The sequence below is a fragment of the Labrus mixtus genome, chromosome 4 (genome assembly GCF_963584025.1).
Source record: "Labrus mixtus chromosome 4, fLabMix1.1, whole genome shotgun sequence".
NCBI classification, from domain to species: domain Eukaryota; kingdom Metazoa; phylum Chordata; class Actinopteri; order Labriformes; family Labridae; genus Labrus; species Labrus mixtus.
In genome coordinates this window covers 15,525,220-15,586,167 of record NC_083615.1, presented here as the reverse complement: position 1 = coordinate 15,586,167, position 60,948 = coordinate 15,525,220, and the positions used below count along the sequence as shown (strand labels likewise).

At 39.8% G+C, this 60,948-nt stretch overlaps 1 protein-coding gene across 3 annotated transcripts; it reads right to left on the bottom strand.

Moving 5' to 3' along the window:
- Positions 1-391: 391 nt before the first annotated feature.
- LOC132972882 (alpha-1,3-mannosyl-glycoprotein 4-beta-N-acetylglucosaminyltransferase C-like) lies at positions 392-49,545 on the bottom strand. 3 transcript variants are annotated; one of them, XM_061036016.1, is made up of 5 exons: positions 49,204-49,545; positions 41,657-41,745; positions 2,156-2,295; positions 1,912-2,059; positions 392-1,809 (listed from the first exon to the last, which is right to left on the bottom strand). In XM_061036016.1, exons 3-5 carry the CDS (start codon positions 2,270-2,272, stop codon positions 641-643), a joined length of 1,434 nt encoding a protein of 477 aa, XP_060891999.1. In that variant the 5' UTR covers positions 2,273-2,295; positions 41,657-41,745; positions 49,204-49,545; the 3' UTR covers positions 392-640. The 3 variants fall into 3 exon arrangements, with proteins under 3 accessions (XP_060891999.1, XP_060892000.1, XP_060892001.1); XM_061036017.1 differs by having other exon boundaries at positions 49,262-49,545; XM_061036018.1 differs by lacking the exon at positions 49,204-49,545 and adding an exon at positions 48,859-49,173.
- Between the last annotated feature and the right edge of the window lie 11,403 nt (positions 49,546-60,948).

The window sequence follows — 60,948 nt, the reverse complement described above, 5'->3', positions numbered from 1 at the left end:
GAATCATATCAAGTTATAAATATCGGGGGTGGCAGTAGCTCGGTCTGTAGGGACTTGGGTTGGGAATTGCTCAAGTCCCGATGCAGACCAAGGATGGAATTGGAGAGGTGCCCCAAACAGCTCGGGCGCTCCTTAATGTGCAGCCCCCTCACTCTGACATCTCTCCATCAGAGGATCCTGTTTGTGCATGTGTGTGCAGCATGACTCAACAACACAGTGTAAAAGTAATTTCCCCTTGCAGGATAAGTAAGGTATATGAAAAATTAATAAAATAAAGTAAAAATGAAAACCAGCCAATTAGGAATATAGTGTGTCGGGTAAAGCTTGTGTGTGTGATTCCTCTTTAAGGTGCTCTGACTAAAAAAACAGAACAAGAAATCAGCCAAGTATGAACAATTTCATATTTTATAATGTACACATTCTCAGTTTAGGAAAATGAACATGAGTATAAAGACTCCATACTGTCATTTTAATACGTCACATTTCAATCTTACAGCATAGATCCCCAAACAACCCAAGAAAATATGGATTGCTTTGAATCCCAGAAACACACACATGACCCAGAGGCAGTTCAAAATGAACTTATAGCATCCAGAATAAATACTGTACATAGAGCAGATCCGTTAAAAACCTCAGATGTTTACTTCTTAAACTGACTGACGGGCTGTGTGGTCCATAAGCTGATAGTTCTTATGATGAGCCATTCTTTCTGATTGGCTGTCACAACGATTCGAACACACTCGATGTCAAAGCCTATCTTGTGGTCCACGTTGGTAACCTCAATACTTCCACCTTTAAACTCTCCTAACGTGATGTAAGATGAACACTGCCGCCCCTGTTTAGTTTCCACAGACTTCTGCCCCACTTCCACAGCTCCATGGTGGAGAATATCGTTCTGTCTGTCCTCTGTGCCCGTCACAATCTTTATTCTGCTGATTTTAGTCGACTTATTAAAGATTATGACAAAGAAGTCTCCTGTGCACGGAGGCTTCCCCCAAAAGTACTCATCAACGATGCTGCTGTAAGCCTTTGTGGCGTCATAGTTCTCAAAGACGTTGATGTTTGTGTAAAGGCTGGCAGGAGGGTTGTCAGGAATGTCGATGGAGTCTTCTTCAAAGTCGTCGTCCTTCAGTTTGTTCTCGGCTCCTTTGTAAGAGGAGTAGTAGCCCATGTGCTGGAACAACGAGGGCTTAAAGCGGATCACGTCCTTCTGAGCCAGCAGACCCCTGAAGTGGATGAGGAGCCAGTCGCAGGGCATCTCCTGGTAGAACATGAGGAGGAAGTGAGCCAGACGAGGAAGGTCTCTGGAGTGGTACAGCTTCCCGATGTAGCCCAGCTTGGAGAACTCCAGCATCACCCAGTAGGAGCCGTCTCTGGAGGTGATCACCTTCTTCAGCGCCGTCAGGAAGTTCCTGGAGCAGCGCACGTCGTCCTCTAACATCATGTAGAAGTGAGAGAGGTTTGTGCAGAAGTTCAGGAGGAAAGCGTAGTCCACGTTCTGCTTGGAGCGGAAACGAACCCTGTCCTCCGGGTCGTTGTAGTTCCTTTTTAACCCGTCCAGAGACGGATAATACTCCTCTGGAGTGTGAATCACCAGAAGGCGTCCCGCTATGATGTGATGAGCAAACTTTCTGGTGATTTCCTGCACCAGGTTTTCACACCACACCAGGTCAAAGTCTGCCAGGTGGACCACAACCACAATCTCTTTGAGTTCCTCGTAACTGGACTGATCAAAGATGGATTTGATCGTCTCTAGAAGGTAATTCCCCTTCTTCCTCTTGACAGATGACAAACCAATAGTAAGATACTCTGTGAGCAGAAAAGGAAAAAGAACTTTAATATTTATTTTTTGTGATAAATTATGTAAAAAAAACAACAATACAATAGTATTAGCTAAGTAGAAATGCATACTTTTGCGTGGCAAAGGGATTCCTGCAAGGTAGCGATATGTCACATTTATAGTCCCTGAGAAATTGGACAGATCTCTGAGTGTGTGGACGTATCTGTCAGAGTTTGCAGGATGCATCAGCGACTCTCCCAGCTGTCTCTTCTCTGCCTCCTGAAATCACAGATACAAAAGCCCAGGGAGTATATATTGATTATTCCAAGTGCATCCTCACAAAGCATCAACCTGTCAAAGTTGAGAAGGCCTCACCAGCACATATCCGTCATCCATGTAGAGGTTGAAGAAGAGCAGGGTGATGAGGAAGCCGAGGAAGGGCAGCATGGAGCGTTTCCTGAAACACCTCATCTTATCCACAGACTTCCACATCAGCCTTAAGATCACGTCTCTCACTGCAGAGAAACAAACAAGAAAAGAACAGAGTAAGACATAAATATTCACAAATAAATATTCCCACGGCAACTAGTGCTCTCTAAAGTCAAGCTGAAGTTGGGAAGGTCCTGTGCTGTTTTGCACTTGAGTCTTTCTAGAACATATGACACATACATATCAGGCATCGGACAATTATTTCACTGCCTCTCAGTTTTTAACTGCATCACTGAAAAGACAACTGATACTGTTATACAGCAGCTACTGCTAGCAACTCTCAACCAAAGTCAAGCTACTTTGGAATTCACACCTTTCTGTTCGTATCATGTTACATTATAAGACATTTTAGCTTTCAGTGGATTCCTAGTCAATAGTTGTGGTGACTATTTTAAAACAAACCCTATATTGTCCAAAGCAGTCGCCACTGAGATGTGAGCTGTGGAACTATTTCCGGCGTTGCAACAAACAAATGTCTGATACTCTTTTTCAACAGAGTCTTCAATCTGTTTATTTTAGTTTATGATCGGGGTTCAATAATGCAAATAAATGTCTCATTCTGTCCAATACATCATAAAGCATAAACTGTTACATCCAAGTCAACCCGAATTGGTTTATATGAGATTTGATGCTGATTTATTGCTGTTTTTCAACCCTTACACAGCCTGTTTTCCAGTTTATGGTCCGTCAGGAAGCCATGAAAAGATAAAGATTTGTCAGATATCCTACAGGGACTGCATGATGGCGCAGTGGCTAATGGAACAGCGAGTAGCTCCAACGCCTCAACAAAGATCCTGGTTTGAATCCCACCCGTTGTGGGCCTTTCTATGTGTAGTTTGCATGTTACCCCTGTTCATGCGTGGGCTCTCTACGGCTTCCTCCTACAGCCCAAAATACATGTTCAATAGGTTAACTGATGACTCTAACGTGCCTGTGACTGTCAGAATTACTTGTTGTCTTTATTGCTTAACTCTGTGATTGACTGGCAACCTGTCCAAGTTGCTCAATTACAGCTGTGATTAGCTCCAGCCCCCCACGACCCCTATGTGTTAACCCTATAAACAACAGATGGATGGAGATCTCTGCGACTAACCACCTGAAACACATCAATATGACATCATACCCCCATTTTAACTTCCCACTCTGAGCATAATGTCAGAGAAAAATGGCCACCAAGTGAATAGGATGAATAGAGCAAGGTCGAGGCTTCGGCTGCCGTCATAGATTGCTCCATGGAAACGTGCAGTATGGACATTTCAGACAGAGCTCTGAGAGCAGAAGAAGAAGAAGAGCTTTCTTGGTCAGTATAGCATGCTCTGAGGAATCTGTTACTCCAGTAAATTCAGCACTGATAGATTATTCAAACAAAAAAAGGCCATTAATATAAGAATATTGATTTGCGCTGCTTTAATTACATTACTCATTAGTTGCAGCCCTCAGGTCTCAATCATAACGCTGGATGAAATCCATCTTTAATGAGAAACTGGAGATGACAGATGTGGCCTGTGGCACTGATACAGACATACGGACTACTGATCTCAAGGTTTATCATTTGATTAAGTGGATAGATCTAAGAAAAGGGATCAGTTTGGAAGCTGATCTAACTTTACACAAGGGGCAACGTCAGTCATCTGTTCACGCCAGATGACGTAAAACTCAATAAACACAACTGGCTTCCCTTTGATCCAGAACAAACGCTCTCAGCTCTGTTCAGGGTGATATTTACTCGTACTGTTGACAGTTTTTCAGAATAAAAAAAAAGAATTACTCTTCTCACTTTCTGTCCTATTTGGCTCCTCATCTAAAAGAATGACTGGTCCCATGGCACTATCCCTAATTTTGATGTTGCGTAACACAAGAGCGCTGCCGTCGATGTGAGAAGCCGCAGAGCTCCCCTGTGACAAAGACAATCTCTGCACAGGCTCGTACACCAGCCGCTGGGCCCAATAACTTCGATAAACAACTTATTATTCATTGTGTTATTCATTGCTCGAGTTCCATTTTAGGGGGAAGAAAACATCTGCCATCTGCCAGAGAAGTGAGCCATTTTGTGTTTTCTATCACAGGGAAAAAAAAACAAAAAGCTCCACGGTGGCACCTGAGAGACGCAGCAGCGAGAGTAAGTGGAAACTCAATGACAGCTGTGAGTCAATATTATGAAAGTCCTCACAAAGAAGGCTCCTCTGCGCACACACAAACTCCATTATCCGAGACGGCAGCCGGCGAAATCAGATATTGAGGCGATGAAAGAATATCTAACAAGGCGAAATAATGGCCACATGCCTTCTCTGCGGGAAAATATGGCTAAGAAATTAGATTTTTGTTTGCCTTCTCAGAGTGAATGTAAACAACAAACAAGCCTCCCATAGGTCACGTATATTTATATGGAAATGAAGGTACGTCTATGAATAAATAAGCACCGTTTGTTGGCTCTATTTGCTTTTGTTTACAATGCTTCTCTGCCAAGTTGTTGTTTTTTTCTTCCCTCAGCAAATGATCAGCGTGTGTGCCGGGGTGAGCTCATTTCTACGACTGGAGTCATTTTAGATTAGAGCCAGTAAAATAATAACAGGTAGAGGAGAATACAAATGAGTTTCAGCACTTAAAAAGTGTTATACGTCCTATAGGAGCACTTATCGTGACTCGTGCACATTAATAATACTCTCTCCAGAAGAGGGAACGAGAGCCTTGTTCTGTCCACTAATCTTTTTTGTTTTATGAATACACACTGCACAGAAAAAGAGGAATTAAAGCAGGACTTTAACATTAGAACAAGTGTGCATTACAGGGAAATCTTCTGGAAAAAAGTAAGTGAATAAAGGTGAATTTAATACTCAGAAAAGTCATTTATCAGTCAAGTCATTCTACTTTAATCTACAATTCATCATCAGCTGGAGGACAAATTGTGCTTTAAGCTAACATCATCATGAAACTGGAGTACTGCAGGACGTTCAGTTCAATTGGGTGCTACTTCTTTCTTTAATTGCACATTAAGACCACCGCCAGCAGTAACACACTCCTTTAATACCACAGCTGAGAGGGCCATTTTTTACTCCTGCTGTTTGTCTTCAACTTGAATTAACACGGGCCCACCCCGAAAAGACCCTGGACATCTGTCAGGAAATATAAAAAATGGTAAAAAGATACCAAAGTTGATCTGTTCACTAGATTTGAAAGAAATGTAACACATGAAAATGCACAAAGTGGAGCCCACGACATGACAACTTATAACAAAGCTTCTTTTCATTTTCCATGAAACTAAAGCAACAAAGCTTTCCTCACACAATGGCAGTGAAGTACTTCAAAGATAACCACGACATTTTCATCAGGGATATTTTGCAAACTTTTTGAAAGCTCCTCCGACTATTCTCAGAAGCTGATAGCTCTACTTGTGATGAGTGAAGTGGTCCTCGAGTGTTAAATGAGCGGAGAGCTGCTTTAAAAGCTTTTGGAAAAAACAACATCATCTTTTGCAGGATCATCTGGTGTGGATGTTTTCATCCCACCTCAGAAGCAAGGGCAGCACGATGCAGCAGAAACCACAGCTGTGATAGAACATGTCTTTAGCTGCTGTGATTCTGTACATTTGTGGATTTTTCAACATACTAAAATTCAAATTAACAGTCTGAAAAAGTATAATTTGACGAGAAATGTTTAGAAAATTTAAGAAGTTCAAGTAAACCACAGCCAGCAGAAACACTCTCCTTTAATTACCACAGCTGAAAGGGCCTTTTTTACCCCTGCTGTTTGTCTTCAACTTGAATTTTCCCGGGTTCTTACCACCTGATAACTTTTTAGTGGAGGGTTTAAAGTAGTGTTGTAGAGCTCAAAATCGGTCTTGGTCTCAAGTGGGTCTCGACTTTTGAATGTCTCGGTCTCGGAATCAAAAGCATTTTCACTCGGCCTTCTCTCGGTCTCAGACTGGATTTGAAATCAAGACCGGTCAAGACCACCACTGAAAGGCAATTCTTCCAAGTCATTCACATGAATCGAGGGAAAACACACACTGCCAAAAGAAGGAATAACTTCAAATTAATTAACAATTTCATTTGAATCCCCAGGTTACAGCCACAACATTCCTGGTGTTACGGTCTAAGTGAGTGACACGCCCATTGCACCCAAGATGAGGATTTTTCTGTGATACTTATGGTCTTGGTCTTGTCTTGGTCTCAATCCCTAAACGTCTTGGTCTTGTTTTCAGAGCACTCTGGTCTCGGGTAAGTCTTGGCCTCTGTTGGTGTGGTCTTGACCACAATACAAGTTTTAAGAGTCAATAACTACACCACCCTTGAAAGTCTGAACATTAAAAAATAAATAGCAGCAATGCTTTAAATTCCAACTCTTCCATCAAGGTGCCCTTCAGCAAGGCACTCATCACCCCCATCCGCCCCAGCAGCAGCTCTACCAGTATGAAGACTGAGCTGGTTGTACTGGGAGGCTCTCCGGCGGGAACGTTTTATAAAATGCTGAAATGCTGTCTGCTGTCTCAGCAAAACACCGTCCCTGAATAAATGAAGCAATAAACAAGATGGATGGGATACATGTTGCTGCAGAGACACGGTGCTGAGAGGCTCCACAGTGATGTATCTACATGACAGCTGGCTCACATCACTGACTTGATGAACACGGATGATTAAATGTGGTTAACGCCTTTTCCTCAGGTTGGCCATGTGGCGACTGTTTTCACACCCCTCACCTGCTGTGAGCTCGGTACAGTAATCCATCTGAAAAACTCATTCTGCCGCATTTTCCTGCACAGAGCGCCCTTAAGCAGTGGAGAGCGTGTTGGGTAAGCCGAGGAAAAGAGGAAGGCTTTAAATGCTTATTGAGATGAGAACGCCAAAACCAAAACACACCGAGGGAAGGTCGTTCATTGAAGTGTACAGCTGGTGGAGTGATTATGTTACAGTGTTTAAAGTTTATGATCTAAAAAGATGTTTACATGAACAAGTTTAAAGGTATAACATGCAGGGTGCCGCCTCGGTGACACAGTGGTTAGTTCACCTGCCCCATGTACGGAGGCTGACCTGTGGCTCCTTTCCCGCATGTCATTCCACACTCTCTCCCTCTCTCTCTCCTTGATTTCCAACTCTATCCTGTCCTATCTCTCCAATAAAGGCACAAAAAGCCTAAAGATAAATGTTTTTAAAAAAAAAAAGGTATAATAGTGAACATTTTCAAGTCAAACTCTGTCTGGGTTTGTTGTTCTCAGCTCTGTGTTCACACTGACGGGATGGCGCTTCCATCAGCTTGTTTATGTTTCACTCTGAGGCTCAAACATGTTTTTTCTTAACCCCTCCCTCTCCAGCTGGAAGCCCTGCCACCACGAAGGGGAAGAAAGACGGACCCGCCCACTCAGAAACACTTTCTGAAGAACCAACATGCTTTACAAACCGAAGAAAATTTTTAGTTTGGTCTCAAATACCACAACGAAATTAGAATGAAATCATCTTGTGGCTGCATATCTGAATAGATATTAGTCCTACAAACAGCTGTAAGGGGTTGAATATATTTTATTCAATACAGTGAAGAACATTTTAGTTATGTCTTAAAATGTTTGTTATTTCTTCTTTTTTTTTTAAGATTTATTTTTGGCCATTTTGTGCCTTTATTGTAGAGATAGGACAGTGGATAGAGTCAGAAATCAGGGAGAGAGAGCGAATGGGGAATTACATGTGGGAAAGGAGCCACTGGTTGGATTTGAACCTGGGCCACCCACTTGGAGGACTACAGTCTCTATACAGTACATGGCCTCCATACAGTAACCACTGTGCCACCAGCGCCCCAAAATATTTGTTGTTTCTTAACCTTTGCCTTGCTTATTATCCTATGACCTGTCTGTTTTCACATAATTATTGCCGTCCTTGTAAAGCACTTTGGAACTTGATTTTTAAAAAATTGCTCTATAAACTAAGGTTTAATAAAATTAAGGATGTGATACACTAAGGATGTGAAGTGCTTTTAAAATGCACAGTTGTGCATGTGTGTGTATTTCAGCCTATGTGTGTGTAGCATGTTCAACAACAGAGTGTCAAATTGAATTTCCCCTCGCGGGATTAATAAAGTAAATCTTCTTCTTCTGTTCACCATGACTCACTTACTCCTCAGGGACAACGTTCAGTTTAATGTGAGTGATAACAGCTTGGTGAAACAGACTGTTTTTATTGAAAGAAAATGAAATTATTTTTAGATCAATACCATCATCATGGTAAAATATTCTGTGTTAACTTAATGATTTCTGTAGCTGTGTTATAAGTGTGATAATGTACAGTTAGCAGGTTGTTATAGCACAAGAAAAAAAACCCTCTGAGACAAGACGTGCTCCCCCTGTTTGGTTCCTCTTCTATCATTATTATTAGAATAATATTAAACATCTTTGTGTTTGGCTTGATCCTTAACCGTCTTTCAGATCACATATTGATTATGTCTTACCTAAAGTCGATGTTTTCCATCAACCTGGTAACTGTTTTACTCTCAACGTTCACATTTCAATTCCAGACTACAGTGATGTTATTTATCACAATGCATCTGAATCCGACCTCGCTCATCTGAACACAGCTTATGAAAGGTTCTGCAGATTTGTCCTTGGTTGTTCTTTTTTTTTTTACAACTCATCATTGTTCAATGTACGATGCACTAAAAGGGCCATCTCTTAGTCTGAGGCGACAGATGCTCTGGATCCAATTTATTTTTAAATGTATCCACTTCAACTGTTCACCTTATCTAAACCAGCACTCTGTACCCTTCACCTCAAACCATCACAAGAGGTATTCCAGTCAGATTTATTTTATAGTTTCACATGTTTTGTAAAACGATTGGTAAAAAAGCTTTTAGGTTTAAAGCTCCTGCTGACTGGAATCCCTTCATATTAGATCAATTTCATTTGTTGAAGGAAGTTCTTTCTTCTTACTTCAATAAGGATTGTTGCTGTTATCACTAAAACTGTCACCGTCTACAGCTGTACTTACATCTAATTGTGTTTGGATCCGCTCATATTATTTTCCTTAGATATTGCTGGCCACTTTGGCCGTCAGGTGGTCGTAAGGTTTTTCCATCCACTTCTTTGTTTTATCTAAGTGGGTTGCTTTTTGTTGTCTGTTTTTATTTGTTTTTGCATAGAACATAGTTTGAGTGTGGCGTCTAGGCTCCAACCTCATCACCCCTTGCGGATTTATTATGAGTGCAGAAATTTAAGGAGTGATGGGATATCTTAAACCTCCCAGTCAGAGCCTACAGATGGATGCTAAGGTGATGGTTTGGCTGAGGTAGAGTACTGGTGCAGGTGAGAGCTGGCAATGAAAGAGCAGAGGGAGAGAGACCAGACACCTTGCAGCTTAAATACATCGCTAATTGGAAGGATGTGTGAAGAGTGCAGTACATTTCATCTTTGTGTCTACATTTTGGCTCCTCTTTCTTTTTGTAAACAAACCTGGGTTGAGGTAATTCTGTCAGTGACCTTGCATAAATAAAAGCAGATTGAACAAGTGACGTTCCTGCAAGTGTCTTTTAAACTGGCGGTCCGCTGCAGCCTGAACAATAATAACGATAATGCCCCTGCAGGAGTATTCTTACAGTTTGGTTTCAGAGTGCTGAGATGTGCTGGGGAATCTGTGCCAAGAGCTTTTAATATCTTTATTTTTTTAAATCCCCTCTAGTTTATGAACTTCACAGAGTCTTGTGGAACTCTGTGAATATAATTTAATATACAATGGGCGTCTTAGACACTTTATCCCGCTATTATTCTTCATCTCCATCCTGCCTCGGCGGGCCTCGGGCAGTGAGCTAATGTGGGTCAATGCACTGACTGCTGAGGAGAGCCCATCCTCATTACGGCAGCCACCGCTGGGACTGCTAAAGCCTTTCATGTTCATCTTTGACCTGAAAGGTAAATACACTCCAGATGCAATTTACATGTAGTGCAGGCCTCCTGCTCTCAAGTAGCACACTTCAAAAATAGAGAATTATCTTCTGCTTAGGGCTAAAGACTCCTTTAATCACAAACACCGAGCATCTGCACTTTGAAGGCAGCCGAGATAATTGATTAAAGAGATGTGATACTGTAAACAATAGAATTATAATGTAAAAGGTTTATCTGAATAATGCAGCAGTGATATATTTGAACTGTTCTGAGTACAGCAATGATGTGTTGCAATTCTATGATGCCCTTATCTTGAGATCCTAAGTTAATTATTTTGTTTACTCAAGATAAAACGTTTGTTTTCTCGGGATAAAAACACTATTTGTCACAAGAAAACTGCGTTTCCAGCTTGATATCATAGCATAATTATGACAAATTGACACTTTTGTCTGGTAATTTGATCACAGGTTATGGTGCAGGAAGCATCTCAAAGGCAGAAAAGAAAGATTCACATTGTAGCTTGGAGCTCCAAACTGTCTTTAGTACATTAATGCTGTGAAGTTAGTCTTTGATTTTTTAAAATCCTTTTTAATGTGAGATATTCTGAAGAGCACTTTAGACAACCTGCTTGTCACATGTCTCTAAGGAGGGCTGTTTCAAATATCTTGTCAGCAACTTAAAGCTGGACTGTCATGACATTTTTGGGAGAAAAAACATTCATGGATTCCCTGCAGACAAATCCTCCTAACTTAGCTATTCTCTGATTAGTCTCCAGCTCAACCAGCAGGTCAAAAATGTAATTTACAAAATCTTAATTTGTCTTTTAGCGTGATAATTAGGTCAAATGTTTATGCCCACTACCTACAAAACTAAAAACATCTCTGAGACTTAGCTTTATGTCTAAAATGTTTGTAAGCTTCACACTTCACATAAAAATCCTTAAGCATGTTAACCATTTCATTGTGTGTATGCAAGTATGTTGTCCAAGCAGTAACCTCCACGGCTTGGAAATAATGTGCAACCTTGAAGTGCAGTTCCTCAAAAGGCCACCTGAGGCTGGCTCCAACAGTGAGTCAATCCCCATAATGCCCCATGTTAAAGGGCATCAATTTCAAAGCAGAAATAAAGATGTTTACAGGTGGGTCTAAAAAAAGCATTTGTGGTCTATTGAGCTATAAAGTTGCTTTTTCAAGACACTGATCCTCTTATTTCAAACTTTTGTCCAAACACAGTCACTTCTGGCTCCAAAATGACAACTAGATGGTGATAACCAATATGCCAAACTTGCAGCCCTGAAACAGCTGTCCACACACTGACTTAATATATAATTTAGCTAACAACATCACCGTGTGTGATTCAAGCGGTGAACTGCAGTGCTGAAAAAGTGTACTCGAGGATCCAGCTGGCTGTAAACACCCCTGAAGTCTCATTATCACCTGTATTAATATGTTCATTTTTACAGCAGAAGTAAATGTTTACAGCCTGCTACAAACAGTTTCTGTATATATAGCTCATTTCTTTATTAATACAAACCATACAGGGGTGAATATTCTTTATAACTAATCAGTTCTAATTTCATAAAGGATTAGCATTATGCATACATTTGCATAAATGTGTGTATGGCTGACTTGACTGACGATTGGGCGCGTTGAGGCTGTTTGTCATGATCAGATTAAGGCTCGCCTCAGCTCCAGCTCTTTGCCTGTTTGTGTTAATCGATCAAAACTAAGGTGGATATAGCATTTCCAAAATGGTGACTGCCATTCCTTGGGCTTCAAAATGTCTCTTCAGGAACCAACTGATGACATCACTGAGACAAGATCCATGTTTTATACAGTCTATGGTCTAGTTCAGGGGTGGGCCACATGGGGCCCCCCATCAACCCCTCAACGTGGCCCTCAGGTCAATTTTTACATATCAATTAATTAGAAACATAAAGAAAACATGACAAACTCCGCCATGAATTCTTGAAAACCAGAAATATGTCCATAGTCATATTTGATCACTGGTATATGTTGAGTTAAATTTGAGACATAACCGACTGTAATCGTTTTTGTATCCTACAATTTGGCCCTCTGGCAGTGAGAATTAAATGAATGTGACCCTTGCTGTGACCAAAGTTGCCCATCCCTGGTCTAGTTAAATCCTTAAGTGTCTACTGCATTTCAGAAGTCTCTAAATATAAGCAGGTTTGATGATTTGAATTGTTAGCCATAAGGGATAAGGAATTTAAACAAATATCGGCATGACACAAAAGTAAAAAAACTCAACAACAATCTGGTTTTACTGAATTAGGATTCATATCGGTTTACGTTATATATTCTTATAGAGGGCATGCAATAAAACACAAAGCTCTCAATCCCCTTGAAGGACATTGTGGTGAGACAGATTCCTGAACTGCTGTTTCCAAAGGTTAAATAAAAACCCTGAAACTCATTTTATCAGTACAGAAAGAGAAGAGGGACATCTGACCAGCAGTGTGAACGGACAGGCTGAAGATATACAGACAGAAATGTCATTAATTTAGCTGAGAACACGCTGAGCCTGATTTTACATCCAGAGCATAAAAGCTTGTGTTTGAAATTCAGCGTCGGTCTGCTCACCAACACATCTCCGCCTTTGGCTCGTTTCCCGACCGTTTCTAAGCTGCCTGTTGTATGAATATGTAAAGATGTTACGGTCACAGCAAATCCATATGCAACACTGAATAATAATGAAGCTTTCAAACCAAAAAAAATGCAATTAATCTCTTAGAAAAGTCTGTGTGTTGAACAATAAAGCCATTTGGTAAACACTGTTGTTCATTTGTTTGTTGACATGCAGGCGGTCTATGAACCCACATGGACCCTGCTGGGCTGGAGGGTCTTTATGTTTGTGTGTGTGGCAGGACACTTATTGATCCTGTGTCCTTGATGGGACTTTATTATTCTGTTTATTTAAAAGTTTTCCACTGATTTGATTTGAATGAGCTTTTAAAAATATATATTTAATTTGGCTGAACTGAACAGCACTGAGCGACTTTAGCCTTGAATCTTTATTTTCACAGCGGTGTTTACACTGCAGTCACCGCGATTGGATTAATCTCTCAACAAATAAAAAAAATGTACATGTACATGTGAATCATCTACACATCAATAACTGCACACTATGAAAACATATTCAAGGCTTTATGAATGGTTTGATTTTAATTTAAAAACGTAGTCCAACAGATTCCGTTAAAGCACCTGGAGACATCATGACCTTGACCTTTGAAACGATCACACAGAAAAACAACTGAAACATAACAATGGATCCACTCCATGACAACTGAAGAAATTGAAGAAATGTTTTGAACAACATGCTTATGTCAAGTAGATAACAGAAGCTGAGTTTAAACACTTAAAACTAAAAGCAGATTTAGAAAAAGATGATTCATCCCCCTAACTACCCGCAGATCTAAATGATGCTTATAATTTAAGCTAACTGTATGAATAATAAAACACAGATACAAACCCAGAATTTAATGTAATAAGAGGCTACATTTTAAAGCTTTAAAACCTAAAACAAAGAGATGAAAGATCCTATAAAGGTTTGTTTAGCTCAAGGGGAGCTATAGAGTCATGATAGCTGACAACAGCATGGCCCAATCACTGTAATCGCTTGGACATTCATTTGATTTGTAAAATAACAGTAAATAATTTACTCACGAAATAAAGAAAATTAACTGATCTGATTTATACACACGCATCAGAAGAGAATATCAATCACTCAGTCCTTATTTGAATAGCACCAATTCATAACAAGACACCACAAAAGAGCAGATCTAGACCTTACTCTTTATTTCATTATTTAGACCCAACATTAATCCAGCATGAACCCAGCACTAAGCAACATTTAGCAAAGGTATAGTGGCAGAAACATCGAGCAGAACCAGACTCATGTTGAAGATCCTCCTGCCGCAAATGTAATGAATAACAAGACACAATACTCCAGCATAATCTTTTCTACACTCACCTTACTTGTCCAGATTTGTACTTTACAGATTTGTCAAAAGACAAAAACATTTTGAAGAGTGCAGTGAGCGCTCGCTGAAGTGACAGCAGTGAAGCTGTCTGCCTTTCAACAAAGACATGTGTGTGGGTAAAACACTAGTATCACATGAAACCGTTTAACTGGTTTAACCCGTCTTTTAACTGGTTCGAGCTGGACAGTGGAACGTGCAATCAGCTGAGGAGTCTTTCAATCGTGCGTCAGGGCAAGTCGATCAGCTACAATGTCGAACCCTGAACCAGTTTTCAGAGGGTTGAAATTATTAATGCAGCACATGTTTTTCAGCAAAACTGAAAAAAAATACACACACTTCAAGAAAACAGTTTAAACAGCCATATTTTAAGGCTGAAGGGAGTTTGTGCACTATCCTAGAGGATGGCTGTGAATTTGATTGAGGCCCTGAAATGCAATCTCCTGACCGGAATTAAAGTTGATGCATGGATCCAGACTGAGAGTGAAATATTTTAATAGAGTTCAGAGCGAGCTGTGGAATCAGCGAGTAAACAGCATTTCTTCCAAAAGAAAGCAAAGTCTTCCGACTGCTTCCAGCTGGGAGTTTTACTGACTGCCTCTCTGCCTGGTTCGATGTGTTTACTTATTCATCAAGGTGGAGGGGAGGGGGTGCAAGTTTTCAGACTCCGGGCTCCAGCAGTTATACCCTCTTCCTGCTGTTGGACGAGAGGGGCAGACCTCATTAAAAATGGATGGGAACAGGCGCGGCTGCACGTCCTCTGCCAAATATTCATGCATCCACGCTGCATGTTTGGTTGTCAGCATGCAGAGACTATGCGACTCGCTGAGCAGAGAGGAGTGAAACTTGGCCTTTGAAGCGAAGGCTGCTCTGAGTTGAGTGTTTTCTAAAGAACAATACCAGTAGAGTTGTGTGTTTTTGACAAACCACAAATCATGCACACCGAAGCCAAATGGGGGAAAAGTTGGTAGATGAGCACAATAACCCCCCAACCCACCGAGTATATACAGTAGACTGATTCAAAAGATGGACACAGCTCAAAAAAAGCCCAAAACGTAGGAACTCCCTCAAACGACAGGCTGCAATATACTGAAGGTCATAAGCTCCGCCTCCAACATGTTAACCGCTTGGACGTGGGTCAAACTAGAAAATTAAAATACATGTCCAATAAGTTCTTCTCAAACATGCAGTAGTTCTTATCTTGCTGTTTTAAGTCTGATTGTTCACCATTCTGAGAGCTTTAGTTTTAAGAACTTATTCGATGCTAGAAGAGGAGTTTAACGCCATGATTGACAGCTCTGTTAACAAACACACGGCGCACAGCGCGCCTGAAAAGGAAAAAAGTCTTTGAGCTGCTTGACCTCATTCATCAGCTCTGTTTACAAATGAGGCTCCTGCTGTGTGTGCACCAGATCAGCAGACTGGAGAAGAAGCAGCAATGTGGCTCAGTGGTGGAGTCTGTCGTCTCTAAACCGGAAAGGTCGGGGGCTCGACCCCTAGCTCCTGCAGCCACACGATGTGGCAAGACACCTAACCCCTTAGCTCCTACTGCTGCGTCAGCAACATCTGAATGTGTATGAATGGGATTAGATAATACTGATAGACACTTAACTCAGCATCTTCTGCTACCAGTGTGTGAATGTGTAGGTGCGACCTGGGGTTTAAAAAGCGCTTTGAGTAGTCAGAAGACTAGAAAAGCGCTGTACAAGCTCAAGTCTATTTACCATTTCAGGGAAAAATAGCTCCTTTCCAAGCACATTGACCAAGTTATCGTTGAACTTTCTATAACAGTGAGGTTCTGTTAAAACTGACACAAGTGTCTGTTCCGCTGGGACTCAGCTGACCTGAGGGATCTTCTCTGTTTTACTTGCAAGTTAAATGTGTGTTTTTGTACGAGGAAGGGGCAGGACGTCAGTACTACAGCTCCACCAGCCGATCTCCACAGACTTTGTCTCCAAATGCCCAAAATGTCAACGCCCATCGTAAGTGTGTTTTGGCTTCACTTCGTTCCATCAAAGGTATGCACACTGAGAGCAGTAGAATAGGTATAATTCCCAGGAATTTACTTTTGAGTTTCATGAAAAAACTCTTGTCTCCAAGTTGCGACACAAAGTTGGCTTTTTTATTATTATTTATTTTATTATAATTTATTATTGTGCAGAAAAATAATTGTTGACGCTGTGTTCTTATCAGTGATGGATTACGGCGATGTCATCCATAGACATGATGCAGCTTCAACACTAAAGCCTCTTGACGCTGTCTATCACTCCGCCCCTCAGGTTTATAACTGATAATAGATTTGACCCTCATCACTGTGACCTGTATGAGAGGGTCAGAGGCGCAACAAACACTGGTTTTATATATCTTGCTGTTATTGGTATACTTCCACCTTACATCACAGACCTGTTGGAGTGGAATACGGGTGCCTACATGACTCGTTCTTCTGATTGGCTCATTCTTAAAGTCCCTCGAGCTTTTACTGCACTCTGTAAATCTGCATTTTCTTTTGATGCCCATAACTCGTGGAACGCCCTCCAGCAAACTCTAAGGATCGGAGTTCTTCCCTCTCCTCCGGAGTTTAGACATTTGATTTCTAGCCACTTTGTTTCAAATTGTAACTGTTTTTAATTTATCTCAGTGGTTTTTGTCACTGATTCTGAGTGTTTGTTGTGTTTTGCTTATTTTACTGTGCTTGTAATCTCGACAGCATTGGAAATCAGGGAAGCCTCAGTGTCCTTTTGAGAATAAATAAAGGTTTGAATTGAATTTGTACCCATGAATGGTCAGAAAAGCTGATTCAATTTAGTGATCACAGAAGCAATACATCAATAATCCGAAACTGTATGTACTATTGGCTATACAGAATGGTAAGAAAGAAGGATCTGTGAGTCACAGTCAAGGAGCTTAGAGTTGCAAACACATTGGTAGGATCCTTTTTAAAGATTGATGAGAGTCGTATTTCTTTTCTCATTTACACTCTCAACACAAAGCTGTAACAGTTCAGTGAAGAAGGGGAAAGAGGATTTTTTTTTTTTTTCTGTGACAAAAGTGATTTCTTTTATAGCCGAGGGAAGACAAGCAGGCGCAGCAGGGAGGCAATGATGCAAGCGTCACTTCTAACGTTTGATATCAGGGGGAAAAAAGCGATCAAAACAAGACTTGAAAACCCCCATGAAACAAACGTTCAACTGTAGGGGCCTGATTTGTATATGTTAGTGGGGTAAAAAGCATCATTCGGGTAGGAAAAACTGCTGCAAGTTTTCAATACATGCTTTTTTTCCAGCATAGTTTACAGCTGCAATCCATAACAATTGTCAAGAGCTGTAACCGTATTCCTCTGTTACACTGAGCCTGTGTGCCAGAGCTCTAATAAAGAGCCTTCAAAGGTTGGAGTCAGATCCAGTGGGATGTGGCTGTTAAGGGGAAGGAGAGCAAAATGTACTAACAGCTTGTTGATTTTGCTTCAAGGTTTATGAGTGCTTACAGTAATAATCTCCAACATTTACCTGCTTATTTTTGAGCTCCCAACAGTGTTTTATATAACTCCACTTCAATTCAACCTGCAGCTCACGGTTTCTGTTCCAAAACCGAAAAACTAGATCTTTACCCCGCAGAATGATACACATTTACTGATCTGATGAAAAGGAAATAAACAGAAGGATGAGGTATCTTACATGAAGCAAAAAAAGCCTTTATGAGTAAAAAGAAAGTCTGGCTGATTCTGGGGCTAATTCCCCCTCTGCCGACCAAAGTCAGCAATGGCCGGATCTTCTCATGGATCCAAAGATTATCTGATCAGATGTTCCTGTGGTGTGAGGTGTGTCAAGAGGGATTTGTTTAGAAGACAATTGGGGCCACACAAATTTTAAAACATAAATATTTCAACATTTTTAATATTTACGATCAGGAATCCAGTTGTTTGGAGAGAACACAGACAGCCGAGCACGCAAACTGTGGATATTCATGCTGAACGGAACAATAGGCAATCAGGAAGCAAGCTGACTGAAGCAGGAAGCACAACAAACAACCATGGCGACGACAGCAAACGTGAAGCATAAACTTAGGTGGACAACAGAAATGGAGGCCCAACTTCATTCATCCCAACACGAGATCTACATTGACAGGAGTCTAAAAACCACCATCATTACTTTTTCCTGCTTGTTGTCGGCCATGTTTGTTAACTCTTAAATTGTGTTTCACCAAGCAAGATTAAGTTTTTTAGGGGGGATTCGATGCCTTGCTAAAAGGCATCTCGGACTGCACTGGGACTTGGACCGGCGACCCAAGTCCCTACAGACTGAACTACAGTAAACTGCCGCCCCCTTTTCTTTAAAGCTTTGTTTTTTGCACACGAGGGAGCAAGCCTTACAAACATACATTTAGGTGAGCTGTACCTTACTGCAGGATTTATTTACTTATTCTCACTCCAAACTGTGTTCTTTAAATGTGGCTCAGAAAATTCAGGTTAGCAGCCCTATGAAGTCTGCTATATTTCTAGCTACTGGCAGCACTAGATGAAAGATCAGGGGACGGCAAAATTTAGATAGGCCTCATCCTCTGGGGACAATACATGCCTGTCCAATTTTTTTTTATCTCAGTCTGTCCAATAGTTGATTATAAATAAGATATTTCAATCTGGTGGTTAATCAACATTTCTCTCCTTAGAGTCACGCAAACTGTCTTCAAAAGTATCAGAAGCTGCAGAGTGTATGTGCACTGAGCCACACATTCAAAGGCCCAATCACCCTTTGTTTTCATTCAGACATGACGGACAACAAGTAGAGCCAAGTCAGAAGAAATTCAGGAGTCTACAAACACAAGGATTTGAAAATGTGTACTGAACTTCATTGGAAACCAACGCAGAGAAAACAAGATGGGTGTGTTATGAGAGGACCTGCTGGACCTAGTTAACAATCTTGCAGCAACATTTTGATTCATTTGTAAACGGTCGAGGGAGGACTTATTGAAGCAGCTGAAAAGGGAATTACTATTGTCAAGCAGGGAAGATACAAACGCATGAATTAGCATCTCGAGCCCAGCTTGTGAGACAACAGATTTCAATTTAGGAAAGAGAAACATGAACAGGCAAGCGAATTAACATGCTGATCAAAAAGCATCGCCTGATCAAAAGTGACTCTAAGATTTTTCAGATTTTAACATACATCAGGTAGATAATGTTTGATGTGTTACGGTGGAACGTGTTCGGCCTCTTTTACTCTTCACAGTTTTCCTACAAACTACCAAAGCTTGTTGAAACAAAAGTGGCTGAAACACAGATACCAGAACACATCAGATACAAAAATATGGCCTACAGATTCTGTATTTATATGAAGACTCTGTGAAAAGAGAGTAAACCAAGCCCATTTAACCCAATATCAGAAAGGCTTTCTGGACATTTAATGACAGTGTTTTGAAATTGGATTGAAACTAATTGAATGTGTATTGACTTAGTATTATGTTATAATACAAATCTTTACATGTATATAAGACCTTAATGAAATTGTTAGAAGGCTTCAGTCGCTTTAAGGGCTGAACGTTCTTTTTTGAACGCTGCACAATGTTCTTTAATAATCAGTATCTGCCATCATGTGTCACTTTGTATATGTGAGGCAGGATTTGAGCAGCTTGTCTGATTATCATGTAGTGTTCAGATTTCTGTTGGGGCTCCATGACTAACTCGGGCCTTTTCTTTTGTGACGTCAAAGCCGAGCTGAAAACTGCAAAATGACTGATTTGGATGAGAAGTGGTGGACAGGACGTGGGTGGTGTTGTGTTGGTGAGGGGGTCATTTTAAGAAACATGGTCACCTTGGAAACGGTAATTGCCTCGGATGACTTTGATAACTGGCTTGTATTTGAGGGAAAGTCTGCTGGCTGTTTGCAGCGACATCCTGGCTACAGATAAACTGTGTGAGCTAGGTGCATTTTGTCACATTTGCCTCTGCAGTTTCTCACAAAGGTTTCAGCTCCATTAAGTTTTAGAGGTGCTGGTTTCACTTGGCGTGCTCTGACAGACAGTAAAAGTTGTTTATATGTTAGAGACACACGGCATGTGAGTGTTAGTTGGTGTGGACTGAGCCAAGCAGAGGAGCAAGAACTCAAATCCTTTTCTTAAAAATAATTTTTCATTTTTCATTCAGTGTCCAGTGTCAAACATTATTCACAAATATAAACACTAACTGCCAGGGACATGAACAATATGCATATATGCATTATATTAGAGATACATATTTTTCGCCTTGGTAGATATGGGTTCCATAAAAATTCTGGTTGCTAAGGACCTTCTAGCAACCCATCAGGAATACTTATGATTAGTCAGAATCACTTTCACACTGCTACCTGTGTCATGATGATATTTGTAGCGTAATTAATTTATTAAGATATTCTATCTTTATTTAACCTCAGATTTAAAAGGGGGCACGACTTCCCATTATAGGAAGAAAATAACTTTAACTGTATAAGTTAATTAATTAATCAGTCAGTTTCATATCTTGAAAGAAGTAAGTTCTGGAAATGTTAAACAAGAAAACACACAGACAGAGTCCTGAATTTTATGTGTAAAATTTAATATAAAACGGGTAAACAATAAGGTATAGATGAAACAGATAAAGAATATGATTATTATGATCAGGATAATGCAATTATAACGTATGGTGACATTATATATTTAGTAATGAGATAAGACGCGGTATTGTTTGAATGACTTAATCAGAAAATGCTCAAAAAGGGAAAAAGTTGATAAAGAAATTTTAGGATTCTATTTAGATTTAAAGGAGGGCTCTGAATAGACACGACTCAAGACTTAATCTTCCAACACCAGCAACCAGTACGCTTACGGTGAGATGTGTTCGACTGAACTCCGCCGGCTGGTCCCGCGTTTCAGTCTCCGGCAAGTGGTTCTTTTCAGGCCCAGAGAGGTCCACGGGCCAGATTAGATGCTTTAACAACTTGGTCGGAGTGTGCAGCTGGGATGGAGATTGTACGTCGGTTCAGCCGTCGTCTCAGAAGCTCCAAGAGGATCCAACAGGAAAAATATCAAAGAGTCTTTTGATACGTCGATTTCCAATTCAGATTAACCTGATGGCCATCTCGATGAATCCAAACTCAGGAATTGGCATTCAAAATTGAAGAGCAAAGACTTTGAGAAGAAAGAATTGATGTTTCCAAAAAATGTGCGTTGAAAATAAAAGTTCGGCAGAGAGTCATCTCTACTTCACAAACTTAAAAGAAGTGATTCGGACTGAAGTCCGAAGAGAAGCGAGCAAGAGCAAGAAGCTCTAAAACTTTAACTAAAAACCTCAAAAAAACTACAGATCTGAGCTGAGTGTGAACTCTTATCAGCTTCAGGAAAAGGAGGCAGCCCTGCAGGAGAGGAGGGGGGCCGCCCACGGGTTGCTCCCATTCTGACCGGAGGACAATTGTTTAATGAGTTTACTCAATAAGATTAAGAATAAGAATCTAAACATACACGTCACCATACATTCATTTTGATATTATTTCTATCAGATCCACGTTGATGTAGGTTCACGTCACATTTAGACAAACATTTCTATCAGATTCATGTTGAGATGAAAATCACACCACCTGGGAACATCCTCAGTTAATCCCAGCCTGTAGGTGAACAAAACCATGTTATACAGTCAACATTCTCAATAAGACATATTAATAAAGTAGGAAAAGAAATTGGTGTCTTTAAATAACACCTTCTATAGCTAATATCAAAGAGTATGCTTTATAACACGTTTAAATGTATAATTATGAAGGTTACGTATTCATGGAAATTCTAACACTAGATGGCAACACTGACGCTCCACGTCAAATTCCTATTAAAACTATTATAACTCTACTATTCTGAAAATCAGATTTTGAGTTTAAAAAGATGATTGCAATACATTTAATGTGACAATTACAAATATCTAGATGAAGAAAGACATAAATGTTCATTTGATGCAGAATTTAACGCTGTGGTTTAATTCAGTTCTTCAGCAGTAGTTCAACAGATGGTCAATTTTTACGACTTTGCAGAGACTGGTTTCGCTCATAGTTCATGTCTTTGGGGTCAATTCGTAGATAGCAGAGTGTTCTGTTTCCGCTTGGTTGTTTACTCCAGGCGTTGTAAATGTTTATAATATCCTGTCTGAGAGGGAGACTTAAGTCATTGATCAGTTCCTTTGTTTCTTGGTAAAAAGTAACCCAGATGTTAATCCACAGTCCTGAGTCCTGCAGGAAGAGAGGTTGTGAAACGTGGCTGCTAATATCGGCTACATATTTATTTTCCTTGTTGGTGTGGCCATTTAAATATAGCCTCACTTCTGGGCCTCCATACATGTGTGGTGGGGGACGGTGTCTGCAGAGACCCTGTCCCCTGCCCGTATTTATTTATGGGAGTGGTTCTCAAAGTGGATGTGTTTTCCCCGGCCAAGGACTGTTCGCAGGCGAGTTTGGGAGTGGATACACTATATGGATACGCCCTAGTTAGGTTAAATGCCTAGCGGATAAAGCTCTTTAAAAAACGAGGTTGAACTTTGTCTTAGCTTCAACTCGCGGCTTCAACATGTCCGACAGGCAGGTGCCAAGCACAGATGGTTAGCTTGTGCTAGCTTGGTAAGTTATCAGCTTTTCCAGTACAACAAAAGCAACATTCTCAGGTAGCCTGCAGTGTAAGTAAATGTAGTAAATGTAAACACTATATCCTGGAGTGGGCATGCACTCCTGACTCTTCCTTTAAGCTGGCAACCTTCTACTTCTAGTCCCCAGTCTTTGATCTAAAGCTTCTCTCTGCTGAAGGATTGACACACTGCTGATGTACCTGGATTGAAATGTGTTTTTGAGGCCAGTGATGGAGACCTCGTTAATCATTCATCATGCAGAGGATCGTCTGCTGAGAGAGGATTCTTGGCATTTAGTCCAAGAAGGAGACTACAGTAAACACATTTTCTGAGTGCTGCTCTGTGGTCCACGTATAATCAATTCTCCTGTTATTGCGTTTCACTCGCTACGGGGGCAATAGGACGAAGGGATATGATATCACCCAGGACTTGCCAATAATAAAATTCTATCAGCAAGAAAGCACCTGAGGGGGAGGGAGCGGGGAAGTGTCAGGCTCGTCTGAAGCACATTTCCAATAACAAACAGCCCTCCTGTGAGAAGTCAACAATGCCCCAAGGTGAGACACGTGCGATTTGTCACTCTGGACGCATGACAATGTGCGCCGCATAAATGCAAAATGTGTGCGATCCGCCCTCAGGGGGGGAACTGAGATTTCACATCTGAAATGAAACTGCCTGAGAGCGAAACTCAGACGTCATTAAGTATTCTCAGAGCCCATCACTTTCTCTCAGTCTGCAGGAACAAGGGAAATCCAGTGAGAAACAGTATAAAAGGCATAGTCTCTTTGGCACTATTTCTAGAGGTACATGTACAGGACAGAGTCTGGATAAGTACTGGATGTTACAGCCGTGATGTCACCCATCACTTTCTTGACTGCATAAATCAAGCCTGGAATTCGTTCTTTACTCTGGAGTCAAAAGGGACCATATTAGGGTGGGGATGGGGGGAAGCGAGGTGTTTGCCAACAGGAAGTTATCACGCTTAACAATCAGCACCCATTTTTTATCTAGTAATCGATGCCTTCATTACACCCCACTTTGACAACTGCAGCTCTCTGTATGTGGGTTTAAAATGGTCATCTCTGCGTCTTCTCCTTGAGCAAAATGCTGTTGCACATCTGCTAACTGGTTGACAACATTACATTTACTATTTTTGTCCTCTCTTCATTGACTTCTTGTCCATTTCAGGGTTGGTTTTAAGATTTTCTTTTAATTTCACTGATCTCCTGTAATACTGTGGTATATTCCAGTTAGAGCATTTAGGTCGACCAATATCCTTGAGGTCTTAAGTTCTACACTTCAAAATGAAGAGGATCGAGCTTTTGTGGTGGCTGCTCCTGAGCTATGAAAATCGACCTCTTTATTAAAGACCTGCTCAGTCGCTCTACATTTTTGCTGAAGAGCCACCTCTTCTCGATGGCATTCAATTCAAACTGAGCCTGACTCTTCTTATTAGTATATAATGTCTAGCCTTTCTTTAATTATTATTATTCTGTTCATGGTTTTATCTCCTTCTGATTTGTTTTTTTTCTTCTTATATTTAATTCAGTCAACTGAACTAAAGAAGCTTAGAGAGCTATTGGAAAGTTGCAGACTCCCCACACTCACTCGCCTGAATCTCAGGTGAGAGAGCAGCAGGTGGGCGCCATGTACAATGTAAATAACTTTCTCATCACTACCGTCCACCAGATTCTACTGGAAAAACAGCAACCCTGTCACCTAAGCACTGGCCGACAATTACATTTTAAACACTGAACGAGCTAACAACCCATGGTGAGGACAGTGTACCTAATCCTCAGTGCAAAAATATCAATACAATTATACTTGAATTTCACTCAACATAAAAGCTTGAGCCTAGACTTCACAGACAGCCTTAGTACCAGAAAACCAGATTGTCTGATTTATGTATGAAAAATCCATATATCAAATTAGTTTTTACGGGCTTCTTAATATGGTGCCAAATGAGGATTCACTCACTTTCGGAGCCAGCCTCAAGATGCCTCTCCAGGAACTGCAGTTTTTCAGCATTAGCTTCATTTCTTTTTATACTGGAGGTTGCTGCTTGGTATGGGAAAACACGGAGATGAGCTGTAGAGATTCAACAGACTAAGGGGGAGACAATTTTGGTCTCCATGGTGACGGATGTAATGGAAACATCCGTCTGTGGCAGAGTGGCATGGAGACCCAGACAATCTATGTGACTCTAAAACGACATCGCTTGCTGAACAATCATCCCACAGCTCTGCTCTACAGAAAGGAGGAGGAAGAAGAGGAGGAGGAGGAGGGAGGAGAGGTGTCAGCTCTGAAGCTCACCCAGTCGCTAAAATAACATTTCCCAATTTTTTCTCCATGACATGACGATCCAGAAACATGATAATTAAGGAAAGCAAAGTGGGATTCACACCACAGCTGAACATGTCCCAATTCAGATTTTCCCCCCTCATTAGTGCTGGAGGAAGTGATGATTTGACACAGCAAGTGAACCATTTGACAAAAAAATAAGAAGCACGTCTGCCACATGTGACATGCAGATGAAGGTTCAGCTGAGAGAAATGTGCTCCATTTTGAAAACATTATAAGAAATCAACAAAAGCTTCATACCGAAACATGGTACTTCCTGAAGAGTTTAAATACATTTACAACGATTTGAAGTTGCCGAAACAAACAAGAATATTCCAGTTTCTCATAATTTAAGTCCTATTTTTATAGCATCGTTTCTATTGTGCATGTCAATGTATTCCCAAAAGTAAATGCTGTGATTTGATAGAGAAATACAGGAGAGCACACTGAGACTATAACGCACTTGGCTTGAGCACAAAAAGTCTGTAAAGGTTAAAGAAGGATCAGGACACACATTGGACACTGGAAATGTGTGCTTGCTAACTTTTCTCAAAAGGAATGACTCTTGCTTCTGCTGATCCTGATTTGTATTGTGTAAATAAAAACTCTACATCAACATATTGAGAAGGTTAGAAGAGCATCAGAAGGGTCTTTGAGCTTCAAGTAATTGACTGGTTGAAGCAGCCATCCTGTGTAGGCCCTGCAGGCTGTTTTATTCATTGTACGTATTTCACAGTGGAAGAAAATACAACTTCAGTCATGAAATTCATTGAGCTCATATTCATTTCACTCATCCATCTTCACTTGAAGTGTGATGATAACTTTGGTTATCACCAGCGTGGATGTATATTTGGCAGCAGTGAAAGCGAGGAGACTTTTCTCACCCTCTGAACTCTCCCTGACATCTCTGTCAGCTCATGTTGAAATATGATCATTTTATTACAGAGCCGTGGAACACTGATCCGAATAATCAGATAGGAGCAGACATTTGGAAACCAGCCCGAAAAGCTTGTGTTGTGAATGTTAGACTGAGAGTGCAGAGCAACAAAACCATCATTACTCAGGTGGCTGCCAAGAGCGAACCAGAGAAGCTGCTACTATAAGACGAACATAATAGGATGCTAATAAATCCTCTGGAGATCACTGGGAGTTCAAAATGATGTTTCCCAGAAGGCTCATCAATCAGACGAGCGAGAGGCCGGCTCGCTCTTGGAAGACGTCCTGTTTCAGCACATCTCTGCTTCGGCTCGAGTACAACCCACACTCGTGTTTATTCTCTAATATCTCAGTTTGATGTAAATAAGCGTCGTTTGATGAGTAATGCTACAATCTTTTACTGCTTCACTGTTACTCAGTCTGGCAGCTCTTCTTGCTTCAAACGTGTAACTGTGTGATTGGGCTGTCCAGTTTGCTCCTGTTTTTGTTTTGTCTAAAAAGGTTTTGATTTGTATATTGTTGTACATTTTGATGCAGCTTAATGCTGTTTTCACCATCTTTATGGCAATGTCAATCATTCATCATTTGACCAAAGGGGGGGGGGGGGGACTTTAAAATACCCTTCCCCCCCCCAAAAAAAAATACTATTTGATCGCTTAAGGTCTTGAAGAAAATTTATATTTTTGGCACCAAGGGTCTTTAAGATTTTCAAACAAATGTCACTGTTTTCTTTAACAGATGGCGTTCAGTTTTTTAGTCTGTTGAAAGGTTCCCTGGTCGACCTTGGATTACATTTTGAGAGGTCAAGAATGAACGTTGACGCTCAAATTAAAGTTGTGAAATCGCTTCATCTCCATGTCCTTCTGGTCGCCCTGCAGAAATCCTTTCATTATCTATCAACCAAAAGGTTCTGACCGCCATAATGAAGCCCTATTTCACTATCCTGACGCAAAAATCAACCCATTAAAACATGAAAGTATAAAGAAAGTTAAATCAGTATAACACTCAACTTAATTTCATTTTTACATCTTGTAACAAAGGCGACGATTTACATGTGTTGAAATGTCACAGAGAGGATTCTGATTAGATTTTTGTTACAGAAAAGGACTGCAGTGGATTGGACGGATTATATTAGATTAGAAAGAATCTGAGTGGATTGGATTAGATTGGACGAGACTAAATTAGATTTTGAAAAAAAGAAGAAGAGACAATAGGATTTAAGCTTAGAGTGAAAAAAAGAACAATCTAATTTCATCCACAGACTTTTATTGTTTCCACTTTTGTCCTCGGAGACAAAAATAACTTGAGTTAATACGAGAAAGAATAAACACTTTAAAGATCACTTATGTAAAAATGTGAGTCATAATTAGTCACCTATTTAGATAAAGTAGGTATTAAATAACTAGAATGCAGCGTATCAATGCTGTGATAAATTATTTAGAGGGAACATTTCAATTAGTAAAGCTCATTACATTATCTGTGAGTTAATTATATAAAGAATAGCAGCCGCGCTGCAGAAGACTAAAGTACATTTATCCATTAGAGAACTTAATTTTTCTGGATGGGATTTTGTTTATATGTTCTGAATATGAAAAGTTGAGGACAGCTCTCAGTCTCAGTGTTTATTCTTCCGCCTTCAAAGTGAAGATATGGATGTGCTGTGAAAACATTTCTTATTTTGTTTGTGGAGTTTCTCTGTCGGCGGCTGACTCTCTCTCTCTCTCTGTGAATGATTTTCTTTACCGAGAGTTTATGTCTTACATTTTAAACATCCACTGTATGAATTAAAATGAAATTTGGTGTGAAAATACTTGATTCTCATGAGATGATTCCTACCAACTTTGTGTTTCTGCTACCCTTTACTGTAGAGTTACCTTGGTCACTTTCAATCAGTGAATCTCTCTCTCTCTTTTTTTTTTCTTTACTGAGAAGGGTTTATTTCAAATTCTCAGCATCCACTGTGTGAATTAAAATGAAATTTGGTGCAAAAATACTTGATTCCCATGAGATGATTCCTAACAACTTTATTATTTATTATTCTATTATTATACCCTTTCCTTTAGAGTTACCATGGTCACTTTCAATCATTCTCATTGAATCGCTTCCACGTCGATAGTCACAATTTGCTGCAGTTAGAGTTGAAAATTTGGCTGTCACCATGAAAAGTGACTTTTGCTTTAGCGATAATGTGGATGTTGATAAGCTGGAGCCATTCATGTGGGCTGAGAGCTCGTCAGCAGTGACTCTCTCTCTCTGTGAATGTTTCTCTTTGTGTCTGTTTTGATGAGAAAAGAATGCGAGGCTGGAGAAAGACCTCTGCCCCGACCTCTGCTTCATCTATTAAGACTTTTTAAACCGTCTGAAGTCGCTCTCATTTCCAATCTGAGGGCTGCACGCCTGCCGGGAGGAATAATGAGAGGTTTACTCTGACCACTGGTCCAACAGTTCACAGCAGGACATGTAAACAGTCTCCCCCTCTGCTCACCAGATCAATTCTCATTTTGTTCCTCGCGTCAATATGCTCCTCATATCTCTCTTTTTTCTCTGGCTGTTATCAGACTTCTGCTGAAGGTTAAATCAAATCCTATTTTCAGACTGAAATGATCACGTTTGATGTGTATTGTTTCTTATTTTGGAATTAAAGCAGACTCTTTTCTTGTTCTTGAGCACCCTTGTCTGCTCCACTGTGATACTTTTTCTCTCGTCTTCTAAATGGGCATTAACACTTTAAATTGTCTCTATTCAGAAGTTCATACTCTCACTGACACATACTCTCACTGACACAAAACCTGACTTCTGATACTGCATTCACAGATCCTCTGCTTTATGCACTTTTTTCAAAGGTTTATTTTTGGGCTTTTTATGCCTTTATTTAGAGACAGGACAGTGGAAAGAGTCAGAAATCAGAGAGAGAGAGAGTGTGGAATGACCTGCGGGAAAGGAGACACAGGTCAGATTTGCACCCTGGACGCCCGCTTTGAGGACTGCAGCCTTCGTACATGGGGTTTGCGCTCTAACCGCTAGGCTACTGGTGCCACATTAATACACATTAATGATAAATTATCAACACAAAAAATACAGCAGATACCTCAAATCAGAATAAGATGTTAACATGTGTACATTTAATGAGAATACACCAGAGTATATAAATCAAATCATAATGTCAGAGGGTGCAGATGGCCTAGCGGTAAGATCGCGCCCCATGTACGGAGGCTATTGCCTCTCTGACAGCACGGATTTGAGTCGGATTTGAGTTGGACCTGTGGCTCGTTTCCCGCATGTCATTCCTCTCCTTCTCTCCCTGGTTTCCAACTCTAGGGCCAAACATAAATCTGTATTACTAATTACTAATATTGTAATGTTATGTTAATGTTGATTATTGGAACTTTAATTGTGTTGTTGATCATTTTAGAATATTGGTGTATATTATATTGTGGTACCGTAGATGCTCAGATGGAAATTATTTCAGGGGAACTTTAACTTAAAGACAACTTGATGATATGTTGAGGAAAACTAATTTAAAATAACGCTTCTCTACGTTGATCACAGCGAGTGTGGTCTGATGGGTTTTTTCATTTTTCTGCACATTCAAGATGTTCCAGGAGCGAGGTGAGCCAGAGACTCAGAGCTGGTAGAAAAATAACGCTCGGATGCTTTGTGTGGCGGGTTGCAGCCGTCCTCGATGATCAAAAGCTGCTGTCAGGAAACTCTGAAACCGGGTCTTCAAACTGTGGGGACGCCTGACAAGCCTGCCGCCTCCAGAGGAGACGAGCTCTGCTTATTAAGACTGGAGGAGCGGTGTGCTGTGTGTAGCTGCCTGCTGGGACACAGCAGCTGCTCATTCTCTGCTTCAGCTTACACACAACAACTCAAAGACATGTTCTACAAATCACAGAGAAAATCACTGAGCAATTACCAAACCTACAGTCCCTGACAATTTAGGTTTAATATCCTGTCAAACATTCATACATGTTAAAGCTGACAGAAGAAAACCCTGCTGCTCTAATAGGTCTATTTTTAGCTGAACTATGTGTTGCTTTTTAGAACATTTAGTCCCAATTTAAAGCCTGCAACACATCGAAGCTTAATGTAAAAGTAAATAAAAATGCTAGGTGGAAGGCAGTCTTACAATAATGCACACAGTCCTATGAGATGTGTTTTAGTAAGACGTGCAGTGTGACCATACGCAGAGAATTTGCTTCCTTAGAACTGTGATTATAAGATAAAACAGAGGGCAATTATCATGACTAAGTGTGATTTCATCGATTATTTTTTACGACTTTTTAATGTTATTATGTGTAATACTTTGGTGTCATTTTTAAGTTATCTTGTTTTGTTTAACCTTCAACAGCTGAGAGGAGACGGACTGACATTAGTGCATTGACAATAACGTTTTTCTGTTGTGTTTTTTGTATTCTATCCTGCACACTCACACAGAGCAGAGTTTGACTAAATAACATCACTGTCATCTGAAGTCACTGACAGGAAATCGTCACCTTAATGTGTTTAACTCTGCAGAATAAAATAAAATCATCTTTGTCTTCTTGTCCTCACTCATCTCTTTGGTGTAACAACAATAAAGTCCACATATAGTGGGTGTGAGACGGATGGTGGGTGTGAGACGGATGGATCGACAACATTTCAGACGTATTTCCTGATCCAAAATGAATTCAAACGTTAACGTTGTTTCCGCCTGAAACAAAACAACCCTAACCTTTACTTCACGTTTAAAACTGTAACCAACAGGGAGAAGCTTCTTTAAACTGACAAGTGAACTCTTTTTTATTTTGTTGCCTGAAAAACGCTAATGTCCTAAACTTGACCAGTTTCGTTGCATTGTTACATCATCAGCTGTGTTTATTTTCTGTAGTAGTAATTTGGGGGTTTTAGCTTCAGACCAAAAAACACTAGAACTGAGATTTTTCTGTTTAGTTTTAAGGACAATGCTATTTTCTTGCAATGTTTAGATGAAGAAGTGTCCCAGCTGTTTACAAAAAAAAAACAGCCATACTGGGCTGCTGTGGATCAGTGGTAGAGCCGGTCATCTCTCGACTGGAAGGTTGGGGTTCGATCCCCAGCTCCTGCTGCCACATGTCCGACGTGTTCTTGAGCAAGACACTTAACCCAGAATATCTCTCATTGCTTTGTCAGGGGAATATGAATGTGTATGAGTGGATTAGTTACTTCTGATGGACACTTTACACAGCAGCCTCTACCATCAGTGTGTGAATGTGTAGGTGTGACCTGCGGTGTAAAAACACTTTGAGTAGTCAGAAGACTAGAAAAGCGCTGTACAAGTGTAAGTCCATTTACCGTTAAAATCCAGCAATTGCCCTTCTTCTGGTAATGCTGGTTCATGAGACTGTGATTGTAACATGAAAACAAACAAGTCATCATGTACATTGTACCCGTGTGGTATTTAACTTCACAAGTCGATGAAATTCAAACAGCTGACTAACAAACAATGTGCTAAGGTGCACTGAGCTCTGCAAAGGATACACCAACTGTGTCCTCCAACCTTCACGCAGAGGAGGAGGAGGAGGAGGCTGCTTTCACTGTGTCGGTGTTTGTCAAAGTCTTTGAAATGATGGCGAGCTTGTTGACACATTATTGTGTATTCAAACTTAATGTGAGTGTAAACAGACACAGCTCTTCAACTGCAGCATGTCCTCGCAGTATAAACATTGTTTTCACACAAACAAAAAACTTGCCTGCCCTTGATGTTTTTTTTACTCCAAAAACTAAGCTTTAAAAAACACATCTACTGTTTAGAAACTGTGTAGATTTCCTCCATTTCTATTCACTAGTAGAGTGTGTAGTTTCTGTGCCATACTGTACAAATGAGGCCTTTTCACAGCTGACATTTTGGCTATTCATAATGAATAGATAGGCAGTCGCTTTATTATCCCAAATAAGATATTCAGATTCACAGATTCAGATAAGTTCCACCGAGTGTTCATATATGACATCACAGCACAATATATTACGTATAACAGCATAATTATATGGGATTTTTTTGGGCCAATACCTTTATCGATATTGGGGAGAGAAAAAAAAATCAGACACCAGTATATTGGCCGATATCTTTATAAGATCTATGTTCTCTACAGTGTTTTAATTCCACCTTTCCAATTTCCACTTAGTTTGCTTGGCACCTTCACCAAGGTGATGTAAAAAAACAAAGAAAAAACTGTGAAGCAGGTACTCTTTGCCAAAATGTAAAACTAAAAAACAATTGTCTTGTCGAGCAGTGCATCACTACTCAGTGGAGATGAAGCATTAATGTGAAGGAAGATTATAAAGCAGCTTCATTTCAACTATGAATAATTAGAACACTTGTTTTTTTAGAGTTAAAAAGAAAAGAACAAGCATAATGCCTCCGGGATGCTGCTCTGTGTTTAAATCGGAAACAAAGCCGTGATGACACCTCGCCACGACCAGAGCTGGACCAACAGTCTGACTGCAGATAGAAAAGGAAAAGAGGAGAATTGAATTTCAGAGCTCACTAACGTGCAGCCAGAAGTCCGAGATGAAATCCTCTCAGGGATTTTCAAAACAAGGTGAAAAAGCGAGCTCTGAATGTCAAACGCTTATCTGATCCAATCCCTGACGGGCTTCGGTTTGTGTCAAAGAAGAGGAGCGTCTCCTGCCTAATTGGAGAAATAATCCCTGATCTGAGTCAGCGTGCTGAGTGCAGCACGGAGCATGTGTCGGGAATTTGACTCGGCTGCTCTTCACGTTTCAGCAGGTTGCTGATATAAACACAGGATTGATAAGCTCCCATCTGATTGTCCTTCTGGCTGCAAATGAATGACACTCTTAATGATTACTGAGCATCTAAAAGGCTAATATGCATCAATAACACTGCGTATCAGTTATTTACACCAATATGTGATGGTGACATGTGGCTGTTTCTTTGTTTTAGTCAGCTTTTCTAGCATGACATTACAAATATAATGGTTTTAATTTGACAATAGTGATCAGCATTATTAATATTATTTCATTAACAGCTGTAGTTGCAGTTAGTTGCATATTAATGTATAAACTATTAGCAATTATGATGCACTGGAAAAGTTTTAAAGGTCCAACATTAATTCATAAAATGACCTTACTATATGATCACACATTAAGGAAACATGCTATGTTGAAGTGCTGGCTTCTCTGACAACAATGCAGCAGCCAGTATGTCCTCCTTCTAACTTTAGATTCTGGTCCTGAATGCTCTGGATTTGTTTGGACCAGAGATAGTAGGGGGTTTTAAGGCACCCCCAGACGGCCGTTTTGGACGCCCCTCGGTTTGCCAGATATGAGACCAGTTATCAGGTCAAACCAACAGGTGTTGCAGCGATGGAAGAGGGCAAGAGAACTGGTTCAGATAGAAGTGATTGTACCCGACCTAAAAAGCCTCTGCATGTTTCTAATAAGCTCCACGAGCAGAAACGTGCTCAAACTAGGATCAATATTGGAGATGCTTTTGCAAAATGGAGAGAGGTTAGAACACAGAAAGGTTTACAGACCGATGCAGAGCTGGATAAACACTGAAGCTTCAGTGTCCACCACATGGGAACCTGTGTGAGGAACGATTTTCAGGAGGAGGGGGCGGAGGGAGACAGCTCTCTACAATGTTTTGAATTTGGACTGCAGTACCCAGTTTAAACACTAGGTGTCAGAGTTAGATATTGCTCCTTTAAGGATACAGACAGAATTTTCTCTGCCGAATGCAATGCTCTTACATGTAAAACACCTGAGTAACGATTTGTTTTTCAAATACTAAAAACATAAAAGTCTGATACATAAAAACATTCACATTCATAACTTTTCATAGAACTCTTAATCCATGACGTCTTCTACAGAAAAGTTGAAAGGTCTCATTCACCACTGATATTTGTATTATATTGTATTATATACAAAACAGCATTTAGACACAATGGGGCAGAAAAAGAGATTCATGATTATTATGTTTTATGTATCAGGACTTCAGTTTGGTCTTTATTGTTGTTGTTGTTGTGATTTCAGAGAAAATCAATGAAACACATTATAGATTATTGACCAATCCCTTCGTCTCCTCCAGTAAAATAAAAAAGCTTTTCACTTTCTGGCCATTATCCCATTAGTCCCTGTGCTCTGCCCACATCCTGTTTCAACAACATCATATTCAGTGATGAAAGGTTTCTCTAATCTCATTCTGACTTTGAAGCTCACACATTTTTACTGCTAAAAAGATACGTAAACGTTGAGTTTAATCAGCCCTCGTTTTTTAATCTCAACACAATTTTCCTAGTGTAAATAAGATCGGTTGTTGCAGGTTGGTTGCTCTTATTGGTAACCTAATGGACAGCTTGTTATATGACACTTGATTCTTTTAATGCAAACAGTTCCCCTTAATTTTTTTGAACAAGGTCAACTTGTCTAATTTCTTTTTACAAACGGTAGGGTTTATGAATTATCATGAATTCCTGAATTTAAAAAAAATTATGTGACTCAAAATGGACGAATCTCATCCATGACCTCTAGAATAATACATTATTTCATGCAACATTAAAGGTATTTCAGTCATCCTTATTTCTTAATTATTAACCATGTTCCTGTCGTCGTCCTGGGTAATTCTGCAGGCGTTATCCTCTTTATCATGTTGTAGCTCTTCGCAGAATTTATTAGCATACTGTTGTTGCAGTTAGTCATGCATGACACGCTGTTCATTCTTCTACACTCCTGGAAGCTTATGAAGACCTATGCATGTATAAATTGCTGCTTTATATATGATCTTTGATGTCCCCTTTCTATAAAGTGTAACCATTATAACAGTACGATAACTGAATGCTGGAAGATTGAATAACTGAAGACAAAATTACGAGTGGATTTCTTTTCAGCACCAGATTAGAGCCATCAAGTGCAAACCAAAATAGCGGCTTTTTCCGCCCGTTAAGCAGCTTAGCGCTCTGACATCGCTGTTGGAGGATAAAGTTGCTGTTTGTCAAACCAGACTGTGTAGAGGAGATGTTTCCTCCTGATAAGTCTTTAAAAAAAAACCTAAATCATCACAGAGACTTTAGACCACTCTGTTGGGTTTTTACGGGCAAATCTGACCATGTTGTTTAAGCTTTAAAAAAATAAGAATACTTATGTGGTTTCACAAGAGGCTGAAAGCACACTCACTCGCACTTTATAACGCCTTCATGTTCAAGCCTTAAAAAGTGATAATCACTCAGGTTTACACATCTGTGTCTGCAGCAGCTGACGACTCGGCAAAAACTAAACACTCAATAAGACCTCACGGTGAGCAGAGGTTTGGGTCTTTTTGAATACATAGAAAAACGACAGTGAGCTTCATCCCGGGTGTTTCAAGAGTGTTTGAGACGCCACTTTGGACTGTTCCTATCAGAGAGAGAAGCTACAATAGGCTGATTTTTGTTTCACCATTACAAGGTTAGGCTGTCCTCTAAATAAAATATTCTAATGTTGCTTGTGATCATTCAAATAATGGAGATTGCATCACTTTTAAACATGAACACAACAGATCTTCAGTCATGAGGATACATGGGTGCCCTTCAGTCTGTTGTTAAAGCAAAAGCTGCACAAGCAGAAGAGAGAGAACTTCTTAATTGCACAAATACATGCCGAAAGATTGCCAACGTATTTGTGCAATTTGGAAAGTTTGCCTGCAATTTTTATAAATTATAAATAAACAATAAATTATATTGGGAACTTCAGACTTCTATTTTTGTGTCAAGGTATCGAGACAGGTATCAATATTGTTCGATCAATCAATCAATCAATCAATCAATCAATCAATCAATCAATCAATCAATCAATCAATCAATCAATCAATCAATCAATCAATCAATCAATCAATCAATCATTATTAGTATAGCGCCCATTCATAACAACAGTTATCTCGAGACGCTTTACCAAAGAGCATATGGGATAATATGCAGGAAGGATTTCTCCTTTGTATTCCTCGCATTCCGGTTGTCCATATGTCCTTGCTGCTGAGGCGGAGGTCGCAGCAGGCCGTGTGTGAATGAGGACAGCGGTGGTTTTAGGGGACGGCACAGTCCGATGGTGGAGGCTTGGCGTCAGGGACGTCGGGTGGTTGTAGTGCCAGATCACCTCGCTGAAGGTTAAGGGAGCTCCATCTCCGTATCAGAGTTTAAAAATCAGATACTCTGCATATCACTTGCCTCTTTACAGATTTATAAACGTCTGCAAAGAGGAACACTCTTGGCTCTTGTGCCTGCAGCAGCAGCAGACCACTCTAAAAAAATAAACATTAAGATGTAATGGCGGGGCAGACTTTGGGCTCTTTGTCGATACATGTCATAAAAAGACCTCTGCTTGTAAAGTGAGTGTCTGCTTTTGAGAGATGATTTACTACAGGTGTTAAAAAACGTGTTTGAGGGGCAGCTCTGGACTTTTTCTATCAGAGTAAGAAGCTGCAACAGACTGATGGAAACAACTTCTGTTCTAAGGTCGTCAAATTTTTATCACTTTGATACTTTACGACACCAAGAGTACTTTCTACATTGCACAAATACTTTGGCAAAGTTGTCATGCCATTTAGACAGTCTACAGGAGTCTGCCTGCAGTTTTTGGGAAATCAAAAACCAAAAATTACAATTCTACTACAATTCTACAATTCACTTAGCAGACGCTTTTATCCAAAGCGACGTATATCAGAAAGTACAACTTACCTAATAATGGGGGCCGAGGACTTCTTTTGTTTCTGTGGTATTGAAACATATCATTTGATTTGTACTAGAAACATCTAAGTAATCAAAGTGTCATAATCAGATGTTGTGACAACCCTTGTCTGTTCCTCTCCCATATGACTTGACTCTTTATACTAACATTTAAACACACTTTCAGCACCACTGGAAAATATATTAAATTAGAGTTTCTGGTGACTTTCACATTAAATTAAAACACCACCAGAAGAATCTTCAAAAATATTTCTGGGCTAAATCTTGAGGAATAGAATAGAGTCTGATAAGACCAGACTTCATGATGTCAGCGAAATAAACCAGGTGTCTTTTCATTCATCCAGCCCTGCTTTGACTCTATGAAAGACATATCATACTTAGTCTAGTACATATTAGTCTTTGTTTATTTGTTTGATGTTTAATGTTGTATTTTTGTACATGGAGAGCACATTCAATACCTTTTATGTGCAAGCATACCTAAAGCTGATTTTGATTCAGATTTCATGAATTTGGAATTTGTATTAAAGAAATATTAAAAAAAGCAAACTGAAGTATGTGATATAAATCTAATTAGATCTCTAATTGTTTTACATTCTTATAATACTTTCATCTTACGTGCACTCTTGCTTCACAAGTGGTTTAAATATCTTTGAGCAAGAACTCAAAAAAAACAATTCTTTAAGATGCCGAGATGAACTTCAGAAGAGAAAAAGAGAAGATGATGAAACGCGAAAATGTGTCCACAACATCTGTCTCTGTAGACGTAAACCTCCACTGAGAATATGAGTCAAATTAAGCAACAAAAAAAAAAGACGATAGAATGATTTATTAAAGTGTATCAAAAAGCTCTGAAAAGTTTTTAAAAATATATAAAAGTAGCAGCATCAGACCAGTGAGGCCGGTAATCTGACCTGTGCTATTTGATGAAGGCTTTGCTGTGAACGACCCTTAGATTTGTATTTACTTTAGAGCGAGGGCACCCGCGGGAGCAGCTGGGTCAGTGATGTCTTGCTCTACACAGCAGCAGCAGGTTTTGGCATCTACGAGAGAAATCAGGGGGATTATGTGCTCCTCCTGCCAACACACTCTTTTGATCAGAGGCCAGGTAAAATCAGGCGATCTGCATTAATCCCAGCATCTCTATCTCCTCTAAGTTCTCGTTTCGCTTCCCTCATAGCAGGTTGTTATCAGGCGGAGGGGTAATTAAGCCTTGAGGGACTGCTGGAGGCTTTCCTCTTCCAAGTTGTCAAATGTTAGAGGGAGGCAGATCAAACGACTTTGAAACACGAGGGAAAATAAGAAAAAAAGAGGCTAATCTACCCGAGACAACAGACGTATTGTTGAAGCCGCGTTCCTTTGACTCTTGGCTTGCTCTTTGAGATAAAAGTTCGCTCAAAGTCTTGGCAGAGTTTGAAATCGGGGCCTTCCAAGCTCAAAGGAAGACACGATGGAGTTTGATGCTGAAATACTTCAAAAATGAAGTCTGGAGTTTTCACGCTGAGCTGCTAACTCATTCTCAAAAGAACAATCAAATGATTTTTAGATTGAGTGATTTATTTAGGAAAAGTAACAAATTTGGCCTCCAATAAAAGGTAAATCACGACTTTCTCAAAATGTTTCTCACTGTACACCATGTCTATCTCACTGTATATATGCTGGGGTTTTAAGCCAACAAAGATCTCCCGTCATTCGACTGTCTGCATGTTTTCAAAAAGCCCTATTGACGCATGGAACAAAAACAGTGCAAGCTGTTAACATAAGCACTGGCAACGGTGGGTTTTAAAGGAGGATCAAGCAGTACAGGGCCTTGTATCTTCTATCATTATCCCTTGTAAGAGGACATAGCTCTTACATGAAAAATGTTCCATCCAAAAATATCTTTCCTAATGCAATTTTGCAAGAGAAACATTTGTGATCTGTGCGCTAAAAGTTTTGTCTCTTTCTCTGCTCACTGCACAGCTGCCTACAAGAGAGGGAGAGAGGGAGGTTGGTGCACAAGTAACCCAGACTGCTGCAGCTTCTCCGGTCGGTCTGTCCTGTATGTGGGCTTCACAACCGTGCAAACATTTGCTGTGTCTCTTCGGTGACATTATAAACATTGTTGTCAATTTGTGCAGGATTTTCTCTCATTATAAATTCCCCAGAGAATCATACGCAGAATCGCCCTCAGTATTCTAATCTGTCAAATGACGGACAGCCTTCAGATTTTTTTTGCCAAATGTTACCAAGTGCTTTGCTCATGTTGAATGATTGTTGGGTCTTTGTAAACAATATAACAAAGAGTGTTTGAGAACATTTGATAATGAATAAGATTAGTTTTGGATTAGAAAACCGTATTGATCCCAAGAGGGGAAACTCATTTGACACCTGGTCAATTCATACAAAGAACATACAGCATAGTCGGTACAATCCCAACACACAACCATTAACATCAGGATCAGGGGATCCACTCCACTCCAGGCAGGAGGCCGTAGCAGCAGAAGCTCCTCCCGGCTGTATGTGATTAAAGGCAGACCTTTTACCCAGAGCCCCAGAAGGCAAACTAAGAAGGTCAAGAATTGGCACTACACAAACAAATACTGATTGATTGAATTGATTGATCTTTAGTCAAAAAAATGTAGTCCCACCGATGCTTTTGGGTTGAATTCATATTCAAATGAATGCAGAACCAGTGTCTCTCCTGACACAGCTTGAGGAGGTCAACAAACATGGAGGCAAAGAAATAACTTGGTTGGAGCTGGAGAGGTCGTCTCAGGACCGGGGGCGATGGAGAGAAGTTGTGGATGACCTCTGCTCCACGAGGAGAGAAAAGGTTTAACTTTGTAAAGTAAGCCAGGCGGTTTTTCTCTCTGCTTTCCTGCCTCAGGGGAAGTCAGAGGTCAAGATCAGACCCTGCAGCGATCTTGCTAAAGGGTAAATCAGCTCGGCAGAAGAACCGCCAACACAATTTTTACTCTGAAATCACATGTCACAACCAGCACTGCACCGTAATCTCAACCTCTCAGGATCAATTCCATCTCACTGGTGGAAAAAACGTTTCTGTTTGTTGCAGTGAAAACAGCCAGCAATGTCCGTCAGAAATGTGTCGGTATCTTTTCAGAAACACAGTTTGGAGCATGAACACATGCCGCCCTGAGCCAGGAGCAGCTGTTTACATTCATATTTAATGCACTCGTACGGTGGGGTCTCTCTGCAGCAGATCACTGAATAAAACCACGGGAAACTTTTAAATTGTTCAAGCTGCTGTCATGTAGTACAAAAAGATGAGCTACTCTGAATAACTGATGATATGAACTTCATAAAGTAGGTGAATATCAAAGACACACTAAGTTCTCTTTGAGTTTCTCTACACAGAAATCTCTTTTTAAACTTCCTTCAGAAAAATGTCTTGTGAGATATAAATAGTTATTTCTGTTTATCCTCCTGTTCTCTAAAATATATTTTACAAACAGGGACGACTGACTCTTCAATAGACTGTATAACACATGGCTGTCGTCTCAGTGACATCAAACATTGGTTTCTGAAGTGAACATGAAGCTAAACTTCATCGATGGCGGTCGCCATATTGGAAAAGCTGATTTCTACTAACCTGTTGTAAATAGAGAAGCAGGCAAAGAGGAGGAGTTTGTGTGGGCTCAATGAATATCTTGGTTACTAAAACACGCTCATCTAACTCGTCATCTCGCCTAGCATTTTCCAAATGATGAAAGCAACACAGACAAAGTCGATAGTTTAAGATGAGTATCAGAGTTTGGCTGAAATGAAGCCCAGCCTCTTGAGAAACAGCTAAAATGTCCTTATCATGCAGAACTCTTAGTCTTTATATGATCATTATGGATGCATTATTAACAATTCAGCCCTGGTACACATTTAACCAATAAAGAAATTATCTAAAGAAACTTTTAGCTCCTTTCACACAAGCACAAAACTCCAAGAAATGTTCCAAATAATATCCAGGTGAGCTGCATGTGTGAACGCAAATGGCTTAAAGGCAGAATATGTGATTTTTTGATCCAGCAGATGTGACCCGTTGAGCACCAGCATGAAACCAAAACAACTGCATTGTTGTGTTAGCATGCTAATGCTAGCGATCTTTATTATGCTCGTATCTTCACACTGCATGTAAATTTACCCGAAATGAGCGTGATCTAGAAACACAGTTAAGCAGTGAGTACAGTATGTTATTCTTCTTTTCTCTAGTCCCTCAATTAAACAATTTTTATATGTGAGGGGATGAGCTGGCCGGCCGTCCTAACGATGTAAACAAAGTGAAGATAGGACTCGGCAAGTTTGGAAAGCATCACAGACAGTGGGACTCGGGTGTTACACCCATTGTAGTTATTTTCAGAGGATATACTTGATTTCTATTTTTTTTTAAATCGCATATAAAGCCTTTAATAATTACACAGATTGTTTAAAGAACTTTTCCTGCCAGCAGGAAAAAGTCAGTAAGAAGTCTGAGTGATATGTGAATGCAACAGAAAACATTCAAATTGTCTTTTATTCAGCCTCAGGAAATGTAAAATGTAGTATAGAGGTCTTTAGAAACACTAAGAAGATAACGAAGTCCCTGAGTGAAAAATCTGAATAAATCTTCTGTGTGACACAACAGAAAGTAAACTTTTGGGGTTCTGTGAGAAACTGGGTAATTAGGATTAAGTTTAAATGAGAGATTTTTCAATTTCAGTCAAAGAATATTTGAGCCTGCTTCTTTTCCTTCCCTGTTATTTGACGCATAAATCTCCTTTTCAGCACAAAGGGTGTTTATGGATTTCTGGATTCAATTAAAAAACTGTGAACTATCACATTTGGATGAAACAATGACGCAGACTGTTAAGTGGCATCAGTTAAAATGTGCGATCACGACTTATCTGACAACAATGTGAGAAAACGCTTCACTACTGAATCCTCGCTAAAGAAATGTAAAACAGTCCCAGACACGTACCTGCCTGTTGATGTCGTCAGGGTGGCTATGTTGATTCTTCTGTGTGCTTTGAGGACAGGCATGGATCCTTCTTTACAAAACGAGACAACCTGAAAGAACAAGAGAGGGAAAAATAATACATGACTGAAAAAACGGTGACGCTTTTCTCCCTCACACTCTCTAATGAACTGTCTGGACATCAGAGACGTGTTCAGTCAGACTTCAGCGTCACACTCTCATAAACACAGCGTCCTCTGGAGACATTGCTCTTTTACAAAAACACAACATCCGGGTGTAGACAGAAACAAGTATAGGCTCATTATCACCTTCTCTTAAACAGTGCTGTCTTGTTAATTAAAAATTTGAGCTTCATTGTATCACTGACAAACATGCACATTTGTTTATATTTGCATTTAAAGTGTTGAATCCATTTCTTTTTACTTATACTGTATCCTGCAACTATTATATTTACCTTGTTTATACACCGCAAAACTCAATAAGCAAGAGGATTTGTCAAATTAGGCGTTGAAAGTATCTTGTTACATTTTTCATAAACCATGTTCACCTGGCTAAAAGTCCAGATATCTAGTTCATCTTATTTTAAGATACTTGACGTTTGCGTGTTGCATTGGCAGATATTTTTTTAATTAATTCAAGCAATTCAGGCCTATTTGTTGTTGCTTTTTACCTCTTAAAATAAGATGTTTATCTGTACTTGTCAGGTGGATGTGTCTTAAATGAAGTTTAATCAATTTTTTTTTTTTTTTTTACTAGAAGTTAGACAAATTCATGTAAGATCCACAAAATATTTGAGTTTTTGTAGTGAAAACAAAGCACCCACATAAACAACAGTCAGAGTACAATTAAATATTACCGTAAAATCTGGAATATAAATCGCACCGGTGTATAAGACGCACCCTGTTTTGAAGGTCTCTTAGAGAAAAAGTTTAAACTGTTATCCTGCGTGACTATTTATATTGTGTTAAGCGATGTCTACAACGTGCATTTTCTGTGCAGCTGTGTCGCTCTTAAAGTCCCGTCTGTTTTCACTTTCAGGAGTTTGCGCTCCTACTAGCTACAGTACAGTAGTTGAGCTCTCAGCCTGCAGGAAAGTTGTGAGGCACAGACTCCTAGCTTGCGAGCTGCTCTGTCCGACTCTGCTGGTCACTCTTTAACTTTAATATAAAACTCTTTCAATCAAAAAAGCACTCCACAAGGTTTATTTACGGAACAATATACCACTGTTTTCTGTGAATGCATGATTATGAGCTTGTGAGGGAGAAAATATGTGAAAAAAGTTGCGCAGCCTGACTGGTCTGTGTCGCTGTCTTTCCCAGCACAGCGTGCAACCAGCTTTCAATACACAATAAATGGGGATGGGTTTTTAATCTCCTCAGGTTGCAGTGATAGTGGCTGCTTCCCCGCCTTAATGACGGCGCATGTTTCAGTATTTTGTACTGGTATATTGGTTGCACCGGTATATAAGACGCAGCCAACTTTTAAGACGAAAAAATAGGTATTAAAAGTGCGTCTTATACACCGGATTTTACGGTAATTTAAAGGTCACATATGGTACAAAATACACTGATATGTGTCCCTAGTCTATCCACAAGCCCCCCAATTATGAGAAAGTCTATCTTCTCCGTCTTTTGTCTGCTCCACTTTTCAGAAAATGTGTGCTCAAACAGGCCGTTTGGAGATTTTCCCTTTATGACATCACAAAGGGCAGTAACCCCTCCCCCAGGTGGGTGACACACCCACAGCTAGGTGTTTGTTCTGCCCTCTGAGTCTGCCTTCTCACCGTGAACAATAGGACATGGAGCGAGAAAGCCCGAGCCACCCAAGCCCTTCCAGAGAGGGGGCGTGGTCAGACACAGCTCATTTACATTTAAAGCTACAGACACAGAAACAGCCTGTTCTGAGCAGGGCTGAAATAGAGGGGTTTATAGGCATGATCAAATACAGGATCAGAGTGGATTTAGAACAAGAAACTTCACACACATGTTTTGGGGAGCTCTGAGACTTATTCAAAGGGGTTGAAGAGGAGGAGAATATGTGACCGTTAATATTTATTTTAACATCTTTTAGACATCAATCTATCTAGACTTCTTTACCTAGTAATAAAATGTATCTTATTTTTTGTCATTATTCTTTATTGTAAACTTTTAGCATGCATATCCACATTTTTTATCTTGTTCTCGAAAAATAAAAGGATTCAATTTGAATCTATAAAATCCCCAAAATATGTAACTTTGAAAACAAAATGTAGCTAATTTCTACTCTATATTAAATATTTCACATTTGAATAAGTTTACTTTTTGTTGTGCTCTTTACAGTTTGGGTATCTTAGTTTTATTTCATGTAATTAAATGTGTTTATTTCTGCTGGACAGCTACCAAAATAATTTCACAAGGAAAAAATCTGCACCAGTACATTTAGTACCACAGAATAATAAAAAACATTCAGGATGATGTCATATTCACATAAACTGCCTAAACATAAATGACAGCTATAAGACTTCATTATGCAGAAAGCCACATCTGAACTAAATCACAGAGTTTACTGTCTGTCTGAATCCAACTTTTGTGTGAAAAAGTTCCAAAAATAAATGTGAAATGACAAGTCGCTCAGGAGGTGTCAGCAGCAGGCGACCTGTGGAAAGAAAACCCAGACGCAGCATCTGTTTGTGGCACCGGAGCCGAGCTTGGATTTCAGTCTGGGTTTGATGTACCCAACATGTTATGCTGTGTGAGAGAGAGAGAGAGAGAGAGAGAGAGAGAGAGAGAGAGAGAGAGAGAGAGAGAGAGAGAGAGAGAGAGAGTCTGCAGTTTTGATTAAAAAACACATTTGGCTTTGAGCAGATGGCTATGTAGACTTTGCTTGCTTGTTTAAAAGTAGGCAGTCCACCCACCATCCATATTTTTCACACTTTATTTTGACGTAGGGCAAACTGAAAAAAGGGAACGGATTACAGAAGTCCAAAAGAAAAAGTAAACACACTCTCCTTTGTTCCAATGTGGGTGGACACTTGTGAGATTTAAGGTTGTTAAGCGCCAAATTTTGATATAGAAATTGACCCTTATAGTCTTAATACGTGTTTTTGCGTTTAGTTAATGGTGAAGAAAAAAAAGAAAGGTCAGCACACGTTTCAGCTTCCAATTTAAGGCCAGAGGAAGATCTTTGGGATTGAAATGTTGCCCTGTTTAAAATAAGATTGCATTGAGTTGAACAGTGTGCAGACCTCTCTCTTTTACCTCCAGTTAGTACATTGTTTGTCCTGCACCTGTATGCATTTTGCCTGGATGTGCACACACTGGTTTTCTCTTGTTAATGGTGAAGAACATTAAATAGGAGGTACATAAAAGACTTGCCAGATGGAAGGTGAAAGTGACTCAGAACTGAGTGTTGAAAGTCAAGGAACATTATTTTTTTGCAGGCTAAAACCAATTTAATCAGCACTCCATTTTGCAATCCTGACTTCTCGGAAAATTTTTATTTTAAATGATTCATTTTCTTGTGCTACAGACACATTTTGCTGTCTGAGAATAGTTCAGTGGTCGAACAAAGGGCACATGATTCTACCCAACAGTAATCCCAGATAACTTGTAGTTGATGTAAATGCTGGTTGTGAAAAGTAGTGCTCAGGTTAAGATCACAAAAACAAATTGATTTGAAGGAAATTTTGTAGATTTTTGAGGCTATCTCTGTCTTTCTGAGTTTGATATATCATGTCAAAAGATTCCTACAGTTCTCTGTGTCACAGCTGGATCTAGGCTTAGATGAAAGATCAGTTTTTAGTTCTTGAATCTGCAAAGTCTTTTCATGTAGTCAGTGTCCACAAGAACAATAAGCTATTTCGAATAATGTATATTTTTATTCTCTGCTCTTTATTTATTTTTTATTTTTTTTACAAACTAGCTATGCAATAACAAAAAAAGGGAAACAAGGAATCCTCAAATGTAATGCAGTGGATGAAATAGATTGATATGTTTCACAGGGATTCGGCTGACTTGGACATTAAACCGTATTTATTTGAGCCAGAGTGTTCAGGCAAAGAGTTGTTAGGCTGACACTGCAGCTACTCATCCTTTATGCATCCTGGGACATGTAGGCGCTACTGGCACAGCTCAGCGAGCCGGAGAGCTCAGCTTTACTCAATATTGTCAATATAGCACGACCTGAGGAACGTAGTGCTCTATATGTACCATCACCACTGACAGGATATCAACATTAAAGCTCCTGTGAGAGGTTGTTCACCTGATTATATAGATACTGATGTGTCTCTATGACCGACAAAAGCAAATGAGACCATCTGAAACAACATTAATCATTTCTGTACAGCTAGTTTTAATGCTTGTAACCATTGTCGCCGGTTAAGTGTCAGAGTACATGAGTTACAGCAGCAGTCACTGGCTAAATTTCCCACTGCAAAGGTTGTCAGTGAGTGCTACCTACCACATTTAAAAGACAGCAGGATGAGGTTTATCATCTTAACACGCATGTAATGGAAGAAATCAGCAAAAAGATTCACAAGGGCTGCAAAAATCGAGACAAACTTTAAGTTCCTCGCAGGAGTTTTAAAGTGAATTCTCCTTCAAAGTTTGGTTCAGAAAATTTATGCTGTCTTTAAATATTGAGAAAGTGTACACGTCCTGTCTCGCAGTTTGAGTCAGTGTTTTGAATTTATCATAATTGAGGTGTCATATTACATTGACTTAAAATCTTGTTTTGCTGCCCTCTAGTGGTTGAACTTCTCTCGATGCTGCAGTGATATAGAAGCGTACTCCACAGGGTGTGTGACGGGGACAACAACCACACTTCTGACCAAGGTTAGCTAAAACCAGCAACAAAAATCCCAGTCATACACATTCACGCACCGCTGACGAAGCAGCAGGGGCAACTTGGGGTTGAGTGCCTTCCCCAAGGACACATCGACATTTGACCACAGGAGCATGGGGATCGAACCAGATGAGAGAAGACTGACTGTACCACTGAGCCTGTGAATGGAAATTTTCTATAGATATCTGAGTTTATCTATTACAATCTCTGCCAAACATGCTTTAAGTGTCAATGTCAACATACAAACATTAACCCTGGTGGTCAAGTTGTGAACTGCAGCACCCCAGATTTTTTTCTCATCTCTATTTCTGTTAATACTAAAAAAATAAATACAGTCATGACCATCATCCTACAATTGGACATTGAAGGAGAATAAATGGAAATGCCATGTCTGTGAACGTTTTAGAAATAGGTTGATGTAGTGACTATGTGTTGCATAATTTATAACATTATCCTACAATATTGTTTAAAACGTATTTCAGATTATATTATATTCCAGTTAAAGCGTATCTGTCCTACAAATGAATTTATTAAGGGGTTAGAAATGAACTTTTTTCACAACCTATACTGATTTTCAGACTTGTATTTCGGGTATTTTCAGGCACCAAGAAAATGAAATGAAATACCAGAGGAGTCTTATAAAATAATCCGTTTATCTCGCTGCTTAGAAGTCCATGAAATCATTTTTATTTCAGGGAACATGAGCGCAGAGTTTTTCTTTGACTGAAAGAATATTTCCAATACAAGAAACAATACAATTTTACTGTATTTAATGACGACTGGTCATGTTGAATAACCCTTCTCCATTCTCTTTAAGATTAAAAATGGGGGACATTTGAATCTGGAGTAACAGATCTGTGCTCTCCTCATGGAAAATATATTTCAAGGATGCAAAGATGTTAAAACCACACAGGGAAATTTCTACAAGGACCAAAACAATCTTTAAAGCTTGGAAGACCAGACTACTTTTGATTTGTAGATTTAACATCCACATGAGATCTTGTGTCCTTCATTTTTAGTAAGTAATAAACCTTTTTATAACAATTGTCAAAAGTTTTGTTGTCTCTGGAGAAAACCCTGGCAGGATGAAACCAGGAGTTCACATTGAAAATCACATCAGCTCTTAAGATGTGTCCGTGCTCGCTCTGAAATCTTTATTTTCTTCGATAGCTTTTTGATGTTAACAAAACGACAGTGATTTGTAAGTCCACCTGCCTCGGCACAAGTTGTTAAATCTGTTTACTGGCTGTACTGCTTCACCCTGACATTGTTTTTCCCTGTTTATCGATTCTCAAGAGTGAGCTATTTCTGCCAGCTGCGGTGCTGAAACTTTAATATGATGCCTTCAATTTAAAGGAAGGCGGTTAAGGTTCTGAAAAGTGCAGCACAGGAGGAAAAAAAACATCAGTATGCTGAATCTAAAAACCATGTCAGGGGGTTCCTCCTCTTCACACTCAGGGAGCATGAGTGAGGTCAAACCAGGTAAAAGCTGTGTTCCTTCATTGATCCCTCGTATTAAATCTATACCTGTCCTCAATACAGAGGAGATGCGGGTAAAGAGATGCAGACTAAATCAATGAGAGGGTTTTTAAGCTGCGAGATAACATGGATGTGCAGAAAGTGGATGACGATCAATATGAAGATGGAAATAATGATTTCTACGTTCAATCAAGGCCATTTATGGAGTATTTTTTTTGGCTAAGATAAAAAAAAACATCCTCTGCAGTTGTCCTTTACGGAAGAGAGAGTGACAGTAAAAGCCAGCCGGCAATAAAGGCAATTTCTAATTTTAAAAGCTCCATTAATTCTCACCCAGCACCTCTGCCCGTATAACTTCTGAAGGGGGTCACAAGGAGAGCTAGCATTAATAACAGCTGCCATATTACATCTGGATGTGGCTTGGAGACAAGCGTCCCGTCTCACAGTGTCCTCTTGGAAATAACATATGATGCCATTAGGTGCTATTACAGGTCAAACCCCACACAAACACACACAGGCTCACGGGGAGCAACTGTAAATCACTTTAATCCAGCCCGGAGACGAAGGCAGGTTATTCCCACTTTGCTGAGGGGACGGGGGGGGGGGGGGGGGATTTGTGACACAAACTGAGCTGCAGTTTACCAGCTTGAGTCATGATGAAAGCAGTGATTGAGCTCAGCAGTCACAAATCCCTGATCACCTGCCGCCTCTACACCCCCAAAAGAAAATAACAGACCACACACCTCAATTTCAGGAAAAGCACAAAAAAGATCCAGCTCTGAAGAAAACCCATGCACATTAAAATATACAAAAATAGAGTGTATAATCTGACAAGCAGCCGAGATTATCTGTTATCTTCCTCTTTACTCGATACAGATTGGGATCATCGTCACTGATGCTCTTACCCTCCTGGTCCCTGAAGCGGAGATTTGACTCATCTCCCTCTCATCCTGTTCCAGCCCCGAGTCCCACTGAGCCCGCCTGTCAATACGGAGCCGCTAAATGCTGCTCAGACTGTCAGAGAGAGAGAAGCTGCTGCACGCCTTTCACACTTTACACAGTCGCACATTTATATGTACAGTCTGCACGAGCACAAACTCTCCCTCCCACTGATGGGCAAAAAATGTGCATCCAATTAGGAAGAAAGAGGAGTAGAATTTACCCCAAAGTCTGCAGAAGTTGTTTGTTCCTTTTTGAAGGGGTTAAAGCAGATATATTTACACTGTGAGAAAGGTGCAGAGCGAGCTTACCTGCACACAGGGCAGATGCACAAACAGATCCGTGGCTTCCTGCAGCCGCTCCACTCACCTAAATCACTTCCATGACTCACGCAGAGGGAAGATAACCGGCTCTCAGGAAAAGTGGAGTAAACACTCGCTGCAAAGGCAGGCACGGCGCTCGCTCGCTCGCTCTCACTGCAACGCTGCTATCATCATCCCCCTCTCTCCTCCTCTGTCTCTTTCTCTGCTTTGATCCCTCTCTCTCTCTCTCTCTCTCTATCTCTCTCGTTCTCTCTGTACAGTGGTGCCCCCTGCTCTCTCCAACTCTGCCACCCCCTCACTCTCCACCACAAGGTGTCACAAACAGAGAGTGTCTGCACCCACTGTCTCTTATTGGCTCACACTTCTCTCTCTCTCTCTCTTCTCTCCCCCTCACCTCACCTCACTCCCCAAACCCCTCTCTCTCTCTCTCTCTCTCTCTCGTTCTATGACTCTTCCGCTCTTTGGATTGTCTGCCTTAAAGAGGCAAAGCATCACACCACAGCTGCAAAACTCAGAGTAGGTAGGTAGATAGATAGAGATGGGTATATAGGTATAGAGAGAATGACAGAATTATTTCTCTTATTGCACTTCATTTTGTGTTTTATTTTCACACACTTTATTTTCCAGTGAAGCCTCTTTTGCATAAATTAAATGAAACTAGATAGATAGATAGATGCAGAGATAAAGAGAGAGTTGTAGATAAACATATAGAGAAATGTGCCATGATGCATCGTCGAGGCCTTGACCTCCTTGCCTACCTTACTATCACCCCCCTTGTAACTAGAAATTTCTAATACTCAAAAAAGTTGCAACAGCGTTGCGCTCAATGACGTTGACACACCCTGGACAGATTCATAGTCCTGAACATTCAGTTACTTTTATTGACTTCTCGTCGCTAAAGGAGCTTTGAAAACTGTCTTTTGTGAAGCATTCAAGGACAAACCCATATCCATATATATAGCCTCCAGAAATGCAGTCCATCCATGGTGCAGTGTTAGAAAGATCAGTGAGGAGAATTGCCACTTGTAAAAATAACACTTTATTTTTTTTGTGTGTGTGTGATTGTGGCTTTCTGTTAAATGTTTAAGTGAAGGAATGGCTACAATGACTTTTTACACCGGCCTTTCAGAGGAAGAAAAAAGAAACATGCTTTGTGTTGTTTATGGAAAATGTTAACTCAATCAATAAATTCCTCAGTGGCGGAAATATTGACAGAGAAAGCTGAGGTCTTCCACTTGCACATACGGAGGCAGCGCCTTTATGTACCAGGATGCTTTGCACACGAGAAGCTGAAGTATTGACTTTGCTGTGTTACATTTCTTCGGCTGTAAATTTCAGCTCGGATACATACAGTCATCCAAATGTATTCTCCTCTGGAAACCCACCGCAACAACACTTTGCAAGCTAATTTCACTGCTCATAGAAATGATCCTACCAAGTTACAAATAAAGGTAGAGACCAAAGATCTACGTCGAAAAGCATGCATTTGTTTTGTTTCACCCCTATATCAAAAGATGGCGCAGGTCCTGCAAAAACACAGATTTTGTGGTTGCAGCAAGCTCTTCCCAAGAGATACAGAAATGATCTTGTATACCTTTATCTAACTGTTTAACCTCAGAGTTTTAAAGAGATTTTAAAGTAGCTCATCTTGAGCGGATCTCTCTAGATTTGGGACTGGGCCTCATATCTCAAGAAAAATATTGATTCAACAATTTGAAATCTCCCTGGACAGATTCTGCACAAGTATACATTTCTGTTGGTAGAGGGTTTCCAATGTGAGAAGAGTTTTTGGTTTCTGTTTGTAGGCAGAGTAGTATTATTCACCGGTGTTTCAGCAGGCCTGGGCTTTAAGAGAAACAGTCCGTGTACAGAAGGCAGAACTTATTGGTCTCGAAACCCTTCATTTATCAATCTCCTTTTAAGATTCCTATTTTCTCTATCAATTTTAACGATGACAAGTGGCCTGGAAATCCTTATAGTCTAGCTAACCGTTGGCTACCGTTGGCTACACCTGGAAATACATCATGGTCATAAAATAGCAGAAGGATTCCAACAACATTGTGATTCCAACAACATTGTGAGACTTTGGATGAAATTAAAGAACATACCAACAAAATGTGTCAAAAAAAACTCTACGAAGCGCTTTTTAAACATGCTTGTTTTGTTCGTTTTCTTTGTTCTGTCACATATTTTGTACTGTCTATAGTCCAAACTGCACAACTTTTCATTAAACAAAACTGAACTGTTGACTGTCCAAAATTTGGGTTTCAAATTTAGTGCACTGCTCTATAGGATTCAAAATGTGGGTTCCAAATCCTCTAGAGCAGTGAGAACCACTGCTCTAGAGGATTTTAATGTCATGTTCACATGTGTGGACTCCAGGGAGGGAGAGTAGTTGCTACCTTGTAAGTGACTAATGAGAATCTAAAAAAATGATTAAACCTGAAAGACACAACCTGCCAAAACTAGTGTCAGCATACATGCATGTGCACTTGTTCATATTTTGTCTTTGATGTAAGATGACTGCTGATTTTTAAAAAATGTATTTATAGAAGATATTTATTTTAAGAATAGCAGATGATTTCTGATGAAAGATGCAGAAATCAAAATAAAATGCAATATAAGTTTAGAAAGCAGGACACCAGTCCGCCCTCCATAAGAGGATCTATGAATTTTGAGTGGATGTAGCCTTTAATGATCAGTTCAAACTGGTTCTGCATGGAAATAGGGCCAGGAGTCAAGTTGCCAATTTGCAATTATAATAATCCTCCAAGCCCCTTAAAATGTAGATTACATATATTCTCCATGCTGCTACGTCCTCATGTGATATTTGCACTAATTCAGCATGAAAACAGATTAATGGTGGAGTCGCAGATGTGCCATGGTTGGAGGCTTGAAGCGCTCTCGGTGTTGTCGTGTTTGGGCTTCTGAAAATGTGCTGCATCTGTTTAAAATGTAAGCGTCCTAAATCATTAAGATCACAACATGTAAGACCACGGATCAACTCCGATCCCCTGCTGTTACGATGCTCCTGTAAGCATTAGCCTAAATCAAGTGTCGACACTTTAAAATGAAGAGGAAATTAAAGAGGGATGAAGGAACATCTGTCCCACTCTTAACAGGAAGCAGAGTGTCTGTCGTGATCAGGAGTCATCTTATTGTCCTTCTCTTTACTTTGTATTTGTTGGTTTCATGTGACTGAATGCTGGTCTGTTCTATTAGTGTCAAGAAAATACAAAAGTACTCGGCTGAGACTTAAGGCCCAAGTTTCCGTGCAGAGATCAAGAGTTAAGGCTAAATCTGTACCATAACTTGATCTTTACTGCTTAGTTTTTAGATACATTTTTCACCTGTGTGAAAACTCAGACATGAGGAAGAGGATCAGCGCCGGACATGAGAAAATACTGTATATAATAATAGGAGGAAGATTTTTTTTTCATTATGCACTTCGGGAATAAAGTTGAAATGTTAAAAATGAATTTGAAATATAAATTTGTGAGTTTTTGACTTTTTCTGGAAATTGTACTTCAACTTTATTCTCGTCTTTTAGACTATTTTCTCTACATTTCTAACTTTATTCGCAACATTTTCATTTTTTTTTCTCCACATTACGACTTTATTCAGGTTTCCGACTTTATTAGCGACATTTCAACTTCATTTCTCAACATTTCAGACTTTATTCACAATGTTTCCGACTTTTTTTTATTTCAACTATTTCCTCGACATGCCGGCTTTGTTCGCGTTTTCAAATCGCAACTTTTTTTCTCGAAATGCATAATGAAAAAATCTTCCTCTCATTATTTATTTCTCATGCCTTGCTCTAATCCTCTTCAGTGCAGACATGTATAACTTTCTGTTCAGTGAAAGCGGGTTTTAATGCATTTTTAATGACTGTAAAAAAAGTTACCAGACATTAGTAAGTGTCAAAGGAATCTGGAGCTCCAAAGAGCAAATATACAGTTGTACTTTTTACTTCTAGCAGCTGACATAAACTTTGACAAGGCTGAATATGACGTACTTTTTTCTCTTACAAGTTCAGTTAGTTTTAGATATAAAAGGGCTTCTTTGGGGAAGTGAAGAAAAGTTAAGTCCATATTGCATAATTTAACAATCACCTTTATTGCATGCCTGCATTTACACACAACTGCACACAGCACTTAATATTACTATTTCAAACCACTTTAATATTTACCATTAAGAGCTTGGTGGCGTCCCTTAATGTAGCTCTATTGTATCTGTTTCGATGGTGTGTATGTTTTTTTAAAGCATGTCTCATGTTTTTGTGCCATCGAGTGTAAATATGTTATCTTGTGTTTTAGAAAGGATATACTGGCAAGTCAAAGAAAAAATTCTTCCATTTGCACACAAGAAGTGGACAAAAAAGTATTCTCTCTCTTTCTATTGCCAACCTTTTAAGGCACCAGTTGCCTCGATTAATGACCAGTAATAAACACAGAGCTCTTACAATGCGCCTGATATCGACAGATTCACGACCCTTCGAGAACCTTCAGTCACTTTTATTCCCTTTCTGTATACGGGATGAAGTGTTACAAAATCAAAACAAAAAGTGGATGCCATGAAGAGCACAGCGTGAATGTAGCTGTTTAGCATGTGTCAACTCAAATATTTTTCTTGAAGATGCCAACAGGGAGAGTTCGTTCAGGAAGAACCCACTTACAACTATCACACAATTACAATAATCGCAATAGTGGTGATAAATGCTCGCTAAGATTGATTATCTAAAATAATATCAGCTGCTACAGTATGTCTGCCTGCAGAGAAATAATAATCACTGAAGAAAACTGTGGTATTGGATTTTTGCAGCATGGTTAAAAAATTCGCAATTTGCAGTAAATTAAAGATAAAATGTGCAAAAACCATTTTATGGCCCTTAAATGCATCATAGAAGTGAAATTTTGACTGAGATCTCATTTAGTCAGAACCGTAAAAATGAACATAGTCATCGTCTTAAATGGTACTTTTAACCATCTTCTTTAAATATTTAAGTGCTCATCCTCCTAAAGCGCCAAACTCCAAAAATAATTAGTCTTTTATATTATCCTTTTATTTTCATTGTCCTTCGCCTTCAGCCAGATAGTCTGCTTTCACAAAGGATGTATTCTGCTTTCCTTATAGCCGACTTTTTGTTATATGAATCATACACCTTTTTTTTTTTTTTAAGGTTTATTTTTGGGCTCCTTTTGCCTTTATTTTAGAGACAGGACAGTGGATAGAGTCAGAAACTGGGGAGGGAGAAAGAGGGGAATGATGTGCGGGAAAGGAGCCACTGGTCGGATTCGAACACTGGCCGCCCGCTCAAGGAACTACTGCCTCTGTACATGGGGCAGGGGGGCAGGGGTACAGGACAAATTTGGTCAAATCTATAAAACAAAGCTATCATGTACCTGTCAACACTGATCTTAGCCAGCTTCTTCACACAATAAATATAATATGAAGCTCAGCTTATTGTCAATTTTAGTGCAAAAATATGTACGACTCAACAAGTTCTACATCTGGCAGGCGTTGCAGGTGTGCAAAAACACACCTGCAGGTTCAGAAACAGTTTAATTTGCACACTGAACATATAAAACACTGAGAGACTCATTATGACTTATTCATGCTGCTATCCACCTGCACTGTACAAGACCATTATGTACATTACTGGTAACTTCCTCCTTTTATTCTTTTATATTTCAGAATTTTAGTTTAATTTAGTGTCCTTTGATTTTATGTCGTTTTTGCACAGAATTGAGTTTCAATCCTTATTTAGTTGTGTGCTGAGTTAATTACAATAAAAGCATTCTGATAACTGATCTGAGTATTGACAGAGAAGTGATGATGATGTGTGGGGTCAGTACATACTGTAGATCTGGTCTTTCTTAAATTAAATTCCAAAAAGGCTTCTCCACACATTGAGAAATAAATCTATAACAGGGGAATGGGACATTTCATCCTCCCTCATCTATCTTTAATGCTGCTGTGCATGGATAATGTATGTAAAATTAACAGTACTGCTGATGTATGCTCTGTTGTATCATTGCTACACATACTAAATACTGGATGTTATCATTAAACTGCTTCAATGTTTTGCTCCATGTTAATTAAGATGTGTCCTATTGTGCCAATTTAGCAACTATGCTCCTTATTTAAAGGTATCTGTAAGATATATACGGAACTAAATGATAAAATGACCTTACTATATAATCAGACAATCAGACGTCTAAATGAAACATCTGTGCTGTGCTGTGGTCAAAATATAACATGAATCAAGCACCAGAGGAGGTTTGTGACCCTGTATAAACCAGCTCTCTCAGAACGCTCCGTTTTGGTGTGTGTGTCTCTTTAAATCCAATGAGCCCCCCCTGAGTTTTCCCGGTAGACATCACACCTTCACTAGCGAGAATAAAAATGGCGGACCTGTGCAAAAGTTTTGCTCTATGCTGGGGGTGGAGTCCATGGGTGGAGATACCAGGGGAGGGTATTTCTTTTACCAGAATCCCACTGTGATGTCACAGGGAGAGCACATTTGAAACGAAGCATTCTTCTCTGTGTTGTAAGACTTATGCAGACCACAAACAAAGGACTTCATGGATTTATTTCACATTTTGTGGGTCTATAGACACTCGGGTTACCCAAATATATGTTCAAAGACACTGTGATGTGGATTTTTCCACTTATGTCCCCTTTAACATGCTATGTTGTAGTGGTGGTTTCTCTGTCAACAACACATTGGCCAGTATGTCCTCCAGCTAAGTTTAGATTCTGGTCCTGAATGTTTTTTTTTGTATTTGACCTGAGAAAGCAAGCTTTTATCAAATGACAGGATACTTAAAGTACAGAAGCCTGTTTCCATGTAATAATGAGAGCTTTCTGATTATCTCAAGATCTAGACTTCTTTATCTTATATCAACATAGAAATAGGCTTAAATGAACTCATTAGTGATTGCAGCAAGGCATGTTGTGATCAGACCTATCACAGTGAGCCGAAAATGTTCACAAGAGAACGAATGTTATCCCCAGATGCTGAGACAAATGTATCCGTTATAACGGGAAAACCAACGCTGGTATCCTGAAATAACAAAATAAATGAGTCAAGATCTCAGCAAAACGACTTAAACTAACTTATCACAGGGAACCAGCATCGTTTTCTCCAGATAACGAGATCACATGTAAGGGGGTATCTTTACTATAATGTAGGCAGTGATGTATAACGAAGCTTGTGTTAAGGGGAACAATACAACCAGAGTTAACGTGATGATTATTTCAACTGCCTAAAGCGACTGTCAACTGTCCACTCAAACAGAAAACAGGCCTCAGCGCCCAGCAGACGCCGTGCCTCGATATTCTCAACACGACTGATTACAACCATTATTTGCTGCGTTTTGTCTGGGGAACTCGTCTGTTGATTCAAATTTGAACAATCTTCTCTCAGGAGTGACTTCATTAAGGGCAAAAGTTCCCCGTCAGCTACAAACAACCCCGAACCATTAGCCGCCATGATGAAAAGTGACAGTCAGCTGACTGCTGCTACAACAAAGGAATGCAATTATACCATGCAGGGGCCGGGGTGTGTACTTTAGATATTCATGTGTGCTTTGGAGACAAGCTAAGCTAATTCATGAATAGATGAATAAATCAATTAAAAATTGATGAGGCGATGCAAAGTCCTGCTCAAAGACATCCACGGGTGACTGGTCTTTTGGCGTTTTGCTGCATGACCTTCTTCCCTCTCAAATATGAATATGGATTCCCCGTCTGAGAAATCCACGCCGAATGTGTCAGAACAAGTCTTAATTAACTGTTTAAAAGTTCAAGTTTGCTGTGAGAGAGGTCGACAGATGACACTTAAGACCAACACGAGCGCCGGAGCAGACGAGCAGAGAAAGAGAATGGATTTTCAGCTTTGTCTTGTGTTGCTGATAACGCATGCAAATTACGATTTCCTCCGTCTGGATCGCATCAAAAAGGGAGAAGATCTTATCAGATTGCGCTGCCAAACGAAGTTAGATCTGTGACAACTTGGTGCATTGCAAGCCTCACAGCCAGACAAAAGATGAGTAACAGCAACAGTTACAAAGACACAAGCGAGAAGGTCTGATCTGATGTTTTGGTCTGATTCATGTCAGCACTGTGTGAGCTTTTTAACCTCTTTTCCAAGAACTTTGCTGTCACTGTTTTCTTTCTGTCTTTCACTTATACTGCACATACTTGCCTGAAAAAAAAGGAACCTATTGATCGACTGCAGACTGCACAGAACTCAGCTGCAAGGCATTTAAAAATAAGCAAATCAATCATTCCTCCTCCGTCTTCTTTGCTCCCAGTATGTTTTGTAATAGATTTTTAGGATTGAACTGATTCCTTTTCAAGGCCGTTCACGGTCACTCTCCACGCTTTATTTCTGATTTCCTGGTACTGGATGAGACCTGTATACATGGCAGAGGTATTTTTGTCTGTTCCAGAGGCTTGGCTGAAAGCTGACGGGGACCGAGAGTTTGCTGTAAACATCAAGAGGCTTTGGATCGATCTGCCCAGAAAGATCCAGTCAGCGATCTCTCTGTAGTCTCTTACTTCTATTGCACAGCATTTCCTGATTTATCTTGTTCTTTAAAATGCTTCTTAACCTGATCTTGTTTCTATTTAAATATTTGTTGCAATTCCTATTAGTTTATCACACTGTATTGTTTCGTATTTCCCTCTAATATCTGGGGTCTCTGTTTTTAATTTGCTGCCTTTGCAAAAACCTTTGAACATGCAGAATTTATTATTTACTCACAAAAGGGATCATGCCAGCTAAATGTCCCAGATGGTTTCATTATAACTTCTTGAGCCCTCTAATGGGTAAAATGATGATTAAAGGTGGATGGTTTGTGGAGCAGAATTTAGCATTTACTCTAGCAAGAGCCCAAAAATAATCTCTGAAGCTCTTCGATTTATCTTGTGATTTATCTAGAGGGGGGCCGGACCCCTACAGTACGTTTGGAAAGTATAAAGTAGTTGAAACTAGTTCAACCTTGACCAGCAGCAACAGTACATCGGCTGCTTACACATTGTTGCATCAGGATGAACAATCCTCAAATGAAAAATAAATAAAAAATATCAGTAACATGGGCCACTCTTTTGCAGAAGGAGCAAGTTCACTTTTATTATTTGGGTACATTTAGCATGTAATCAGTATTTTCTATAACTTTAGTTTGACTTTTAATTGTGGAAGTTTGACTTTTAATTGTTGAAGTTTGACTTTTAATTGTGGAAGTTTGACTTTTAATTGTTGAAGTTTGACTTTTAATTGTTGAAGTTTGACTTTTAATTGAGTATTTTCACATTGTGCGTTTGGTCAAATAAAGCATCTGAGTTCTTCTGTCACGTCTGGAAAGAGAATTAATTCCTGATGCAATGAATGATTAATACGGGACCTTGAGGTATGCAATGAGAGCGATGATTGTGCAAGCCGAGTCAATACTTTCCCCACATCTCCTCCATACATCATGAGATTTCCAATCACAGGGAGAACGCAGTGGATCATATCAGCATAGCAGCGTGGAGATTTTACCTTCATCTCCAGCGACTCCTTACATCACCACCACGGCCCAACTTTAACTCCATCCATTAACTTGTCAGAAACTTTGAATTGGAATTGATTCCCCTCGCCGTAATTATTCATCTGTCTCGATTATTTATTGTTGTGACGACGGAGTTCGTGCTTTTGTGTTTGGTTTGATTTTTTAGGGAGCAGAATTAGGATTCAGACGGAGGTATGTATGGCTGCCTGAAAATATCGAATACAGATCTGTCTGGAGCAACAGCAGGGGAAGAGTCGGCTGGTTAAAGGGATATTTCATTTTTGAAGTGGTATGAGGAGCTGAACAATAGTGGGTGTAAGAGTAATTAATATGTGTTCACTGTTTCATAGAAGTAACCTTGAGTCTCAAAGAACAATATTATGATGTTTCCATAATTTTGTTCTTTCTCTTCGATGTCGTTTCTTCAAATTACCAATCACTCGAACAGATGATCTGTACGACAGAGGATTAGGGCAACAGTAAATAATATATATATATCTATATATATATATATATATATATATATATATATATATATATATATATATATATATATATATATAACATTGTGAGAAGAAAGTGGGAGGACAATCAAGTTGTTACAATACAACAGGGATCTAAAGATGTAATTTTTCACGAAAAAAGTTGTATTGTATTGTGAGTTACCCTGTAATTCCCAGCCGTACTTCATACAACCCTGCTTTAAAAATAAAAAAAGCTTTAAAATGTATTTGCTGCAGTAATTTACTCAGTCTCCACAATGATACACAATGATCAAAGTTTTATGAGGTTTCAAGTCTTTTTCATTGTAGTAGCTCCTTCAGCTAAAACATAGTGAATAAAGCAACAATGTTGTGACAAGTTGAGTTCATAGGGCGGCACGTATCTGAGGTTTTACTTCCTGCAGGAGACATCTGGGTCTTTATGTGTGTAACAGGTTTGATTGACAGGGAATATAATTCAGAGCTGAATATGAAAACACACTCGACAAAAAAAAAAGAAAAGATGAAAAGAGCGACTGAACCCAAACAGCACATGATGGATTATGTCATTCAGGAGAAGTGTGAATGGCAGCAAAAGGCTGTGTGTGTGTGTGTAGGATAATGGGTTTTAATATCTCAAGATAGGAATGTAGAACTGTGGTGTAAGCTAAAAGACTCAAGTAAACAAGAACAAGCTGTCGTGGAGGTAACGCAGCACTGCAGGAGGAGGAAGAGGAGGAAGAGGAGGAGGAGGAGGAGGAGGAGGAGGAGGAGAAAGGCAAGGAGGGGTGAATCCTGGATGAATGATGTCTGCAGAAAACACCACTGGTAAACCTATCTGCCTCCTAAAACACACTGGTAGCCCCTAACTGCATGAATAATTGTATTGAATGAATGAATGAATGAAATGTGTTTCTTTTGCTGATACAAGAGGTGCTTTGGCATCCAAATTCACTCAGGGTTGTTATTAGAAAAGCTGGCACCCTCGCTGGTTGCTGCCTCTTTCCAACAGTACTGAGCAGGCTGCACGGTCAGCCAAAGCTCTGCTACAATAAACACAACCCAAAAACACAGTTGGAAAAATATTTGGCCTGTTAGATGTCATCAAAGCTGCACTTGGCCGGCTAAGTCTGAATCCCCCTCACAGACCTTCAGCCCATGATGTTAGTCATAATAGTCGTCTTTTTTCTGCCTTCCACGATCACTCTTTACTTCTACTGTAATCCCAGATAAATATGTTGAGCACAAATCAGTTCAAAGACTGAGTGTAGGAGTTCATCTAATTTATTAACACACCACACACCCCCAACGCTGTCAAAAAAGGGCAAACGTGCTGCAACAGCCCAAAAATAGTTCCATAAAGAGAAAGCGTCTGTTCATTTAGAAACAATGCAAATCCAACAGACCTAAAAGAATCCACAATTATTCAAAATAATTTGTTTCAGCTTCCAGCAGCCTTATTTTGTATTTTTACTTTTGTGTGTGTTTTGAAATTACGTCCCATTTCTCCTCATGTAAATTGTTTGGGTGTTGCAGCTTCTTTGCCACCTTCAAAATGCATAAAAAACCTAAGGGGAAACTTACAAAAAACGCCTTCTCTAGAGCTGATGTTGGTCTTGTCCATTCTTGGCCACAGGTGGTGAATCATACGGTACGATACGATTCGATGCAATACCATACAATTCAAGAAA

Excerpts from the sequence above, each read along its gene's own strand:
- LOC132972882 (XM_061036016.1), bottom strand. The coding sequence starts at position 2,272 with ATGTGGAAGTCTGTGGATAAGATGAGGTGTTTCAGGAAACGCTCCATG. Across the intron at positions 2,060-2,155 it reads TGGATGACGGATATGTGCTG|GAGGCAGAGAAGAGACAGCT; the intron begins GTGAGGCCTTCT and ends CTGTGATTTCAG. Across the intron at positions 1,810-1,911 it reads AATCCCTTTGCCACGCAAAA|AGTATCTTACTATTGGTTTG; the intron begins GTATGCATTTCT and ends TTCTGCTCACAG.